The sequence below is a fragment of the Vigna radiata genome, chromosome 8 (genome assembly GCF_000741045.1).
Source record: "Vigna radiata var. radiata cultivar VC1973A chromosome 8, Vradiata_ver6, whole genome shotgun sequence".
Classification (NCBI taxonomy): Eukaryota; Viridiplantae; Streptophyta; class Magnoliopsida; order Fabales; family Fabaceae; genus Vigna; species Vigna radiata.
Window position 1 is genome coordinate 6,778,896 of NC_028358.1, and position 56,005 is coordinate 6,834,900.

At 31.2% G+C, this 56,005-nt stretch overlaps 5 protein-coding genes across 5 annotated transcripts; 2 read left to right on the plus strand and 3 right to left on the minus strand.

Moving 5' to 3' along the window:
* Window positions 1-7,724: 7,724 nt before the first annotated feature.
* LOC106770153 lies at window positions 7,725-9,364 on the minus strand. The gene is made up of 3 exons (XM_014655976.1): window positions 8,735-9,364; window positions 7,919-8,644; window positions 7,725-7,814 (listed from the first exon to the last, which is right to left on the minus strand). Exons 1-3 carry the CDS (start codon window positions 9,362-9,364, stop codon window positions 7,725-7,727), a joined length of 1,446 nt encoding a protein of 481 aa, XP_014511462.1.
* A 15,589-nt stretch (window positions 9,365-24,953) lies between these two features.
* LOC106770154 (LRR receptor-like serine/threonine-protein kinase GSO2) lies at window positions 24,954-31,287 on the plus strand. Its single transcript, XM_014655977.1, has 8 exons — window positions 24,954-25,236; window positions 25,948-26,091; window positions 26,181-26,267; window positions 26,643-26,798; window positions 28,340-28,414; window positions 28,634-28,783; window positions 28,867-29,016; window positions 29,132-31,287. The coding sequence occupies exons 1-8, from the start codon at window positions 24,954-24,956 to the stop codon at window positions 31,285-31,287; spliced, it is 3,201 nt and encodes a 1,066-aa protein (XP_014511463.1).
* Window positions 31,288-36,036: 4,749 nt separating this feature from the next.
* LOC106769964 (NADH dehydrogenase [ubiquinone] 1 alpha subcomplex subunit 13-A) lies at window positions 36,037-39,295 on the minus strand. Its single transcript, XM_014655782.2, has 3 exons — window positions 38,983-39,295; window positions 36,500-36,571; window positions 36,037-36,403 (listed from the first exon to the last, which is right to left on the minus strand). Exons 1-3 carry the CDS (start codon window positions 39,195-39,197, stop codon window positions 36,259-36,261), a joined length of 432 nt encoding a protein of 143 aa, XP_014511268.1. The 5' UTR covers window positions 39,198-39,295; the 3' UTR covers window positions 36,037-36,258.
* A 3,234-nt stretch (window positions 39,296-42,529) lies between these two features.
* LOC106772165 (chaperonin CPN60-2, mitochondrial) lies at window positions 42,530-47,153 on the plus strand. The gene is made up of 18 exons (XM_014658377.2): window positions 42,530-42,752; window positions 43,008-43,032; window positions 43,177-43,308; window positions 43,605-43,764; window positions 43,894-44,069; window positions 44,156-44,251; window positions 44,439-44,543; window positions 44,665-44,751; window positions 44,834-44,923; window positions 45,007-45,087; window positions 45,171-45,239; window positions 45,434-45,511; window positions 45,626-45,721; window positions 45,825-45,924; window positions 46,003-46,106; window positions 46,317-46,422; window positions 46,531-46,609; window positions 46,820-47,153. The coding sequence occupies exons 1-18, from the start codon at window positions 42,715-42,717 to the stop codon at window positions 46,923-46,925; spliced, it is 1,728 nt and encodes a 575-aa protein (XP_014513863.1). The 5' UTR covers window positions 42,530-42,714; the 3' UTR covers window positions 46,926-47,153.
* Window positions 47,154-47,467: 314 nt separating this feature from the next.
* LOC106772166 (PHD finger protein ING1) lies at window positions 47,468-51,982 on the minus strand. The gene is made up of 7 exons (XM_014658379.2): window positions 51,865-51,982; window positions 51,671-51,742; window positions 49,756-49,943; window positions 49,233-49,296; window positions 48,973-49,078; window positions 47,852-48,014; window positions 47,468-47,766 (listed from the first exon to the last, which is right to left on the minus strand). The coding sequence occupies exons 1-7, from the start codon at window positions 51,890-51,892 to the stop codon at window positions 47,656-47,658; spliced, it is 732 nt and encodes a 243-aa protein (XP_014513865.1). The 5' UTR covers window positions 51,893-51,982; the 3' UTR covers window positions 47,468-47,655.
* Window positions 51,983-56,005: the final 4,023 nt, after the last annotated feature.

Here is a 56,005-nt window from a genome sequence, read left to right on the forward strand (position 1 = left end):
AATTTGAATTTCTCATGAGATGAGAATTTGAATTTCTCATGAGATGAAAATTTGATATGACTCATGAGATGAGAATTTGAATTTCTTACCCAACCCCCCAACCCCGTGACCCCCGAACAATAAGAACCACCATCGCACCACGAACCACCACCGCACCACGAATAGCAAGAACAAAAACAAAGAGAGAGTAAAAGAAGGCTTTGGGGGGGGGGTGTGAGGGAGAGAGTAAAAGTGATGGGTTTGGTAATTAAAAGTAAAAAAGTTAAAATTTAAAAAGGTAATTTTGGGATTACAAATTTGTGGGGAGGTGGAGGGAGTAACACCCTATTACAAATTAGTTTTAGAATTGGGCCGAGAAGCCCAAAGTGAAAGGTAGAGAGGGGAAAGGGGGAGACCCTGTTTCGTTCACCAAGCACGAGAGTTCTTTTTCCTCTCTTCTTCTTCGTTCACGTTCAAAGATTAATTGTCTTTTACCAAGCCTGCAAATTTCCCAGAGGGGAAAGATGATGGGAGACATGCAGGGTTGAAAAAATAACAATACTGTAACAGGTCATGAATTGACCCAAAAGCTGAAACGCAGAAACAGGGGTTCCTCTTTATATTAAAGAGATGAAGAAAAGCAAAATTATTTTTTCAAAATCCTGAAACGTGAGAGAAATAAAAAACGAACAGACAGAAACTGTTCATCGGCTTTAGACAGATCCTCTTGATCCAATTTTAATTTTATTTTCGCTTTTAAATATAAAAGCTTCGTTTAAGATTACAAGAAAGTTGTAATCAAGTTTAATGTTAATTTGGGAATTTTGTTTGGATTAAAAGCATCAAAATAATAAAGTCCATAAATATAAAATCCAAATCAACGAAAAACATGCAAGGCAGAGAAATGAACCGGCTCTGATACCAAATGATAAAAATAGAGCAGAGTAAAATTGATTTAAACATGTTATATTAACATCACAGTAACATATTCAGATCAAGAACAGCGGAAGCAAGATTGATGAAATAGCAGAGTATAAAATTGATCTAAACATGTTATATTATTATCACAGTAACACATTCAGATCAAGAACAGCGAAAGCAAAAATAATGTGCAATAATTTGCAATAATGTGTGTACCTCCTGCCATTGCAATTTTGTAATCCCAACACAGAGACAACTTTGTTTTCTAAACCTTAACTCACTCAAAACTCGATGGTGGGTTTTCTCTGAATAAAGGAGTAGGTTTAGTGATCAAAACTGAGAGTAACTCATTCCCTTTATATAAAATCTGGCCATCACATGTTCAAAAATAATGGGCTGGGCTTTACCTTCAAACAATATAATAATTGCTCCATAACCTCTATGCAGTTAAAAATGATAAAAATAATGGCTTAATCACTTTATGTTCCAAAAAAATAGAAACTTAAAATGCTATAATATTTATTCTATAATTAAAATAATGCTAACAGATCAAAGATGAGTGTCTTGGGCATTGAATAAAAGTTTTTAGTATTAAATACATCACATTGACATAAGAATGACTAAGAGTCACAAAGTTCACTAAAAATATATCCCAATGATTTTAACATAATGCATTAACTACCAAAATTTGTAAGTTCAATATGGCGTTGTAAGAAAAGTAGGTAAATAATAGTGATAGGCGTCTCTGGAGCAGGCGTTGGATGGTGGAGACGCAACAACTTAGTTTAGTTAGTATAATAAGGTGTATAGTTTTTATAATACCTAGATGTATATGTATAAAGTTTTAAATTCTATGGTTATTTTGGATAACTGTAAAGTATAATACTTTATATTATAGTTAGATAATTGTTCTATTTTATTATTTATGTAACGACTATGATATGGTTTATAGCTATATTTTGGGATGTTAAAGGGGGACTGCAGCTGGCGTCTAAAGGCAATAAAATAGTGACTTTTCAGTTTTGTACGCACCATTATGACTCCTAGATTGCTGACCTAATTTTCAAATGTAAGAGTCTATAAATACTTAACTTAAACCTAACTTAAAAGAACTTTTCACTTAAAAGTATTATAGTTGTGTGTCTCAGGGAAACTTTTCGTGTTTGTGAAAAGGAACTTGGAGAAACCTAGTGTGTATAAAACAAAAACTTTCACTTAGTGTGTCTTGTGATTAAGTGCCTTTAAGATATTTGAAGTCCACTCTTGGAAAAAGAATTTTATTCTCAAATAATGGAAACTTAAAGGTAGAAGGGTACACTGATGCATATTGGGTAGGTTTAAAAGATGATAAAAGATCTACCTCTAGATACTTACTTTTGTAAGAGGGAATCTTATAACTTGGAGGAGTAAAAAACAGTTGTAGCAAGGTCTAGTGCTGAAGCATAATTTAGAGGCATGACACTAGGTGTATGTGAACTTTTGTGGATTAAAAATGTGCTATCAGATTTGGGCTTTAGACCAAATGAAACTATGAGCTTGTAGTGTGACAGTATGTCGGCTATAGCAATTGCTCACAATCATGTGTAACATGATAAAAAAAAAGCATGTGGAAATTGATAGACATTTCATCAAAGAGAAGTTTGAAGCTGGAATAATTTCCTTTCCCTTTGTAAGATCAGAATTGTAGTTGGCTGATGTTCTCACCAAAGGAGTGTCAAGTAGAGTATTTAATGAATCTCTATTCAAGTTGGAAATGTGTGATATTCATGCTCCAACTTGNGTAGAGTATTTAATGAATCTCTATTCAAGTTGGAAATGTGTGATATTCATGCTCCAACTTGAGTCGGGGAGTTAAGATATGTTAAATATTCTAGTAGCAAACATTAGGCAATTAAATATTGTGTTAGCTATAATTTAGGCACTATCATAATTTATGCATATTTGTGCAACTGTCATTCCTTTAATAGATGAGGAATTATAGGACCCTTGTATGTATATATATGGTACATTAATCTATGAAAAATACATTATAATTATTCTTTAAATTTTTTTATAGGAAATGCATGATAATAAAGTGAACGATAGATAGATTAATACATATAAAACATAAAAATTAAATTAAAGTCTCTGAAGACATGGTGCATTCCTAGTAGGTGCGTCATGTAGTTTATGTCGGACTATATAATGATACTTTTACAAGAAACTGTCATCATTTTTCAATTATATAACAATGATTCCTCCTTGAATCATTGTTATTTTTCAATTCTACAATCATAACGACGACCATCTTTAAAATCATTATTATAATGTTACACTTAATTACAACAATGCAACTAATTCTTTTATTACTGCGTTATTGGCATAAACATAGTTATTTAGCATCAATATTAAATGTTTTTGCACTAGTGTCGCAGTGGATGTGCGTATTGTAGCAACTGGGTTTTGCGGGATCTAATGTAGGGGTTAGCGCGATGCTTGTCTTGGTCTGTATCACGGTGGCTTCCTGGTGGTTACTTTGGGGGTGCGAGGAGGTTAATCTCCTTCACGGTGAGCGTGCAATGAAGGTGCGTTTTTGTGTGGGTCACTCGCAAGGTGAAAGGAGGACGTTGTGGTGGTTGACGACGTGGTTGGCATATGTTCAATAGTGTTATGGTATTGCTCGACAAGGCCTGATGATGGTTCATCTTAGAGGATATGAGCTACAATAGTCTAATTGTGTCTTGCCCTACGTTATTCTAATATTGTGATTTTTGAACAAAATCTTAATGAAATGTATGTAGGATTTCTAACACATCTTATCGTGTTGAGGAATAAATATTATGAGCATAAGATTAAATATTTGTAAATGGTAGAGTTCATTAGTGGTGACATAATAATTATCAAGAATTCTCACTAAGAAAGACTTTTAATACGACAATGATACTATCTTAGTAAGTTTTTGACTAATGTAATCTTAAAATTAATTTATAAAATAATATTTGCACATCACTTTTATATATATATATATATATATATATATATATATATTACAATTTGATATTATTCCTAATTAATATAAGATTTTCATTTATGTGATTAAATCACCAAGATATTTTTTTTCTTAATTTCATGTTTAATGTTTCATAATATCGTTTAAGATATCCTTACCACACATCCCACAAGGATAAACACATTCACAGGAGCAATACACTCATAAAAGGATCATAATAAGTATCTACATAAAATATACATCACTATGTATATCACACCATTACATATCGTTATAAATTCAATCAAGTATTTCAACATAAAAAGTCTCAAATACGATTCATGTCATTTCTGATAATTATATAACTGTCAAAATCCTCACTTATACAAAAAATATCATATACTTTGAGTGAAAATCACGTCTGAGAGGAAGGGTTTGCATCACTTTGAATTTAGTTTAAGTGACCAATTTGTTTAAGTGATTATAGTTTGTCACTTCAATGAAAATCTCTCATAGAAGATAAATTATTCTCACTCAAATTTTTGCTTGATCGAAAATCTGACCAAGATGAACAACTATTTTCGCCCACATTTTTTTTATTGAGGAAGAATATTTTGCTTGAACAAGTCTTCAAAATTTTGGTATAGATATTATGCCTAAGGTTTACTTAAGGTAAGAAACTATAATTTTGTTTCATACGAGACAATTTCTACTACTCAACTATTCCTAAATAATAAAGAGAATAATAACTATTTCTAACTCTAATGGGACAAGTTCTCAAACCTTATTATCTTGCGTGGATTTATCTCCTCCTTCATTACTTCAATCCATTTTTTTGTATTAGGATCTTTCGTGGCTTAACAGGCGGTGATTGGGTCATATTTTACCATACCATTAAATTCTTCATTTTCTTGGAGAAATATCACATAATCATCTAAGAATAACACTTCTCTTTTCTCTCATGGATCTCCAAAAACATATTGGCTTATGAAGCAAGGTTCAACATCTTGAGTTTGTTCTTATAGAGATTCTGAACTTGCTAGAGGTTCTGAACTCTCTTCATCAAAAGCAACTATATGAATCCGATTTGGAATTGTCATTGATTCTTCTTCTAAAACAATCTCTAACCATATTCTTCCTCCCAAACTCAATATCCCCAAAGAATTTTACAATTTCCATCTAAACAATTATCTTTAATTTGGGATCATAGAATTTATAGCCCCTGATCTCGTTGTTTTGGTTTGTTTACCTTTAATGCATTCAACACAAACATCAAAGTTTATGAAGTCAATTTTATGCTTAGTACCACGTGATTCCATATTTAAGAATTCACTATAAGAAATCGTTAAATCAAGCATATATAGATTATCATTAGCAAAAGGTGAATTGATTCCAACAACATTTAAATTAAAGACAATTTGAATTCATTAGTTCCAAACAAATACAAATAATGTAATTTGTCCAAATAAGAAACTAAAATCAAATTCTTCCTAATTGGCGATACATCGAAAGTGTCTTTCAAATCCAAATAAAAAAAACAACACACAATAATGACCTAAAATGCCATATAACTTCCACTTTCATCGATTTTTCATCTCCAACGCATATCCATATTTCATAATCAATTAGCTTTCGGAAACTTAGGCAACCCTTTCTTTACACGCCATGTGTAATATTTTGCTGAGCGGCGACGAGAATGGAGGGCTCACGAAGTGGGCTTCAACAGCAGCGTGAAGCGGCGAGAATGGAGTTCCTTCAAAGAAAGGCAACAAGTGCCTAAGAAAGGAAAAAAAGGTGGTGGTAGACAGTAGAGAGCTCTTCGTCGTCTCAACTGAGAATGAACGGAGGAGGAAGAAGAAGTTGTTGCAAGGTGGAAGCAATGGTGTTTGCAGAGAAAAGCTTTAACGAAATGAAGAAATGAACTCCAATGTGAAATTTTCGCAAAAATTAAACCTAGACAGAGTTTTAGGCTTTAGTTATTAGGAAAAGTTGAAGCGTAAACCATAATAGGTCTCAGTCCCACTATAAAAAGTCTAAACCTTTCAACTCAGTAAAAATTTTGAAATTTTGTTCAACCTTTTGACTCTGGTTCTATAACAACCGAAGCAGAGCATATGAATGACTTCGGTTATGCAAAACCTGATGCCTATAACTATGTGCCATGGTGAAATAATTAAAATATAGAAACAATTTTGAAAATTTTGTGCATTTATAGATACTATTTGTAAAGGAACTGAAAGAGAACATATGTGTAACTTTGGTTTCTTTGTAAGTGGAACCTATAAATTCATAAAATTTTCAAAATTTTCACTAAATCTTTATATGTTTCGTTTGCTTGAAATACGAAGCATATCACATTATAAAAAGTCAAAACTGCAGCAGTGTTTTTTCATTTATTTTCATTATTGATGGTGATAGTATATTTAGAGCAAACGTTATCCCTTTTCTAAAAAAGTACACTTATTCTTGTCTGTACTACCGTATGTATCTGTACTTTGTTTTTGCCTATATTTGTTTTGTTCTCATAGACCTTAAAATAAATATAATTTCAAGAAAAAAGTGTCCAAAAATCAAATTGACTCATGAAACCTAGAACCAATTTTGACACTAGAATGTGAAAAATATTACTTAGAACATCCTTTTTCAATTAAGTAGATAGTGATGAAAGAAAATCTATACACTAAAGATCAATATTAGATTTGAATTATAAATATTGACACAAAGTTTTGATGTCGTAGAAACGCTCAGTGTTCAATTTCTTTTTTCATTATATTATATATTTCGCGATTTTAAGAAAATACTTTCAATTATGGAAAAGACATCTCTCACCTAATGGTTAAGAGTATATTTGGATCTGATATGGTGTGAGTCAACTCATTTAAAATTTTAATAGTAAACATTTAATTTAGTCCATAAAAGAATTTTATATTGATAGGCGTATTTCTGAAGAAAATTCTATTATGCAAATAAGCTTTTTATTTTTTTATCAATTATGCATCTAAGTTTAATGAGAGTTTTAGGTTTAAACCTATTTTTGGTTCCTAAGTTATAAGCAGATGTTCAATTTAGTCCCCGTTTTTAAAAATGTAAATCTTTGGTCTCTAAATTATAAAAAATGTATCAAATGAGTCTTTTTTTAACTTGAAATACTGTTTTTGGTGTTCTCTTAACAACTGCTACATCTTTAGATTGCTCTGATTTGTTTCTTAATAATAACAACACTTTAGATTGCTCTTTGTACTTTGACCATGAACATAAAAAAAGGACTCATTTGATATATTTTTTATAACTTAGGAATTAAAGGTTTACATTTTTAAAAGCGGAGACTAAACCGAACATCCACTCATAACTTAGGGACCAAAAAGAGGTTTAAACCAGAGTTTTATCACAAATAAACTAAACTAAATTTTAAAAGTACGAATAAAGTGGTTACTACGTCTTTACTTCTACGTTGGATTTTTACGTAAAAAAATGTACGTATTATATTTTAAAATTACCAAATCAACACACAACAAAGCAAAAAATGAAACTTGTTTTTCATATTACTAAATTGATTTTAAAATACTTACCAAAGTTAATAAAATAAAAAAGGTAATATTTCGAAACGATAAAAATATACAAAAAAACCTCGACAACATTTGATCCAAATCAATCTTGGCGGTGCAAACAAAAGATAGCATATATCACATAGGTAAAGAAGACATCAAAATAAAAAGATCAAAGAATAATAAAGCACAGAAATTACTGAAAAACTGCAAAATCTTTGTCCCACAACAAAACATTCTTAAATGCAGATATAGAATTACCGAAAATGAACAAAAAGACACTAAATAGAAGGAGTAGAAGTAAATACAACTCAGTTGTCCTCCTTCACTTCGGTTAAGTGGCTGAGACCTAATGTTAGGGCTGATGTAGAGCTCAATGACGCTTGTAATATGCGCACACACTGCAACAACACCATAAACTTACTGTGTTAATCCACTATTTTCCTTCATGGAAAAGATGAAAAGCATTTTAGAAACTACACTATGAATTGGTTAGGACTATTACCTCCTCCGTGCCAATGCTAACCACTTTCTCTTGCAAGTCATCAACGGGAATGCTCATACTGCTCACCAAAAACATAACAGAAATGGAGGACGACGGCGTCACCACCAAATCATCTGTTACCATATACGTTGTCGGTCCTTTTAAATATCCTTTATCATTGTTATTTGTATAAGATATGGAATCCACAAACTCTACAGGAACACACCTTTCCAAGTATGGGACGCATGACTTGCACACGGAAGTTAAATAGTAATCTTCCATGATTATATTAACGTAACAAAAATATTCGGGGACATAGTCGCACGTTAAAGGTAGCAAACTATCCAATTTTAACTGTGGAGCAAGTACAGGATCAACAAACTTATTATTCTTCACTTTTGTAGTAAAATAATCTTCATCCAAATCAATAAAACTATTATACAATCCATCGAGACTACCAACACAAGAACACCCTTCCATCAAATCTACTGCTCCTCCTATGGGAATAGTTAGCAAATTAAACAGAAAGTTCGCAAAATCTTCTTTTCCTTCAGCAAACACTATCTTCCCATTAGATTTTCTCTGCATTATCTTCACTGTGATTTTACCACTGTCATTTTCATTTGCTTTAAAATCAGAGGGAACGATTCTTTCCCTTTTATGTAATATCTCTCTGGGAAGTTTTTCTAAGAACAAATCAGTCAAAACTGTCTTTGAGTACAAACAACATTTCAACATATATATTACCTATAAAAAGGAAAATTCGAACAATAATCATCACAACCTTAAAGCAGTAGTTAAATAAACAATCCTAAGAAACTGAAAGCTTAAACAAACCTGATTTTTAGTTATATTTACCGACATTACGTTTACTGAAGACATGCTTTTTATTCCACTGTTCTTCAGCACATTAACGATTTTATCCATTGAGTTTGGGATAACTTTCAGATCGTCCGTGATCATAAAACGAGAATTACTCTTAACAAAACCATCGAAGACACAAGAGGCTTCAGCAGATATCGGTTTTGCCAGCATGCGGCCACATCGGCATTGTTTATTTTTGAAGCTGCTTAACAAGACTGGGCTTGTGTATGAACAATAGATCAAGTTGTTACAAACAAAATACTCCGTGGGTTCTGTGTCGTCAATGTTTAGCTTCAATCTCCTACAGTAAGCTTCCATGGAGTTTCTGGGACGCAGCAGCATTTCTCTACACGCATCTGTGCAAAGATACCCATTGTCAAGATTCTCTACGCTTTGATGGAGGCTTCTCAGTAATGCAAGTTCAGGTGGCTCCACCTTGGACTCCTCACGCACAAGTCTTGCAATGGTTCCTAAAGGTAACGTCAAGAAGCTAAACAGAATATCCACAAACTCCTTCCCTGCCTCTGCAATGACAACCTTCTTTTTCCCTTTCATTACCATAAGCTTCAAGGTAACATGTTGCTCAGTTCCATCGGCAGCCATTGTAGAGGAAAAGATCAAACTTTAATGATCTAAGAGACAACCTTTTTATGAAGAATGCTTGAAAGTATTTAAGGGGCTCTCTAATTAAAGATACTTAGAAAGACACTTTGACTGTAAGGAACAATTTTAAGGATTTAAAGAAAAAAAAAAAAAGCCAAGAGAATTTATAAAAAAAAAATAAGACGGTGAATCTATTTTGAACTGAATCCATCGCCTTTTCGGTTTCTAACATTGAAAAGACGTTATCATTTTATGAATTAATTATATTGTGCAATGAAACGTTTCATTAATATAGAAAGGGAATGGAAGAGTTACAACGAGAGTGGTAGAATATGCAGAGTCCAGAAGTAACAGAAAGAATCTGATTATAATCTCTTGGGGTTTGAATGAGATAATAATACCCTCTCATTTTTTATGGTGAACTATTACACGCGAATTTTGTCAGTATTCTATTTCAATGACTTTATCAACTAAAAGTTTTACTAATAATTGAATCACAGCTGAGTTAATATTATAGTTTCGGTTTTTGTTTACAAATATATTGATAAGATGGTGTACAACCCTCTAAGTTTCTTTCTTATAATGCAATCAACAGCTACAACTTTCGAGATTGGAAAAGATTTCTCCATTCAAATTTTCTTAATCGAGATGCATATTGGAAATTTTATTTCGATTTCAACTATTGAAATTATCCATAATTTCTATAATGAATATTTGAATTTATTGTGAATTATTTTTATTCAAACTCGTTTTGATCTTCGACAAAGATTAACTATCTCATCCTTTAGTTAAAATTGATTACTTTCGATCTTTAATTACAATTGATTCTGTTTCAACCTCTAACTAAAATCCATTAACGTCAACATTTAGTTATAGTTAATTAGTTTCGAAAATTTTTATTAAAGTTCACTCAGCTAGATCTTTTGCTCGAGTCTATATTTCTCTCTAGTTAACTTAATTCGACGATTTAGATTGACTTAGTTAAATCTTTAATATTAAAGACCAAGTTGATTTAGTAAGAGAAAAAAATAAGTAAAATCCACCATGATCGAGGTTTAAATAAGTTAGCTTGGATAAAATTTCAAGCCAAGTCGTTTTTAACCAAAGATTGGATCGAATAAGTTGATTAAACCAAAAATATTTTAAAAATAGAATTTTATCTTAAAAAAAATAATTTGCTTGACACAAATAAGAAAATTAAAATTTAATATATATATACAAGAAAGAAAGAAAATTTAATCATAAATAATTTAGGTTTAATACTTATTTTGGTCCTTTGTTTTGTAGGATCTTTTCAAAAGTTGTGCTCTTTTTTTCAAAAGTTCACTAACATCTACTTTTCCCAAGCAATTTAAGTTGATCCTTTTTGCTTAAAAAGTTAAAAAAATAACAGCAGAGTTGCTTTAATGGGCAAAATTAAATGACCGGTCTAATCACTGGCAAGTTCAGCCAATAAGAGACTGCCACGTGGTAGTCCCCTTTCCACTCAAAAGCTTTATGACACTTCTTCATCTTCTTCAATCACAGTAGTCATAGTCATCGTCAACCAATCACACTGTAATTCAGATGCCAAGAAACAAAAATATTAAAGTGAGGGAGAAAAACCTTCAAAGGGTGAAGACCAATTTTAAGTTCATGAGATTGTTGTTCTTTTGTTTATTTGCTGCTTGAATCAAGTGTCAACGCTAACTGAGAAGAAGAATCTAACGTTTGATGAGCATTTTTGGGGTTATTGGCGTTGTTGTTCTCTGTTTCCTTTTTCTCCGTTGTGAAATCCATAATCACACACTGCTTCCCAAACCCTAATCCCCTTTTCCCCTTTTCCCAAATCCTAATCCCCTTTTTCCTTTTTCCCAAACCCTAATCCCTACTCACACATTGCTTTAGAATTAATTTAACCTATTTATATTTATTCAATTTTGTTTTACTGGGATAAAAACCTTACTATCTTCCAATTCCAGCATCTCACCCTTGCCATGGGAAACAATATGCGGCAGCGAAGGGGAGAGAGAAGCAGGAAGAGATGGAGAGGGAGAGGGAATTAAGAGCGGGGGGAAAGCGAATGTGCGACTATGAAAATACGGAAAACCGAGAATGCCACGTAATAATAAATTGTACAGCTCATTTAGGTTTCGCCAGGTAGGCAACTCTGCCGTTAATCTTTTTAACGCAGTAAACAAAAAGTACTAACGTGCACCGTTTTTACGAAAACTAAGATATTAGTGAATTTTTGAAAAAAAGAAGGACAACTTTGAACAAATCCTACAAATCGAAGAGCAAAATAGGTATTAAACCATAATTCAAATACTATATATTTAAATTTTTTGGAATTGTTAAAATTTATCGGCACAAGTTTAAAATTACTATGTCAACATGAGGAAGTAAAAATTCAAAGGGTTAACCTATTTGCTTGTATTCCTGCTATATAACTTATTTTTCACTTGAATGATTACCGAAAATATTTGGAAAATGTGATAAAATGAACTACAGTTTTCGCAACCAATCACAAGCCTGTAAGGAATCAATTTTACCAATTTAGATTACTACGTAATTTAAGTAACAAAGGTACCATTATGTGAAAATACACGTGCATCCCAGTCATATGGAACATCTGAACTCGTATGAATAAGTATTTATGGAGTTATCAAAATAGGTAATCCAAGTGGATCTCACTCAATCCAATATGGGTTGGTCACTTAGTGAACCAATCTAGTTCGATTCACTTATTAGCGAATTAAAAAAATTTGAACCCGACCTGCTCCATTACGGGTTGACAGTTTAAATAGGTTAGCTCACTTAATTACAATTTTTTTTAAAATAAAAAAAATTACAATTTTTTAAACTCAAATTTAAATAAGTTTCATTCTAAAATGATCTTAAACTCCAGTGACAATTAAAAAAATATCATACAATCCAAGTGTAATCTAAAAACAAGCACAAAAGGCAACAAATAAATTTTAAATATTGATAACTTTTTTTATCACTTATGTATTTATAAGATTAGAGTTTTGAAAGGATAAATCCATAATATTTTTCCCTTTTAAAACACAAAATAATAAACAATTAAATTAAATTATGTGGGGATTGACTCACCCGTTAAATCCGTGATGAGTCAGGTTCTAAGTAGGCCGAATTGAGAACTAGTCGATATAAAAAAATTATACTTTTTTAAATCCAACCCGACCTGAATCTGTGATAGATCAAGTTGACCTGCAGATTACAACCTATTTTGACAACACTGAGTAGTTAGACTCAGGAGAAGTTCATCTTAACACAAGTTAAAAGCATGGATTTGAATATTAAAAAATTTTCAAATAGCAAAATTTTCTTATTCATGGTGTTTTAGCCAACTACGTGCATGAATATGTCGGTAGATTTGGTTAAGGTGGTTTGGAAGGCTCTCGGATAATAGAACTCATGACAGTTAGAAAAAAGGTAGCATATATGCCTTTTGGAGTGTACTTGGAGCATGATTGTGGGTAATTGAGGAAAATATGTTCCGCTAAACTATTAATGATAGAAAGATTTATCTTCTAACTAAACTGTTAAGCTTTCGTCTCATTTGTGAAAATCATGACTTATCAATCTCCAGCGTAAAATTCGGATATAACCTAATTAATCTCAGACATCATAATCTAGAGTTGTCTTATGTTGTATTGCAGATCAATCTTATTAGAGAACAATATTGTTGATGAAAGTACTTCAAAGGAAAAATACAACATGAACAAATAAAAATTAAAATATCAGGCACCGAAGAGTGGTCCAATGTCGTTATGCAGCTGAGGTGGAAGAAAGAGGAAGCAAAGTTAGAATGAAAGAGCTGCAGGTGTTTTTTTGGATAATTGTAAGTAGAAATCGAAAAACATCCAAATAAGTAGGGAGCGCAAAGTAAGAAATTGATCTACAAGCACCAAAAGATACTTCGTTCTCACGGTCAAAGTATTTAAAGAAGCTATTTCCAGGCAGTATAAAGAGAATACTTGCAACTTGCCATTGAACTTTATTTAATACATGTCCAAAAGTATGTCATATACATGATTTGCTGTTCTTAACATCCGACGACTTAAACCTAAAATAAACAATAAAGGGCACTGTATTTCATTGATAAATGCCCTATTGTTGAAAGGAGCTACTTTTTAGTGTCCTTTTGTTCAGCTTTAATTAAGCAATGGGGTGTAAATAACTCAGAAGAACTTATTGATATGCTTTTGACTTTTACATGGTGTAGAAGACAATATAAGATGTTCTAAAAGAAAGGAACTCGAGGAAAAGAGTAGTTAATATTTTTAAGTTGTAATGTGTATGGAAGCCATTATAATATTTTAAGGGACATTTTCTATCTATGTGTACTTTGTAATTATTGTTCTAAATAAAAATTTATATCTGCTTATAAAAAAATTAAAGACATCGCATAAGGATCATCCAACTAAAATAAAAATATCAAATAATAAAGCATTGAAATTGTTTTAAAACTGTTAGTATTTTGAAGTTGTGAAATGAATAGTTGACGAGATAGAGAAAATATGGAGATAGTGGAATGTGAAAGTAGTAGTTGGATTGTTTTTGTAAAAATATCTGCAATTTGGTCTTCAGTTAGACAATATTCGAGTCAAATTTGTTTAGTTGTCACTTCATCTCGAATGAAGTGATATTTAATGGCTATGTGTTTTGTTCTTTAATGATAGACTAGACTTTTTGCTATTGCTATTGCCGATTTGTTGTCGCAATAGATAATAGTCGGTTCATCTTGTGGTTCACCCATTTCTTCAAGTATTCTTCGTAGCCATATTGCTTGACTCGTGATTTCAACAGCTGCTACATACCTCTGCTTCTACGGTTGATTGTGCCACGGTTGCTTGCTTATTGGATGCCTAAGATAAAATACCCGAACCTAGTGAGAAAGAATATCTTGACGTACTCTTCATGTCGTCCATTGATCATGCCTAATCACTATCTGTGTAGCCAATTATCCTTGAGTTAGTCATGGTTTTGTACCATATAACAAACTCCTTTGTGCCTTGTAGATATCTTAAAATTCTTTTTCCTACCCCATAACGAATCTGACTTGGCTTTTGCATGAATCTTAATAGAAGACTTGTAGCCTACATAATGTTCGATCATGTGGCTGTGAGATACAGGAGACTTCTAATCAAACTCTTGTAGTGTGATGCATCTGCCTCTTGTGCTCCATCATCTTTTTGTAGCTTCTCGTTTACCACCAATGGAGTAGAGACAGGTTTGCAATCATTCATCTTGAACTTCTTTAGTAAAGCCTCAATATATTTCCTTTGAGAGATAAATATGCCTTCTTTTGTTGTTTCACCTCTATACCGAGGAAATAATTCATCAAGCCAAGGTCGGTCATTTCAAACCTCTTCATCATGTCTTCTTTAAATTCTTTCATCATCTCCATATTGTTTCCTGTATAGATAAGATCTTCAACATATAAAGAGACAATGAGATGTGCCTTAATATATAGTGTTGGCTCACTCTTGCTCCTCTTGAACCCTTGATCGATGAAGTATTTATCAATCTTGATATACCATGCTCGAGGAGCTTGTTTCAGGTCGTATAATGATTTTTTAAGTCTTAGTACTTTGCCTTCACTACCTTTGTGGATGAAGCCTTGTGGTTGTTTAACATAAACCTCTTATTTGAGCACCCTATTTAGAAAGGATGATTTGACATCCAATTGATAGATGTTCCATCCCTTTTGTGTTGTAAGAGCTATTAAAGCTTTAATTGTATTTAAGCGAGCAACTGGAGCAAATGTCTCATTGTAGTCGATTCGTGGTTGCTGTGAGTAGCCTTTAGCAACCAATCTTGCTTTTTGCTTTTGTATAGTTCCACCAGGATTGAGCTTTGTTTTATATATCTATTTCACTCCAATGGTGTCTTTCCCATGAGGGTAGTTTACGAATTCCCAAGTGTTATTCTTCACAATTATTTTAATTTCTTCTTCCATAACCTTGACCCATACTTCTTGCTTTGATGCTTCTTCATAATAGTTAGGCTCAATCATGGCCATATTGTAAGTTTCATATATTTCTACCAAAGATCTTACCCTTCTTGGGCTAGATTCAAGTGAAGAATCTTGTTGTTGTGGAGGTGGAGAAAGCATACCTGAATTTTCTACCTTTTCTTAAGTTTCTTCTTGTGATTGTTGCATTGGAAGTACAATGTTGATTTTAACAACTTTTTCTTCTTCCCAATTCTAAGAAGCATTTTCATCAACTTCAACATCTCGACTGATGATAAGGTTTTTGTTTGTAGGTTTTAGACTCGATAACCTTTTGACTGTATGCTATATCCCAAGAATATTCCTTGTATAGTCTTGTCTTAAAGCTTATGCCACTTTTGATCAAGAACATGTATGTAGCAGATAGATCCAAATACTCGTAAGTGTTTAGTTGATGGCTTTCTTCCACTCCAAATTTCAATAGGAGTCTTGTCTTAGATTGCCTTAGTTGGACATCTATTTAGAATGTGAACTGCAATGTAGACTGCTTCAGCCCAAAAAGTGTTAGGCATACATTTTTCTTTTAGTATTGATCTTGCCATCTCCATAACTGTGCAATTCTTTCTCTCTGAAACTTCATTTTTTGTGGAGTATATGCAATTGTAAGTTGTCGCTTTATGCCTTCATCTTTACAGAATTTGTCAAACTCGCGAGATGTGTACTCCTTGCCATGATCACTTCTAAGTACTTTTATCTATTTTCCACTTTGCTTCTCAACAAGGGCCTTGAATTTTTTTAATACTCCGAATGACTTTGTCTTTAAGAGATAAACCCATGTCATTCTAGAGAAATCATCAATGAAAAGGATGAAATACATTTTGTTGTGATGTGAAGGAGTTCTCATCAGTCCGTAAACATCGATATGATAGTCAACTCTAATAAGTCTTTTGCTTTCCATGCTTTTTCTGTCGTGAATGGTAATCAATGTTGTTTTCCATGGAGAAATCCTTCGCATGATTCATTATTCTCCTTCAAGCATGGAAGATCTCTCATCGTTTTTTTTTATATAGAAGCTTTAAGGCATGTGTGTTGAAGTGGCCAAATCTCCTATGCCAAAACCATGAGTCATTAACTTTTACCTTCATGACAATATTAGTTCCAGGTTTGAAGCTTATAGGAAAGCTTCTATTTCTCTTCTCCATTTTTACTTGGCCAATTTCTATCATTTTACTGTCATAAATTTTGAATGTATCTTTCTCAAAATGAAGAGAATATCCATTCTCCATCATTTGGCCAATACTTAAAATATTTTCTTTAAGATTTGGAACTAGTAAAACGTCATTGATGAATTTTGTATTTTTCTTTGTCTTCACCATTTTCATCCGGTAAACGAGATATTTTCATCATATTTGCTTTATTGTTAGGACTTATTGTAACATCCCAATAAATATAACCAAGGCTATAATTCATTTTAGGAGTTAACATGAACAATAAAGGAGAACAGTAGTGAATAAGCATAGAGGTGAAAGAGATAGGAAAATATCATTAAAATTTAAAACTGTACAATAGTCATATTAGATACAGTATTTACAATATAGGCCGAACGATCTTAAATGCAGTACCTTGACCTAACAGCCAAAATCAAAAGGGTTCCTATACTGAACACCTACAGAGCACTAGGCAAAGGAAACAACTACACTAAGGACCGGACGGTCCGGCATAACTTTCAGGCACGACCTCCACGGGTTGATCGGCCTGCACAACATCCTCCAGAGTAGCCTCCAAAGTATCTTCTAAGGTATCCTCTGCTCACACCCAAAAGGATGATCATTGCAATGAAGAGGATAACCGAACGGTCAGATACCGAACGACAACATAGACAAAGACACAACAGAGGTAAGCTTATGTAAATTTAATTAATCATTTCATCATGCAAGTAAACATACAAAACAAAACCACTCAATCATACAGACATACAATCCCTATACATGCATACTAAGTAGATTAACCTATGACCGACCACTATGACACTGTCCGGACGATATGAATCACGTAGCCCGACGTCCCTAGCACCCGGTGTGGTTTTATAGCTGCCTTTACTTATCAGCTGCCACCCGAGGTTAGTCCTCAAACGGTTATCTGTTCGTATAACCGCGAACCTCCTGCCATTCCCACACATGAGTGACCTTTCTCTACCTGAGAAAGCGCCCTCACGGAATATCAGGATCAGGACGACCAAACCAGAGTCTGACCATGTTCATACTTTACCAATCATTACCAATTCATGAGACATTCCTCCATTGGAATTCCCTTACTCAGCCAAATTTAATTAATGTTCATTATCACTTCCATACGGCAAGAATGTTAAGAAAAGGACCGGATGAATCAAAGATAGAATAAGAGGTTTGAGTAAGATAAGAAGGTGTGACCGAATGGTCAGGTAAGAGAAAACCGGACCCCAATAAGGAAGTATAAATAGTTGACCGAATGATTCGACAATGAACAGGACCAAACCAAAGACCGAATTATAACTAATAGTGACCGGACGGTCTAACCGAGATGAGGAACTGAGTATCAAGAATTCAAATAAGTAACCAGACATTCAAATCAAAGGTGAGACTGAATAACAGAAGAATGTTAAATGGCTGGCCGAACGGTCCGAAAAAGGAACAAGACCGTAACCCAAAGAATTGACTATAAGTGATAGTTATCCGAACGGTTTGGCAAGGAATGTTATAAAATAAACACTAATCATGGTCGAAGGCTGGTCTATGACCGGACACTCCTCAAACGGACGGAATAAGAAAGAAAAACTCTTTAAAGGAGTAAGAGGACTTTAGTCAAGTAAACCGGACGTTTCAATAATAAAGGCTCACTAGAACATTCAGTCACTAAGTGACCTAACGGTTTCAAAAGGAAACACATCAAATTTGCATGCGTTATAGTTTAAGTGTCAGCCTAAGGCCGAACACTTGTAAGACCGAACGCTTGGTTTATGACCAGCGTTCTTAAGTACTATCAATAAAACAATTAAAGGAAACCAACTGAGTTTAGTAACTATACTAAACCGATCAGCCCGAACAGACCGAACGGTAAAAGGGAGGACCGAATGGTCCTAATGACCTTCAATCACGGATTTACATTTTCTTTAAGTTTTATACATACTCATATCAGTGCAGAATTCATAGTTCATACTTATCATACAACTCATGCAACAACACACCATATTTCAATCACAAGAAATCAAGCAACATACTTTAGATATCAAACATACATTAAATCAGGCATACACTCAAACCATACAGATAAATGATAATTAAACTATATAAGCTTCCCTTACCTCTAATCCAACTAGTACGTCTAAGGTCGAATGGTAGCAATCTATCTCTTCTAAGGTTTCCAAAATCTAGAATCAAATACCAAAGTAGGTTCAGAGGAATGGTTTCACAAGTACATGCAAGCTTTAAAGGCGCATGCATGCAAGAGAACAAGAAGGTTTCAAAGGTCAGAACACTTACCAGGTATAACCCGAAACCGAACGGTTCTAATGGAAGAGAAGACCACCAGGAGTCTTCAGGTGTGATCTGAATGGTGATCGGAACAGTAGATTGGTTAGAACTTTAGAGAGAAGGTTGGGAGGTTTAGAGAGAAGGAGGAGAGTTTGAGATTTCTAGAAAGTTTGAGTTTGAGGAAGAAGAAGATTGCATGGGAAAAGTGGCGTCAGGCTTCCAATCCCACCTTAAATACTGCCTCCATTCAGAACGTTCGGCCCACTCCCAGCGTGCCACCTGACTTCCACTTTCTAGGGTTTCACTGCTCTGCTGCTGCTACACGGATCACGAAAGAAGGGAATTAAAACCTGGCAGAGTTGGTCTCCCACTTTACCAAGGAAGACCGGACGGCTGACACGTGTACCCCACTAAGGAGGGGTATTAAATGGGGTGTGACACTTATATTTGAGGATAACTTAAAATTGATAAGCATTGGGATGGAAATTGAGTTACAATCTTGCATGTTGAAGTGTTGTAAGATCTTGAGTAAGTAATACTTTTGAGAAAGCCAAACATTCCTATCTTTTCTCTTTCGAAGAATCTGCATCCTCAAAATCTTATTTGTTAGTCAGAAGTAGTCCTCAAAATCTGCATACCAATTGTGCTTTCAATTTCTGGATTCAAGATTTTTTATGGCCCACCGCCAACATTTCATCCACATATAACAGAAAAATAATGAAATCCTTCTCCTGAAACCTATTATAATAAGTACATTAGTTTGAACTCAGTCTGTTGTATCTGAGACTAATTAATGACGAAGAAATTAAATCTCTTATACTAACACCTTGGCACCAGCTTTAGGCCATACAAAGATTTATCTAACCTGTAAACAAAGTTTTCCTTCTCTTTAAATACTTTTGGTTGGAGCATATATATTTCTTCTTCAAGTTCTTCGTGGAAAAAAAAAGCAGTTTTTACATTTAATTGTTCAAGATGTAAATCAAATGCAACAAACATTTCTAAGACCATTCTGATTGTTGTCAATCTAACAACTGGTGAGAATATCTCATTAAAGTCAATGCTTTTTTTTAAGATATACTTTAATCACCACTCTATCATAATATCTTTCCACTTGATCATTTCCATCTCTATTGATCTTTCAGACCCATTTGCAACCAATGACTTTCTAATATTTCGGAAGTTCAACAAGCCTCCATGTATTGTTTATGTGAAGACCCTCCATCTCTTTTTGTGTTGCATCCATCTACAGAGAAACTTGTGGATCACTGGCAACCTCTTAAAAATTTGAAGGTTCTCCTTCCTCACTTAAGAGACAATACAAATCATGATAGGTCATCACATTATGAATGCCAAAATGGTTGAAGTCTTTTTTTTTTTTTGTTGATCATCATATTTCTTCATCACCAACCTCTTTGACTCATATTCTTTGTGCTTCTCCTTTGACATAGAAGAATCTTTTGAAAAGTTCTTCTCTATCAGTATTACGACTTCAAGTTCTCTGTCCACTTTGCAAGAAACTACAAGAGTCTTGGATTATGTGAGACATAAATTTAATAACTTGAAAACCTATTTTTGTATCAGTGTCTAAAAATAATATAAAATAAAAAAATAATTATTACAAATTAAATATTCATAATTAATAGTAAATTAAATATTTTATTACCGATATAAGATAATATTGCTGATAAAATATAAGATAATATACTTAAAACAGGTTAATACGAAATAATAGGCTTAGTGTCGGATGAAAATATTTATTAACCTTTATTTAGTATTAGTACATAGAGATTTTATATTGAAAGTAGTATATATATAGTCATAAAATAATGAATTAAATAAGTATTAATTTATGAAAGAAAGAAATTAATCAATTCAACAACAACGTATAGATTAATGGCATATGGATTATCATATAATTATAAATTAGTTCGATTTTAAATGCATTCATCATTTTTGTGAAACAAGAACTTTTAAAACTGACAATAATAAATAAATAAATAAATATATATATATATATATATATATATATATATATATATATATATATATATATATATATTTTGTGTCTGTCTAAGATTCTACTCGGTGGAGGTTGGTCTCTGTTTTAAGTCAAGTCAACTCTTTTAGCCTATCTTTTACGTTTAAGTAATTAATGTAATATATAGTCTATAAATAGTCTTTTATATAGTATGTATAAATATTTATTATATAATGAAAATTATCATAAATAAATCATACGATAATTAAAATTTATGATATAATAGTTTAAAATTTTAGATTTAATAGTTTATATTGATGTAATTTGTTTCAATTATAACATAATTATTGAGTTAGTCTTCATTTGTTTTAATAAGTATTAATAATTTGGTAATTAAAATTAATAATAAATAAATATTTTTGTAACGAATGATTCTATTGTTATACTAACAGACGTGAAAAGATTTAGTTTGATGTAGTTTGCGGGAAATCTTCTTTCCAAATTCATTATGGTTCTGTGTTTTCAGGGAAAGTATCAATCCCATTCAAAATGTCAATCTTGGGGGGTTTTGTCAAAATTGAGTTTTCTGAAATTGAAACCATGAAAATCAGTACTGTAACAATTACCCCAAATTCATTTTTTTTATTTTACTCTAATTATATTAATTTACACCTCACAATTATATATTTTTTTTAAAACAAGTAACAATGTCACATCATCAAACATTACATACCTGGCAGTTCTGTCGTTAGTCAAGTTAACGGCCTTACCAAAAAGGACTTACTTGAACAGTTTTTGCGAAAGTTAGGAAAGTGAACTTTTGAAAAAAAGGAGGACCACTTTGAACAAACCCTCCCAAAAGAGGGACCAAAATAGGTATTAAACCTTTTTATTTTAAAAAACAACTACCTTTTAAAAAATATATAATAAAAACTAATGACCAATCAGGATTTTTAATAACTACCTTTTATTTTTTTATTTTAAATTAAATTTTAAAATTATTAAAATACTCTTGGATTTAAAGTTGGTTTTCTCTTTTAATAGGTTTAATGTCTCCTTAGGTCCCTATTTTTACATAGAATCTCAAATACGTCCTTTACTTGTTCAGCGTATCAATTGAGTCCTAATTTTTGTAAAATTGAAACAAATAAAAACCTTTCGTTAAAATGGTGTTATGTGACACGCTGAAGGTACTATTTTAGATGACGTGGGAGTTTATATATAATTGTGACGTGTATTTTATAATTTCTGAATTAAAAAATTGAGGGCAAATTGGGAAAAAAATTAATGGCAGCTGCTTTCCCTGAGAAATGTGAAATTAGGATTTGTGGAAAAAGAAAGAGCGGTTTCGTGGCAACCCTTTCTCTACAATTGAAATCTGAGAAAAATTGGTAATGGTTTTTCCTTTCTTCTCTTTGGTTTTTGAAATTTTCTTTTCACTTTCTACTTTCCCGTTAATTTCTCACGCCCTTTTTTATGTTGCTTATGTGAAGAGATTTATTCTTGTACGTTGCGTCGTGGGTTCTTCCCTTGTTCGCAGTTGTATCGCTGGTTTCGATGTCGGCTTTCATGGTGTCCACGAACCCAGGGGCGCGTCGGAGGTCGGTGCTCGCTGCCGAGAGGAAAACCGCCACTAACATAGAGCTCCTCGCCAACTACATCGCCACCTCCCCCGCAGTCGCGACTTCCGGCGAAGGTGCCATGGGCGCCGGGCACGACCTTAGCCACCACGAACCTTAATACGAAGCTCCATGGGCGTCAGGCACTCATTTTTGTTCGATTGAATATTGGTGTTTGTTTACACACCTCTTGCAACACGGATAATTTTTTCTTTATTTTTTTTGTTTCGTTTTGTAAGTTTGGTTTCGATAGAAGAACTTTATACAATCCCTGATTTTGTATCGCTGAATGATCGTGTATGCTATTTTGGAAATTAGCATGATTGTTCAGCCTTTCGCAGATTGTTGTTACCGTATGGTAACAGTGATCTAGGCATGATTTGGGCTTTTGATAATGAATCGATTTTCTGATATTTTAACTTTGATTGTATAAAAATGAGAGTGCCCGACGCGCATGTGTCCAAGTGGGTGGAATGTTCTTATGAAATAGTATGAGAGTCTTCAGTCAGTTCTTGGAATTTCAACTTTTGTGTCTGGTCTTCCAGCTTCATGATGAAGATATAACTAATGCCAGCATTTGAAAGGAGTTGCCTTTAATTTCAGAGAAAGGAACAATTTTTAATTTATTTTTCCCAGTTTACCCTCAATCTTTTAATTCAAAAATTACAAAATATATATCACAATTATCAATAAACTACCATGTCATCTAGAACAGTATCCTTAGCATGTCACATAATATCATTTTAAAGGTCGTTGGTCTAATTTGACGGAAGATCTCTATTTGTTTCAATTTTATAAAAATAAAGATCTAATTGAAACGCCGAACAAGGAAGGGACTTATTTGAGATTTGGAGCGAAAATAAAGACTTAAAAGACATTAAACCTTTTTAATAGGGACCTTTTTATAACCTAAAACTTGGTACACTTTGTTAAAGTGTACCAATTGAAAAACTCCTTACATAAATTAGCAAACTTATATATATATATATATATATATATATATATATATATATATATATATATATATATTGATTTTTTAAAATTATAAATAAATTTTTATGATAATTCAATTTAATACTAATTTATAAACTTAAAAATATTTATTATTTATTTTAATTTTTTAATATAATATATATTTATTAAGAAAAACATACATAAATAATTTATTTAAGTAAATTCATTTTATCAATTGGAACAATTTATTTAAGGAAGTAAGTTTGAATGAACTAACTTAAAGTTACTTTTTCTTGTTTGTATTGCTTTATGTTTAACCTTTACTCTAGTTGTATGTGAAATAAAATATAAAATTTCTTTCAATACTAAAATTATAAACAAATTTTTATGATGATTCAATTTAATACTTATTCATAAACTTAAAAATATTTATTATTTATTTGAATTTTTTAATATAATATATATTTATTAAGAAAAACATACATAAATAAACCCTAACTCGTCCTAGACAGGAGTTTAAAATTAACAATAGAATAAAATATTAACACGGCAATTTCAGTGTGTGACCTGAAGTCTACACCATTTGTCACGGACACAGCTGTAGTCAAACACGCGTTTGTTACTTTTGGATTTTCTTCGTAATGAAATGATTAAGGAATTAAATAACATGATCACGTTTATAATTTGGTAATCAAACTATACAAACACTATTAAAATGTACTTCTTACTTAAAATAAAAACACATAAAAAATAATCATCATTTAATAATGAACATTTACTACACAAAAAAGAACACTAGAAACTATTAGAATATTTTATTTTAAACTAAACAAGGTTAAACGAAATGGAGAAGTATTTTTGAAATGAGAAGAAATTGTAAAGCTAATTATTTATTAAGACGCATAATATCTGAGTCTATCCAATTAAATATAAACAATAATTGGAGAAAGAATATTTTCTTGGTGGAGTTAGCAGAAGTTATGGTCTTCCCTGTTGACCTGAAGTCAACTGTCTTCATTTACACCCCTTGATTCTTTCTTCAAATAATTGTTGGAAGAACTATTTTCTATGGATGAAAAAGAAAATGAAGAGTTTGAGAGTGTGTTTCCTCATTTTCCTTCTATTGAAAGTCCTATGACCTGAAGTCGTCTTATTTAAATATTATTATGAAAAAAAAAAATCTTTTAAAAATGTTTTTTTAATAATTTTTTGATAATTTATGTGATAGTTTATGATTAATTGTTTCAAATGTTTTTTTAAACATGAATTTAAATAGACTAATAAAATAATGATAAATGTGTTGATGTGAAAAAATTGTTAAAAAAGTATTATTAGTAATACATGCATCGGATCGTCTTAAGGTGATGTTTTCCGACCGAATTATTTATGAAATTACGAGGAAAATGAAGAGTGTGTTTCCTCAGCTGAAGATATAACCTGTCCCAGAAGTATAGAGATGATGCTTTCCTCCTATTTAAGGGATGGAGAGGAAGTTGTTGACACAATGTATTGGAGAAAAATGAAGAGTATGAGATTGTGTTTTCTCATTTTCCTTTTATTGGAAACAATGTGCTGTGAAGGATGTTGGACAGAAGAGAAACAAGCACTTTTGGGCCTAAGTTCCCTTTTCTACGATCCTTTTTCCATCACTTCCTCATGGAATGCCTACACAGATTGTTGTGAATGGGAAGGAGTGCACTGCAATTCCTCCACAGGGAGAATACTCCATCTTTCTTTTGACGGCCGGAAGTCAACACAACAATATATAAATTACTCTGATTTTTCTGTCTTCAAAGATTTGAAGAAGCTCTTCTTGCCATCTAATATAGTTGGTTGTGTTGGGGATGCAGGTATTCATTCCTATAAGTCTATTGCTTACTCAAAACTATAAAATCTGTTTGTTATGTTTTATGAAATACTCATTATTTCAACTTTCTTTTATATACTTTTCAGCGTTATTGTCAAATCTCCAGCTCCTTAGCTTGAGTAATAACTATCTGGATAATGCTACCACCGTTCTATCTTGTTTGGATGGCCTTCCATCTCTTAAGTCTCTTTATTTAATTCAAAATAAGTTCAGTACATCTTCATTAAACCACGGTGAGTACCAATTTTTTTATTTATTTAAACAGATGATAACAATATTATTTTTTATTATCACCAAGATCTTCTATTGTTTTATACTATATATTTTTGTTTTCACATTCGTTGGGTTCTTTGACAACTTTTGGTGCATATATATATATATATATATATATATATATATATATATATATATATATATATATATATATATATATATATATATATAAGTTTTTGAAAGTGTGTCACCAAAGCTGCGTAGAAATCTGGAGGTCCTTGACATAAGTTGGAACCAGTTGACTAATGACATCTTGCCATCCCTTGAGGGATTCACATCTTTAAAGGAACTGTATTTGGTTTATAATGAATTGGACTCAGATCTTAACTTTAAAGGTAACTTATCCACCTTATTAATAAAGTTGAGTAGTTATTAACATTGACGGTTGATTTTTGTACTAGTGATATATTCTTATTTGCAGGTTTATGGTCAATATTAAGGAATCTTGAGATCCTTGACTTGTCCTTTAACAACTGCAGCCAAATTGATATTGGCTCTGCTCTCAGTGGATCCCTCAAGTCTTTATATTTGGGAGAAAGTGAATTGAGTTGGAGATCAATTTATAGTAAGCCTCCATATACTTTCCATATTACAAATTTTCATGGTTTGTTTTTTTTTATTAGAAAGTATATCTAACAGCCTGTAAATTGTTAGATATTTCAAAATTGAGTTCTTTGGAGGTCCTTGACTTAAGCTGGAACTACTTGAACGAGTCTGAGAGTATATTGGGGTCTTTGAAAGGTAAGTTGTGATTAGTATTTGATAGTATTTTTATATAAAGTATTTATCACTCTACTTCAACAAGCATACTTCTTTACTAATAAGTTGATGCTTTCGACTTTGTTTTTTTTACCAGAAAATAATATATTTAAATGGCCAACCACGTTACAACAGCTAAGCCTTTTTGCAAACAATATCTAAGCAATAGATTTCTTTGGTCTTTGAGGGAGCTTCCACATCTCCAATACCTTGATCTAAGCGAAAACCAATTTCAAGGAGCGCTAGATATAAGCGGTCCATATTTGTATCCATTATTTTATTACAACATTCAAAAAAATATAGTGATTTTTAGTTTTGTTTTATTCTAACCACATATTTCCATTTTGTTTTTATCAGAGAATGAGACATTTAAATGGCCAACCAATTTACAAGAACTAATCCTCCGAAGTAACAGTTTGAACAACAGATTTCTTTCATCTCTGAGTGGACTTCCACATCTACAGGGTCTTGATTTAAGCCAAAATCAATTAGAAGGAACACTAGATATAAGTGGTCAGTATTTTTTTATCGATTATTTTAGGTCATTCATTTATTCTAATTTAGAAATTGAAGAAAGAAAAAAAAAATTGTTTAGAGAGATAGTGACATTTGTAAACTTGTATACTTAACTTAATTAGAACTTTAATTTTTGTTATTTTTAAAACCATTTCTACTAAACATCAAAACTAACATTAGAATCAATATATAAAGAATTAGATAACAATTTTTTCTACAACATTTATACAATGCTAACGTACGTAAGAAAATCTCTTAATTTATTCAATCAAGTCATATATCATAGTTAATTTTATTTTTAAGATAATCAATATTTCAAAAGTTTCATAAATTACAACACAAAACCGTTTGTATCATAAAACAAAGTATTCCACTCTTATATAAACTATTGATACTTATTTATTCAGAATAAGAAAAGCTTATATTAGGGTTATGTTTCCACTTTATTTGAACTATATTTTTATTATATTTGGATTATTCATCTTTTATTATGTTTAAATTTTATTTAAATATTTGTGTTATGTTTTAATTTGGTTTGAATTATGTTTGATTCAATTCGATGAATTATGTTTGAATAAATTTATTTTTTATTTTGACTTATGTTTAAATTTAGTTTAAATTATTATATATGATGAAATAATATTGTATTAGAAATTATACAGTGCAAAGAGATAAATAATATTGATTGTGTGAATAATTTTTTCGTACTAATTAATTACTGACGAAATTGGTTTTGCAAGGAGATAATGTATGTGAAATTTTACACATATGTAATATTAGCGATCAATATATCCAATGTTAATTTATATCATCTCGGGAATAATGAACACAAACTTCTATCAGCAAGTAATTTTCCTACATATGAGAGATTGCAAGTCTTACATAATGTTTGAATCACTCACTCGTGACACATACGCATAAAAGTTTATCCAAAATTTACCAGTCATATTTATTAGTTAAAATCTATCTTATTAAAATTTGATGTTAAATAGGTTTATTATTTATTCATTATTGGATCACTAATTATCTAGTCCTATATTTGATATATATATATATATATATATATATATATAAATATTAAAGTGTATAATATAATTTATAATATAAATAAATATAAATCTCACTTTATAAGTGAATTTTATAAAATTCAATTTTATTTAAAATTCAATTTTTTGCATTTATAATGATTGTTATCATCAATGTGTTTTTCAATGGTTATTTGTCAAGTCTTTGTTTGTTTATCAAATACTTAGTATAAAAGTATTGGAAGTCTTTTATGAGATATCATATTTGTTAGCAAACTATCATTTTTATCTATTTTTTCTATGATAGTAGAGATAGTAAAAGATGAATTTACATTAGTTTCTTTCATTAAAAATATTCAACTTTTAAAGGTTAAACTTACACTAGCTTTTGAAAAAAAAAAAAAAATACTTTCGGTTATTTGAAAGTTAACTAGTTTTGTAAATATTTGTAAGTAAAGAAAAATAACTCTTCACTTCGTTGATTTTTTTTAATTCTTAACTTATTTTTTGCAGGATTGTTGACTTCATCCAATTTGACGCTTATTTCTCTAAGAAATAATAATATCCACAATTTTGTGGCCAATCAAGGTATTAAGAAAAACGGTTTAATCTATTGTTTATGGACAAGATATATTAGATAAATTCATAATAATAACACATTGTTGAATCCCATTATCTATCAAAGTTTATATATTTATTTTTGTACAAAATATATTTGTCACCTTCTTAGATACATATATGATCTATCTAATTTAATCTAGTTAAAGCTCATTTACTTTCTTTTAATTCAATTTATGTATATTTCAGGTACAAAAAGTCTCGATAGATTGGATTTTCTTGATTTAGATTGGAATATGATAGATGGAAACAAATTAAGAGAGTCATTACGAACTTTATCATTATCCATTAGAGAACTTTCTATATCTTACAATAACTTGACAGGAACAATAGCTGAAGGTATTAATATTTATGATTTTTACAAAGATAATTAATTTCATTGTTATTACAATAAGATTTATATTTTTTTTTCTACTATGCAGATTTTCATGATTTAAGTAACCTACAACAATTGACATTGGATGGGAATATTAACATGAAGAATAATTTTTTTGAAAGTATTGGAAACTTGACATCCTTAAAAACTTTGTCTGTTTCATACTGTCATATAAATGACACTCTTCCCGCAGCTGGTAATTATATTATTATTTAATATTATTCATGAAATACATGTTTTATACAATGTTTATACTTTTCTTATTATAACCTTTTTATAATGTTTTCTTGTTTCTTCAAATTTTCATTCAGATTGGTATAAGATGAACAAGTTGGAAGAGTTAAATCTAGAAGGCAATGGATTTGAAGGATATCTTCCAGGTTCATTTGTTAACATGACATCTCTTCGAAAATTGGAAATTTCTCAAAATAACTTCATTGGAAGGTTTGACTCTAGTATTGCAACACTTACATCACTTGAATATTTTGGTTTTATAGAAAACCAATTTGAAGTTCCTATTTCCTTTTTGCCATTTGCCAATCATTCAAACCTTAAAGTCATCTTAGGTGAAGGCAATAAAATCATATTGGACTCACAATACAATCTGCATACTTATGTTCCAAAATTTCAATTAAGTATGCTTAGCTTGTCTTCAAACATTGAGACTAGTCCTCTTCGGCTTCCCAGATTTCTTCTTTATCAAAAAGATTTAATTACACTAGATTTCAGTAATTTGAAGTTGGAAGCAAGGTTTCCTCATTGGTTGTTGGAAAACAACACAAAAATGATTGAAGTTACTTTTAGAAATTGTTCTTTGACTGGTACTATGCAATTACCATTGCATCCCCTTCTTGAGTTACAGAGAATTGATGTGTCTGACAATACCATAATTGATAAAATTTCAAGCAAGAATATGAGTTCAGTCTATCCAAATTTGGAATATTTAAACATGTCCAGAAACTACTTCAAAGGTTCAATTCCTCGTGAGTTTAGCCAAATGAAGTATTTGTATGAGTTGGATCTTTCAAACAATCAATTGTCTGGAAAAGTATCATATGACATATTTGAAGCTACACAACGACTCGTTTTGTTGAAACTTTCAAATAATAAGTTTGAGGGGCTCATCTTTACAATACCCGCTAATTTGGAGTCATTATCATTGAATGATAATAACTTCTGTGGTGAACTTCCTAGAAACATTTTTAACACATCCATCATTTCATTGGACGTAAGCAATAATCATTTGGTAGGAAACATTCCAAGTCTTTTGACAAATTTTTCAAGATTAGAGGAACTTCGTATGTCTAATAACCACTTTGAAGGGTTCATTCCATCAGAATTGACACAACTTGAAGATCTAAGATATTTAGATCTCTCCCAAAATAATTTGATTGGTCTTGTACCATCATTTTTAAATTCTTTTGTGAAATATATCCATTTGAGCAATAATCATTTAACAGGATTGTCCAAAAGGATGTTCAATGAAAGCTCCCATTTAGTGATGTTAGATCTTAACTATAATGAAATATCTGGCAACATTCAAGATATGATGCAAGACCTTAATTACACAAAGTTGAATTTTCTCCTTTTAAAAGGTAACCACATTAATGGGGATATACCTAAGCAATTATGTGAGTTGATAGATTTAACCATGTTAGATCTTTCAGACAATGAGTTTTCTGGAGAAATTCCCCATTGCTTGGGGACAATGCCTTTTGATAATACAAACCTTGATCCATTATTAAAAGCATCAAAGGGAAGCTTCTTTGTTGAAGGATATAGTCAAGCACCATTACCATCAGAGCATAAGAAAGAGAAAGCAAGTTTCACTTCAAAGAGAAGTACTTATACTTACATCGGAAGCATCCTTGGTTACATGTCTGGAATTGATTTATCCTTAAATAAATTAAAAGGAAATATTCCAAACGAGCTTGGAAACTTGACAAGAATCCGAGCATTGAACTTGTCTCATAATGATTTGATTGGACAAATTCCGGATTCATTCTCAAATTTGGTGCAAACAGAGAGTTTAGATCTTTCTTTTAACAAGTTGAATGGTCAAATTCCTCCTAAGCTCAATGTCCTAACCTCACTTGAAGTATTAAGTGTGGCACACAACAATTTATCAGGCCCAATACCTGAATGGACAAACCAATTTGCCACATTTGATGAAAGTAGCTATGAAGGGAACCCATTCCTTTGTGGACCTCCACTAAAGAGTTGCAATCCATCTTCTACAACTATTTCAAATGACTCAAATATTAACAAAGATAATAGTAGTTTTGTGGACATGTATGTCTTTTGTGTGAGCTTTGTTGTATCATACACATTAGCATTCTTAGCAACCACTGGAGCTCTATACATCAATCCTTACTGGAGGCAAGCATGGTTTTACTACTTGGAATTGGTTAGTTTAAATGGTTACTACTTTATTGTGGATAATTTTTGTAGATTTTGTAATGTGTGAAATATGTAACATGTACCTTGTATCCCTAAATATCTATTTTAAAGTGATTAAATAAAGTAAATCATGCAAGTGTTTCTAATTCTGAGTTAAAATATGTATATATCAAATAAACCTTAACTCCATGTATTTCTAATTTAAATGAACCCTAGCTTTAACCACAAAATTCATCACATCTCAACATATATGAACTGAACTTAATTAAACGAATGGAAGATGTTAACTTCTTACATGGAGATATCTTCTATTGCAAGAAACACAATTTTGGTACCAAAAACATCCCAAACAAGCGAATAAATCTCAAAAGCTTTAACATATGCAATGAAAACCTCTATTATTTCATATTAATATAATTTTCCTATGTGCTTAATTAATTCAGGTAGATGTAGGATAAAACTCCCACAAATTATAAAAAAAAAGTGAAAGTCATAGGATTATTTATTTGAGATATGAACTTACTCGTATCAAGATTATGATTGACTTAACTTGGTCTATTATTTTATACGAACTAACATAGAGGTGAGACTCAATCATTAAAAAAGATGAATGATTAATCTTGAATTATAAAGAAGTGTATATAATTTTTGATAAATGAATTCTTAGATTAAATGAAGAATATTTATTTATTTATTTATTTATAATAATTTCTTGAAGAGTAAATTCATTGTTCATTTAATTTAAAGCTACAACCTCAATAAATTGGGACTTATGCCATGCACCATAAATATTGCTTCTTGTTACAAGTAATGCACCTTAGACACAAGCATAGACAAATGAAAAATTAGGTTAGGTCTAAACTTTTTCTTATTTAAAGCATTGGAAAAAAAATATTAAAATAGGAAATGACATTGGAAACCTTGTCTAGTATAGTTTAAGATCTATAATAAACTTAGAAAATTTGGGACTAAGGAAGTAACAAGTTGTTTATTTAGATAATTGATTTCACTTACAATAATTTTACTCTGAACAATTTTCTGGTTGGAAATCAAACTTATGGCTATGATTTTGATATTAAGTGTTGAATCGAATGCAAAATGCTTACCATCGGTTAAAAGCTATAACTAAGAATCAAGGTTTAATTATTTCTATTTAAGAACATAACAACCTAACTATTGTAAATCAATTGTGACTTGACTTACATGACCTTCGTCATGGAACATATACAACATATACTTATCCTTGAGTGAGAATTTGAAGAATGCTTTGAAGAAGTTGAATAATGAAGTGTATGGATGTATGAAAATGACAAAGTCATACATCAAATTCTTGCATATGGAACAATCCAAACTATGTCTATTTGAGCTATATTATCATATTATAAGTAAATCTCGGTAATTTGGTATGTTTGTTACTATTTATTATATTATTATTATACTCCTAGCTAAATATTATTCTAATAGGAACTAATAGGAACATAAGTCCATGATCCATATTGATCTTATAAGTTCAACTAGTATCTCAAGGAAATACTCAATCCATAACACTCATTATCATTTATATATCATAACTTTCTTGTCTATTTTAGCATCAAAGAGTCTTTGTATGTGAATCTTTCCCTCTCATCAATAAAAAGATCCTTTCTAAACTAAAAGATCAATCAAAACACAATTAGGATCTCTCTGCAAAGTTCACATTCAAGATCCAAATAAAAATACATATAATCTTGTATAAACAGAGAAGGAAAGTAGTTATAGTATTCTTATAAGAAACATCAAGCTAACATGATCTCAGTCAAAATTTTTCCTATATAAAGATATTTTTATTTGAAAGGAAGTCGTAATGGAATTGGTTTTCGCATGGGATAAAAACTATTATATTATCATTGCTTTATGTAAAAGAAGATCTATTAATGATGGTGATAACGTTCTTCTGTGCTATGTTGAAGAAAATTGATTATATTAGCCATTTATAAGGATAACGATTGTATTCTTGCAATACAAAGAGATTGAAGAACACATCTTAAATTTCTATAAATCATTAAGTCGGATCTTATGGCCAGCATAGACTTGTTTGCGGTGCATATTTGGTTTCTTCCCTTTCGTGGTGTGCATACGTTTCAACAATGTTATATTGAGAAGTAATTAAGTAGTTGAATATTTATCATAAAACCATTACTATTACCATAATTTATTTCTCGAGAATATCAGTAATTTATTGATCTATACAAAAAATATATATTCATTATTTAACTTTGACAATGTTAAAGGTATCCTGTAATCCCAAAATTTAGTCTCTGAATATTCTAGTCAGAGCATTATTCTAAAGTATATAGATATTCACCTAGATAAAAGTTTTCTTAAACTTCACCCTGGATTATGTCTTTCATACCAATACATTAGTTTGATCTCAACTTATCGAAAAACTTAAGATTCTTTCTTAACTAATGTAATCTTGACGTCTCCAAATATGATAAAATATGACTATCAAAATATATAATTTTCTTTAACCAATAATATTATACCATATAGACAAACACAAATAATATAAAATAAAAATTTTCTTTTATTCAAGTTCACTAAATAAAAACTATTTACTTTTAATATATATATATATATATATATATATATATATATATATATATATTGAATTATAAAATAATTATATTTTTAAAATAATACAAAATAAAATAAAATAATAATTAGTGAACTTTAAATATATAAATATATATGAATTAGAATGTTATAAATAAATATAATAACTAAATATAAATTGATATAAACGACTCAACTGAAAATAAATTAAATGAAATAAATACGATGTAATTGAAAAAAAAAACTATATGAAATAAATAAATAAATAAAATTAGTGATAAATTAAATTAAATAAATAAATAGGATTAGTGATTACTGTCACCCTAAGCAACAACATCTAATACTTCTTAAAACTCGTTTAGCGTTGAGAGTTTGCATTATAAGTATTGCATTATATATTTAAATACACACTTAATTTAGATGTCCTAAAATGTATAAGATTGAATTTTCTTTTTTGACTCTAAATTTTATCGTTTTTAGAAGATAAATTTCAGTGGTTAAAACTTTTAAACTGGTCGATCTTTAAAATTTTCAAAGAAATAAAATTTAAGGTAGTAGATAAAACCATATTATTAATAAAAATACTATCATGAAAACTATTTCTTCTTTTTTCTAACTTTTTTTTTCTTCTATCTATCATATTTGATTCAAAATATTTAATTTTTTAGTTTCACTCCTACTAATGATGGTCATTAAAATAATATTTATTCAATTTAAGGTTTTCTTCTTTTTAATAACATCAAACATTTTTAATGAAAAAAAATGTGATACAAATCGAGTCCATTCTCATTTTTATTCATTTTTAACAGCAAGATCCAATAACACCGATCCCCATTGTTTTTCACTTAAATATAAGATTATGTTTTGTAAACTATAAAATTAAGAAAGAACATTAACTTCTAATTTCTAATTTTAACTTTCACTTTAGACTAAGTTTAAGTTAAAATAATTAACCAAGCACTGCTTAAATACAAACATACTTTCAACTAGTAGTTCGAAAGTGATGGGAAAACCTAGCTACAATCAAAATACCAGAAACGTTATTTGTAAATCTCCGATTAATGTGATAATTAAAAGAAGTAAACCAGTACGTATACTCCTAACACCAATAAGTAATACTCAAATTAGTTAAAATATAGAAAAAAAACTAATATCATAGAAAACAAACTAAAATTGTAAAATAAAATTTTCTAAATTTGAGCAAACTTATATATTTTAAGCAAAAATAAAAACATAATATAATGTTGGTTTGAATTTAAAATTTATTTTAGATGTAATCATTAAAGCTTTATTGAGTAATTCTCTTCTTATCTTTTTCAAATGAATTCAAATATATAGAATTATCTACAATTAGAAATTATAAAATCAGCACACAAAAAAAAACACAATTTTTTAAGACATTATCCAATTTTACTCAATATATTTAGTTTTTTTTTCCTATTCAACGTAATCTTTTTCATTGATATTGTTTTAATATAAAAAGACACTATGGAATATTTATGGTATATAAATTTTCTTTTTTATTTTAACTTTAATAATATTTTAAAATTACAAGAGAAAAATTTATAATAAACATCATCGATGTAAAAAAAATAAAGAAATTGAAACATAATAAAGAAAACAAAAGATAACTAGCATCCTAGAACGCTCACGTAGAATATAAATAAGTAACAATTCCAAATCTCTTTAAATTGACTAATCTCTTCATAATTAAAAATAATAATAATATGCGTTTATAATATTCGATCCTATGTAATAAAAATAATTTAACTGAGAAAAATAATTGCAAGTGACAAAAAGCAAAAGAACGCTTTCGTAGTTGCTTGCTATAGGTAAAAAAAAATTACAAGGGTGATATTCATCATTCAAACGCCATCTGATTCCATGGTCAATTTGATTCTAAATCATGTGATTTGTACTTTTGCACGTGTTTGGGTATAAAATTTTGGACAAAAAATTTTAAAAAATATTCTTCTAAAATCCCAAAAGACTAAGGAAATATGAAACAACGAACATAAAGATTTTCCAAATGGTGGAATTAACCCTTATTTCCTCCAATTAAGTTTGTGTTTTATTGTTCTAGAAATAAGGCTAAGATGGAGTATTCTCTAGTCCCCTACATCATCGTCAAAGCTATTTAAAAACTGTTAAAAATTTCACCATTTCTCTCTTTTTGGGTTTGAGACAAGTTCTTTTCCCAAGTTACGAAAAAAGCGCACAATTTGTAATGCCAAGAATGTGCATTTATATACTGACATACATCGGAGATAAGTGTTATTGCCAACATGAAGGACAAATACAAAATGCATTCTTGTTTTAAAATTTCGCGAAAAAGTCACAAATATTCCAGATAAAATTTATTTTAGAGACTGGACAAAAGTACCAGAATGTAACGAACATGCAAGAAGCAGCACAAATACGGATGGAGATGGCTGAAAAAACATCACCAGATATCAGGACGCAACTCACCGCTAGCTGGGGGCACCCATCTCCCAGAATTGTACACACTTTCACCAACCTTCCAACCAGGCACATCCTTCATCACTTCTGCCTCATACGCGAGGTATTTATGCCACTCTCTAACAAATCTAGGAAGAAAACAAAAAAATAATGGAGATGCAAAATGGTTAGCACAATAGTAGCTCTATGTGTTGATACAAAATTGGTGAAACCGTCTCAAATACCTCTCATCCTCTTCAGCCTGTAGCACAGGCAGTATGGATCGGCGGGCAGCATATTTTTCTTCCTTCAGTGCCCTATATAGGAAGTGAAGCATTATACATCAGTTTAAGTTTTTGACTAGGAACTGAAAGCAAACCTACGTGGTCTGGTTCTTCCATGAACGGCTATATCTATTTTTCAGTATCACATCCCACCAATCCCCAAAACCAATAATAGACGAAATATAAAATACAGTAAAATCAGAGACTCATGGTGAGAAGGAAATATCCAATAATATGCACTAATATACATTTAATTCTATGGACAAAATCTACGAGTAGTACAGTAGGTGCTTTTGATACTTTTTTCAAATCAAAATTGGAGGTCACCTCACCTCTCGTTACCTAACAGAAAAACACCGAGAGCAGTAAAAGAGTTTTGTCTTTTGTCCATATCCTTTTCCCACAAAGACCAAAGAGAAACAATTTTCCAATAAAAAATTAACTTACACAGGAAAATACAAGCTGCTTTGTTTCTACTTTGCAGAGAAATTTAGAACCGACCCAACCCAGTTTCTTAAAAAAAATTAATAAGAGTGTAAAATATTTTTTTTCTGGTCAACTGGAACAGCCCTTCAAAGGAAGGGAAAAACATTTTCAACTGTCCTGTATTCTATGCTCTCACCTGAAAGTATTTCTTAGGAAAATATTTCACGTATTGATTTATTGAAGAAGCTCATTTCTACCGAAAACATTTTACATGGTCAAATTTTCGGTAAAATAGGATCCTCAAGTATTTCGTACTAACTAGATTGAATAAATAATTTTTCGAATACATGGCTTGCATATAAGCTATAATCAAGCCAGGTTGTTAAGAAAATAGAAGTTGGAAATCAATGAAACAACCAAATCCCATAGGAAGCAAACAAACCAAAAATGTTTGGTTAGGATCATCAGTTAACAGAATATTCATTCAAATATACTAAAGATATGCACATTCCAAGGTAGCCAGTTTAAGAACAAGGAAAGATGCAGATTCCAGCAGTAACAATTAACAACTTATCACCATAATTGAACATACAAATCACTGCACGAAAAAAACTATCCCTCTTTATGATTCATAAATTAACAATTGCTCTCAAAGTCCTGAGGCCTATCATTCTGCCTTCGCATTTGGAATAATGTGGATTTTACTCTCAAAGTCACAGTTCCTCTTGATATATTACATCTTGTAGATGGGAAAAGAAAAACAACTATTGGCTATATCTATAAAGCAATGGAGAAGACCTATGAAGTCTTTCAATAAGAAAGAAAGTAAATACGATGATGTTACCAATGGCTTGTATCTAGAGTTCTTTCATTCCAACCTGAAATTAGAATATGATTTGGAGGTTCCAATGGGTCGTATGATTACATCAAGAGGTTGGCGTCAAGTAAAGTTGTGGTTATAAAAGTGGAAGTGAACCATTTGGTTGTGACTTTGCCAAAGAATCAAGGAAGACCGCTGCTTATGGTAAAAACACTTTCATAGAAGATATTCCAGGTGTTCTAAATTGCTTTACGAAAAGCACTAAAACTATGAACACCTATTGATTAAAACAATTTGGTCAAGTAGTAACCCAAGCCGTCTTGTTGTAAAAATGGTTTAACAGCCACAAGTAATTGAAATAAATAAATAATATAATGAAATCAGCGATAACAACTACAACACTAACAGTTGAATACAAAATGGAATCAGTACTCATAGAGAATGAACAAACGTCAATTGCAAGGATGATCCTCAACAACGGGACAAATAGTTAACATAATTTCACTCAAATTCAATTACAGTAAACAAATCTAGATTCCTAGCAAAGAAGCAGATTCATACAGCAATAATCCAACGCCACAATTAAATCTACAAGTCAAGTGATTCATAATAGTCTCGAATAACAGATCACGAGCTCATATGCTCAATTAAATCCCAGAATTTGTCGACAACACTTCAAATTGTAAGATTTAAAAATATAAATTTCTGTGTTAAAAAGATACAACAACAGCAAATAATAACTGAATACTATAATTGAGAATATGTAATTGGCAATAGGATGCACAATTATAAAGTGACACAAAAACACTAAAAAGGTTTTGTTTGGACTAGTTTATCCATTAACATCAGTAGAAGGAGAAACTAAACAAGTTTCTCTCATAAGCTAAACCTTGATCATGATATGGAAACATTCTAAAGAAGCCAAATGATTCTGGCATCTATTCAGATAAAATTCTCTATAAACAGCAACAGAAGAAGGAATAACAAAAGTAACGACACATGAAATTAAAGAAATAATATTACGAAAACAGAAAGAGGAAACCTAAGATGATTCCTGGATTACATTATAAAACAGGTGAATACAGAATGGAATTCACTCCTCATACAGGATGTAAAAACTTCAATTGCTAGAAAGATTTCGAACATAGAGAATTAAATCAAAAAGAAGAAAAACCGATGGAAAAGAGAAGAGAAGAACCTTCGGATCTTGTTGCCCTGGCCGACCTGGTACATGCCCCAAGAAAATGTTCCGAAGGCAGCGAGGAATATGGCGACGGCGCTTGGGCCCTTGTTAGGGATGCGGCGAGCGAACCGGACCGGTGCGAAACCGCCCGGCGGTGGACCGTCCTGGAGAACCGGCATGTCCTTCACGCTCACCATGCCTGGCTTGTTCCTTATATAGGCCTCCGTCATCTTTTTCCGATCTCCTCTCTTCCGACACTCGTTGTGTGGAATACAGAAACAGTAATAACAATCAACAATGGATTTCACGCACGCGAACTTGCTTTGTCTCTCTTCTACCTGTTTCAGTGTGTAAAGAGAGATTCGGATTTTACATTCGGGTCGGATCTGAAGTGGATAGTCCTACAAAGCAATCCGTTTTGTTGGACCTTATCCCAGCCCACAACGTACAATAGGTCCTCTTCTGCCATTTGGACAGCTTCTATCCGCACTTCCATAATTTCAATCTGCACCCTTATATACTTCATAATTCTAATTTTAATTTTTAGTTTTTCATTTTAAATTTTGAAATGCAGGAAAACCTTGTTGCTTTATGAGTCTTGAGGAATTTTTTATTGCGGATACTCTGTAATTTTAAAAATTTATTAAAAATAAATATTTGGAAAAAGTATTTTTGTAACCATTTTCCCATCCGATCGATAAAATATCAATTTTATGTTGAAATTTAAAATCAAATCCTTCTTTTATGATTACTATTTCACTTCAACTTACATGTCACTGCAGAAACATTTTTTTAAAAAAATAAGGAAGAAAATTTAAAACTTAGATACAAACAACTTCTTCAAAAATTAAAAAAAAAATAAATAAATAAAGTCATGCTTTAAAGTCTAACTTGCTTATGGGTATCTTTTTTAAATTCTGTCTATATTTTGTTTTTTTTTCTCTAATTTATTCATGTTATTTGTTATCTTGACCTCCATATGCGTGACACGTCTTTAGATTATGTTCTAATTTAATTTGATATAAAACTTTTTGCTAAAATTCATGATATTACGAAATATAATGGTTAAAAAAGTCTTATTGTATTATTTTATCGTTATTGTTAGAATCTAATATAATTTATTCGGTCATCAATTTTTTATTTATATTATGAGTTGTAAGATGATTATAATTTCAATCTCAATATAATGTTTTATACTTTTTATGTATATAATATAAAAGGACTAGTAAAATGTTTAGATGGTAACGTTAGTAAATAACCTTTGTCACACTAGTTTTTATCAAAATTATTTTACTATGTATAATGCTCAGGTGTGCTCAGACACTAGTAGAATTGAAGTCAAATGTCTTAAATAAAAACTCATTAAAGTAAAACATTCGACACAACACACTTCAATAATTAGGATTAGTTTAATAATTAGGTTAGGTTAGTCTTGAACATAAAACCACCATCAACACAATTAGGGATAACACAATTAGGAATGACAATGGATCGAGTCGGATATAGATAATATTTATTCAAAACCCTATTTGCATTAAAAATACCGTATCTACAACCTACCTCGTTATCCGTTGGATATCTATATAAAAAAAATCTATAAATTTTTTTCAATCCTAACAAAGTTACTTTAAGAATTTTTAAATAAGGTGTAAATTGAATTGTTAGTTAAAGAGAACAATTTAATATGTTTGCTACATATATAATTTAAATTTTAAACAAGTTAAAAAACAAATATTAAACAACTTTCAGAAAAAAAGATATCAAAGAGCATGGAGGAAACACCGAGCAATTGAAGTCTTACTTTAGTAAGAGGATTAACTACCAAAAATCTATCAATGTAGGAAACACATAGATAAAGAGTGAATTCCCGATCAACGGAATTCCTAACAAAAATCTATCAATGTCCAGGAGAAGTTTGTACTTCTCACCCTCTTCTACTAACCAATCCACCCAGATTGTTCTCATGGTTGGTGTAACTAACTTCTGAACTTTCTCAATGTAATCAACTATTAGTCTCCTTTTTTTTATACATCTGAGAAAAAATATCAAATTTAAAATTGAGATAAATGAAACTCTCAAAGACAAAACTAAGAGCTTGTTAATGTGATGAAATCAAAATTACCTTTATCTCATGAAGATACTCATAGTCATGGGAAACAAATGATTCGTCACAAACACTAACCATGAACAATTCTTACCTACCCACTCAAACACCATTTGGAAAAAACAAAGAACAAAAAGAAATTAGAAAAAAGGAAAAGAGATTATTAGAAAGTGAGTTTAAGCCTAACTCAATCCCACAAAACCGCCTTGTAAGGTGAGGTATGCACCTCACTTATATATTATAATCTGGCCTTATCTTTAGTCGATGTCGGACTTCCAATAGAGATAGTTGAAAAAGAATATAAATTACCATTATTGACCAACCGTGTGTCTAGATCTCTTTGTTTCGTAAGTGTATATAGTTCACAATAGCCACACAGGCAAGAGAAAATAAAATACACACCAACTTAAACCTAAGGACAATGAGGTAATTTCAGTTTATTTACGAATAACGGATACCCGTAGATACAAATAACATGATACCTAAACCCAATGTGATAATAAATGGATACTAAATTACACACTATCCATAGGTACATATTATTTGCACGTACCAATCTCCTGATCTCCCGTAACAGTGCGAATACTCTGTGAACACTAGTTTTTTTCTTTGCCAATCCTAACACAATATGTTTAATAATCAGGTTTAAATATTTTTAATCTTAATTAGACAAACCATAAATAAAAACCCATTAAAAAAACTATAAAAACATCCTCAGGAGATTAGTTATGCATTTATTATCTTAACATTAAAATTAGTTCAAATTAATTATGATTAATTTGAACTAATTTTAACATTAGAACACCTTTCACTTGTATTATCCCCTAAAGTTAAAATAAACATAAATCTTAACATTAAAACTTGAAGACCGTAGAATACTATAAAACCAATTTCTATATTTCTCTGAGTGACTGAATGACCCTACACACTACAACAATATACAATCTATTATAAACAAACTTTTTGCAAAAATTTTGCAATCATGTTAAACAATAATGAGATAACTCAAGAAATTAAAATTATATTTCATCTTTTATTTATAATTTAATTTACTTTTCACTTTAATACGTTATGTATTAAAATAAAAGAGAAATATTTCTTTTGTTTTAAAAAAGAGGCGATCAATATATTTCAGTCTCTATATTTTATAAATTTTCTTTTAATGGAAAATGAGTTTGACACCAACTTCATTTTTCATATTTATTCAAGTTGGTATTGAATTCTACGATCACGTATATTTTTTTTATCAATATTATTTAAAGAGAAAAGTTGAAAAATAATTTATATATTAAATATTTTCAAAATCAACATTTTAAATATTATTATAATTTTTATTAATATACTTTGAAATTAATATAAAAAATAACTAACATGTGTTTCGTGGATGCAAACTTACAAACTCTAGTTTTTATTTATTTTTTAAATATTTCAATTTAATTATTCAAAATAAAAATTTCATGAACTCTGAACGTGGTGTGGGGTGGTGGCTTAAACCCTAGTAGACGAAGCCGCTTCTTCCAGACCCTTCTCTTTCTTTTCATAAACCCCACGCACACTCTCTCCATTTAAAACTTTGCCTCTGCACTTGGTGCTCCATTTCTGCATTTTTTTTACTTTCTCTCTTCATTTTTCATATTCGCATCATGTATCGTTTTGCTTCTAGCCTCGCCTCCAAAGCAAGGTCACCCTCCCATCCACTGTTGCTTTTGTTTGTTCTCTTTTATTCCTGTGTTGTGTGGAAGTCAAATTGTTCCTTTGGGTAACAGAATTTTTTGCAAAATGAATCAAAATTTGATTTTTTGGTTATTATCTCATTGGGTATTATGTGTTTGATTCTTACATGTTGGGTGCTACGTTGTGGGTTTGGAGGCTAGCACCCGATTGGGATTGATGGGGTTTTTGTTTTGACTTTGAATTGCTGTTTCTTTGGTTGCAGGATTGCTAGGAGTGGCAGCAAACAGGTGGAACTCTAATGATTTAATGACACTCTTTTTAGTATTGTAACGTTGGCATTTGAGAATGAGATTTTATTTTTGGAGATTTGTGTGGGTCAACCTTAGTCTTTGTTCCTTTTTTTGTCTGTTTTCTTTTGCTGCATGATTTAGGTTGGGAGTACGTTGAGCTGGAGCCGAAATTATGCGGCTAAGGACATTAAATTTGGTGTGGAGGCTCGGGCTCTGATGCTTAAGGGTGTTGAAGAGCTTGCAGATGCTGTCAAAGTAACCATGGGTCCCAAGGTAACCAAGTGGATTGTTTGTTTGCTTCTTGAGTTTGTTGTTTTCTTACATTCATTGTTGATGTTATATGGGGGAGAGTTATTGATTGTGAAGGAGTTAGAGTAAGGGGTAAGTGTAGAAGGAATGTAACTTCTGTATGATTGTGGCTGCAATCTCATTTGTTTATGAAGTCAACTTTTTGCTTTCGAGGGACAAAACCACTATTTGACAAAAGAATGAACGATATTAATGCTAGTCTGTTTTGAGGTATTGCTATTGTTCAATAGTTGATTAATGTTGAGTTTATTCTCTTTAAGGGGCGTAATGTGGTAATTGAGCAAAGTTTTGGTGGCCCTAAAGTAACTAAAGATGGAGTAACTGTTGCAAAGAGCATTGAATTCAATGATAAAGTTAAGAATGTTGGTGCCAGTCTCGTAAAGCAGGTTGCTAATGCTACTAATGATGTGGCTGGTGATGGTAAGCTGATATATCTAGCATCTTATGATGCTAGAAATCTGTACACTGATATTTAGCACGCTTTTATTATTTAGTAATTTCAATTTTACCATGACTGAATAATGAGGGAGGATTTTAATTGTTTTGAAGGAACCACATGTGCCACGGTCCTTACAAGAGCCATATTTACTGAAGGCTGCAAATCAGTTGCAGCTGGAATGAATGCAATGGACCTGAGGCGTGGTATAAGTATGGCTGTTGACACTGTTGTAACAAACTTGAAAAGCAGAGCTCGGATGATTAGCACATCTGAAGAAATAGCACAGGTTTGTGGAACCACTTTGTTAGAATCTTTCATTGCACATTGCAGGAGACACTAACATGGACTTAAGATTTGAATTTCAATTGACAGGTTGGGACAATATCTGCTAATGGAGAACGAGAAATAGGTGAGCTGATTGCCAAAGCTATGGAGAAAGTTGGCAAAGAGGGAGTCATCACAATTTCAGTAAGTTTTGATCTGATCATGCTATTTATTGGTTTTTATATGTCCGTTTTACTTGTGGAAAGATTTTTATTTTTATTTTTGCTGTTTTACTTTTCTCTGTGGAAATAAGCATGAGGGTTGTTTAGTTTTGAATTTTTACTCCTTTTATATTTGTAGCTTACAAGCCTTGATCATGGAACTATTTCAGGATGGCAAAACTTTATATAATGAGTTGGAAGTTGTTGAAGGAATGAAGCTTGACAGGGGCTACATATCTCCTTATTTTATAACAAATGATAAGAACCAGAAATGTGTATGTTCTTTCTTATCTATGTACTTCACAGCATTGGACTATTTATAGCAATCTTTGAAATCCCTTGCTCATGAATCTTTGTTTGTTTTATATACTTACCATGCATGTCTTGTGCCTACAGGAACTTGAGGATCCTCTCATTCTAATCCACGAGAAGAAAATCTCAAGTATAAATGCTGTAGTTAAAGTTTTAGAGTTAGCTTTGAAGGTGAGAAGTATCATTCACTTTCTTTTGCATCTGATTTTTAAAATATTGATATTGGCTGACTGACACCTACTCCCATTTCTAGAGACAAAGACCATTGTTAATTGTTGCTGAAGATGTTGAAAGTGATGCACTTGCAACACTTATTCTAAATAAGCTTCGTGCTGGAATTAAGGTTTGTATTGCCTGCTTGGCTGTAGGTTCCTAAAATTTGGATTGTTAGTTTTGTGGAGTTGATATATGAAGCTTTGCTTGTAGGTATGTGCTATTAAAGCCCCTGGTTTTGGTGAAAATAGGAAGTCCGCACTTCAAGATCTTGCAGTTCTAACAGGAGGAGCAGTAAGTTTACTGTTTTGAGGTTACTGCTGCATTGAATCTTATTTTGTTGACTTATTAATGATACCTTTTCTGTATCCCAATAGCTTATCACTGAAGAACTTGGCTTGAAGCTTGAAAAAGTGGATTTGGATATGCTTGGCACTTGCAAAAAAGTAAGAATTTAGCTTTATTTGTAAAACATTTGAATTTACCGTAGAACTTTTGATATTGTTTACTGGTTCTGATTGAGGATATTGAATTTCCTTTAGCAACTCTCTTGTTTGATATTGGTGTATAGTTTTGTTGTGTTCTCTGTTCTTATGATGGAAGTACATAGGGCAACTCACTTAGGTTCTCATTGTTGCAGATAACAATTTCTAAGGATGACACTGTCATTCTTGATGGAGCTGGTGACAAGAAATCAATTGAAGAAAGATGCGAACAGGTTTGACTGAGTTGATCAATAGATTTGGTTTTGCCATTATACATGTATTCGTCCAGTCGACATGTCAGGTTTAATGTCACATCTGACTTGTTTGTTATGACTTTTTATAAACAGATTAGGTCAGCAATTGAAAATAGCACCTCAGATTATGACAAGGAAAAGTTACAGGAAAGATTGGCCAAGCTTTCTGGTGGTGTTGCAGTGCTCAAGGTATACCTACTTAAGTCATCTTGTATAATGGTTTGTCTGGGGTGAAAGTCCCACTGAGGTTCTACAACGACAAAAGTTACATTTGAAAAATACCTCTCTACAGATTGGAGGAGCCAGCGAAGCCGAAGTTGGTGAAAAGAAGGATAGAGTGACAGATGCCTTGAATGCAACTAAGGCTGCTGTTGAAGAGGGCATAGTACCTGGTAAAATATCAGTGCATACAGTTTATTAGTTTTACAATCACAAATCAAATCTGACCTCATTTTGTTCTGGTATTTTAGGTGGTGGTGTTGCTCTTCTATATGCATCAAAAGAGTTGGATAAACTTCAAACTGCTAACTTTGATCAGAAGATTGGTGTCCAGATTATCCAAAACGCTTTAAAGGTCTGTTTTCTGAATTGCTCTTCTGCTCCTCCATATTACATTTTTTATACTGACACTTGTGCAAGCAAAACTTGATCAAAGGTTTTTGTTTTTCTCATCCTGATGTTCATTATACTACATGATTGATATTCCTAAGATCTATATTGCTTATATCTGAAGTTGCTAGTATGGTTTATCATTCTATATTGCTTGTCCCCAAATATAATGCAGACACCTGTGCTCACAATTGCATCAAATGCGGGAGTTGAGGGTGCGGTTGTTGTTGGCAAACTATTGGAACAAGACGATCATGATCTAGGATATGATGCTGCCAAGGGTTAGTGTTCTTTTATTTCATTTTCCGTGGTTGTGTTTTCATCCTCGTCAGAAGAGAAACTGATTTTGCTGTTGTATTTTTATTTTTGTTTTTCTTTTCCGTAATTAGGTGAGTATGTGGATATGGTTAAATCCGGAATCATTGACCCATTGAAGGTGATTAGGACAGCCTTGGTTGATGCAGCAAGGTAGGACATTCTGTAATTTTATGTAGATATTGATGCATTTAACTATTTGTTTGTGATGTACTCGGTTATAACCGGGCCTTCTAGATATATAGAAGATTTCTACTCTGGGTTTTTAATAATGGTGTTATGCGATCTATAATAGCCTCACCAGCTGTACCTCTTTTTTGTTATTATGTAGATTGCATAATGCTTATGACCCTTTTTCTGCAGTGTATCATCTTTGATGACAACAACTGAAGCTGTCGTGTCTGAACTTCCTAAGGATGATAAAGATACTCCTGCTATGGCTGGTGGAATGGGTGGCATGGATTACTAACCGGCTTCGATTGATTTGGTTGCACCTCAAGACAAGAATTGGTGCTGAACCACACTTACAACCTTTTTTAGTTGAATTATTTGTGAAGGCATCACTGTAATCATAGTGAGAGAACGAGATGTAGGTAAAAGTTAACTACAATAATTGAAATTCAAATTATAAGACATTTGGAACAATTTTTTACCCCCTAAATCAAGGTATTGTTCCGGGAACGTTGTCCGTTTAAGGCATTCTTGATCATCCAATCATATTTAGCACAAACATCCTAAACTGGAAGAAATAGTCATAAGTACCTGGACGTATCATATAGCCTACCCAGTAGTTTTTACTATGCAACGATTTGACATAATTAATAAGTACCTCGATGAATCAGTTTATATTTAAAATACTCCACGGTCGTCTTAACGAAAAGTAGAACCCCGAGTTTCTTCCCATCTCGTTGCTGTTTTCACTTTAATTGTCTCCTGATGATCATGATTTGGTTTATTCTCGTTTAGTTTGGATTTTATCATTAGCAGAATTCAAGACCTGGGGAAGAACAATAAAGGAACAGAGATAGCTCTGAAATGTGTGCAAACCAATTAATTCTTCATACAAGAACATACATCATACATACATAAGTCGTTGGAAATTAACTTTCAAAGTTTCCCAAATAATAAATAACATCCTTCTAGAGATATTTAGATATACACGTTCATTTTTTAAGATTATTCTTATTCTTCTTTCAGCCTCATTTGCCTCTACGACGATTTTTGGTTGCTGCGCAATTTGAACAGTACCATTTTCCTTTTGGTTGCTCTTTCAGACCAACACAACCAAAATGGAACCACTCTATTTTGCACTGTAAATTTGAACAGATCAAGGAAATATGTAAGCAATGTAGGTAAAATGGGCAAAAAATGTATACGGGGAAAACAAACACCTACGTTGGGGTTATCACATGCAACCATCGCTCCATAGCTAACTTGATTACAAAAGCAGTATGTGGGTTCATTTGGATCAACAGGTAAATCTAAATCCATGCCAGTTGGCTTTGCTGTGGTTTGTGCTTCTGTTGCCGCCGCAGTGACCAATGTGGTTTGGCGTGTTCTGGAGAGTTAATTCAAAATATGTATCACCTTGTAACTCTTTTTGTAAGCTCTTCATAATGGGAAAACAGGAGAACAAAAAAGAGAAAGCTAAAATTATATATGAATACCACTTCCTCATTTCATAAGCTTATATATTAAATGTTTTAAGGATAATGCTGTTTTGAGAGTAATGCTGTTAACGAAGTTAGTCAGTAGGAATTATAAAAAGAAATTTGGCTTCCAAACTTTTCACTTCAAGGGTTTTGAACAGAATAAGTAGATTACAAATTGAATTCAAGTAACAACATTCTATTCTTCACCAAGCGCAAAGTAGAGACTGGGTGCAGGTACAGGCTCTGTTGCTAATAATTAAGAAAAAAAGATGTTTAGTATCATGGCAGTAAGCATTTTCCTCGTCAAGAGTATGTTCAAAAAAGGGAAGAAGGTTATTGTTTTCAATGTTGCCATTGGCAAGCCATTTGGGATCTTTTGAGGTGTTCTAAAAGGAACAGCACTTACTTTAGGGGGAGAAAGATAATTCAAAGGTCTTGAATTGATGAAACCAAATTCGGTGCTGATCAGCAAGGAATAACCTTATTTTAGGCATTGAGGACAAGGTGGTTTACCGGGAGGCATTGATAGGACCAAATCTGATTCAGGCACTTATAATATGTAATATGAAGTTATTTTTGCATTAATTTTGGATTAGGCAGGTTATTATGACGTGGGTCACGTGACAGTTATAAGTTACTTTATATTAATTTGGGTACAGAATTTAGAGGGAACTGAGGTATGATATTGTTAGCTGGAAATCCCGCATTTGTACTCAAGAAGTAATTCAGGAGTTCAGCACCTAACAGTACCATAAAGGCAGGATTCCTTATTTAGGAAATGCATGTTTGACAGTCAAAAAGCATAAAGGATAAGTTAAAAGCTATTACAAAATCGATTAAAATGATTTTAGAAGAGTTACATACTTTTTTCGCCCTCCTCTACCAGTCCCACTTTCATTGCCCCTTCCAGATTTTGTATTACCCTCTGGACCTGAAGCAGCCACTCCAGTTATTGCAGCATTTTCTCTTTCTGTCATTAATCATATAAAATTAGGTTTTATTCACAAATAGAATTAGTTTGTTATCAAATACCATACACTTCAACTATACCACATAAAGAAGACTATTAACAACATTTACACTGCATATTATGAGCTGCACAGAAAAGTTAGGAAGTGCAGTACCACGCCGAAGATCCTCATCAAACTTTTTAAGATACTGATCAAGTTGTTGTATGTGTGTATCTACCTGCAACAAAATGATGAATATGTAATCACTAAATTCATGAAACCAGTTTTCATTAACTTCACAGTAAATTTATCCCAATATCTATTCCTAAACTGGATTTCTCTTACCAAACCATAATAATACTTGGACATATAACTCCTTACCCAACTCCCAAGAGGTTAAGCCAAATGAAGTGTGTAATAAAAGGAAAATAATATACAAGAACCATGTTTGTATAACTGTTTCACAGACAATAAACACCTGAGTGTAACTAAAGTTATTGACAACCCAGAAGAAAAAAGAAACTAGTAAAGAAGCAAGATACAGATAGCAGGGTTGCCGAAATACAATCTTTTGATCCAGTTATATCACAGTAGGTATTAGCAAAACAACGCAATATCAAAGTCCAGGCAGATATATTCAAAGACAAGCATTACCGAAGGTCTTAAAAACGAACATAACAAGATAAATGTGGACTACCAAATCATATGCCTGGACAGCCAAGGCTACTTTTTCATCAGCAACCCTGATACTATGCTTTTGCTCATCAAGCGCTTCATCAGAGAATCTAATAACTGAAGTATCAGGTGTAATGTTTCCAGACCTAACTCCCCTCCTAATATCTTCAATTTCATGTTCACAACGCTGTTCATTTTGCCTTTGAATATCTGTTTACACACATCACAATGCTTATGTTGAGTGGAAACCTTAAACAAGAGCGAAGATGTGATATGATAAGAGTAGAAACAGACACACAACTACGTTTTTCTTCTTTTTCCTTTCTTAATTCAGGAATGGGCATTGCAGATATTTATCACAAATATGAAAAATAGTACACTGTACCTTTATTTTGATATCTAATACCTAATCATATTTATGGGTAATCACTAGCAAGATAATGAACATATAACATATATTAAATCTAGAAAGTGAACTTTAGACTTAATGTAACCTCACAAATGAATTTGTAAATTGAGGTTTACATCCACTTATATATTATATTTTTTATTATTTCTTTAGTCAGTATATGGTCTCTAACATAGCCACTCATGCTAAGGATTGAACATCCTGAAAATAGGATGTATCTACAATCCTCATAATAGTCACACTATCTGCTACCACAATCACCTATAATCACTATGTGCTACTATCTACAAATAATAACTATGCTCCCAGATTTGTCTATGCAAGGATATTATACCAAATGACTGATATGAACCTAGTATCCCGCTTACTTTTGCAAGAGAGAATGTGCAACATTGATCTCGACAACAAGATTTTGAATCCTGGTGGCCACCAACCACAATTTACTGAAATCAACGATGTATGGAGGACAATCCAAATTCTTGGGAAATTCAACCATTATATGATATTTAAATATAAATAACAAAATGATGTTAGTTAGCTACTATTAGTCCATAGCTACTTGGTAGCTGCCTGTAAGTAACATAAACTGTTGTATTCTATACAGATTGAATGTAAATTGAGCATTTCCTACTTTACATCTTTCCAAAAACTCTCAAATAAACACAACATTTCATCTCTTTATGAAAAATGATGTCAAGACCCCTCTGGAAAAGGTATCTCCAGTTGCCTAGTTACAGCCATGCATAGTATATGCTTCCTGAAAAGATCCTCAACAAACATGTGAGAAGGAAGCAAAATCTTGTCATCACAATATTTGGTGCTCTAGTGTGGTTTCCTTGATGAGGAGGCTACATGTGTTCATCTATTCAAATTTCAGCAGCAATTCGCAATGTTTGAAATGCACAATCTTTGAGGACAAGAATCTTCATTTTGGGGAGGGATATTGATATGAGAATATAAATAAGAAAATTATATAATTATGTCTGATAACTGCTTACAAATAAGGTAGATATTTCGTGCTAGACATATGGTTTGATCTCTTTGTTTCTCCCTCTTTCCTAATATCCTCTCTATATTGTTATCTTTTCCCCACTTCTAGTTATGTCTTTCAGTTTCACTCTCTTTCCCTACTAGGTTCTATATTATTGTCCCTCTATAATCACATTCTGATAGAAAAGTGCACCCAGTCTCACGCTACATAGAATGATATAACAGTCACTAACCTACATAACATTGCATAAAAATAGAGTTTTTACTCGTTATCATGGGATAAAAAAAAGTAAATAGTCATATTATCTCTCTCATTCAATCACAATTATCGTGTATGACATGTTTATTGATTTTTACAAGTACTTCACCATGTCTTTGGCATGATTTGATTTCTTATTGTTTAACTGTGAATAGAATTTTTGTTCACTGACAGCACATTGAAATTAAACTAAAGAAAAATAATACAGACTCTTAATAAGCATGTTTCCATCATACAGGAGAAGTAAATAAATAAATGGAATTATAAAATTACAATTACCCTGTAAGCTCTTATCTAAGTCACGTAACAACGCATACTTCTTTTGAAGTATAACAGGCAGCGAATCCAAATCTGCAGAAGAAAACAAAATAGTTTGATAATGCGAAATTGAAAGCACAATCACATAATTAAACCCTAAAAATACAAATATGCAAAAGGTATGAGAGAAATCGATAAATAGGGGAAGGAATTACTGGCTTGAAATTCCTCTAGGAACGACATTAGGGTTTGCGGCAGAGCGCAGAAAGGAAACTCAATTTTAATTTAAGATGAAAAAATACAATACATTATAAAAGTGTACCAATTGAATTTTGATAATTTGTGTCAAAACCTTTTAAAAATCTTCATTATTTTAATTTTAATGAATGGATTTATACATTCAATTAATGCTATTAATTAAAATTCATTCCAAATATTTGTTAAGTAATTATGGGAAGAATTAACCTTTTAATTATAATAAAATTGTAATTATTATTATTAGAATTACAAAAATAGAAATATAAATAATTTTTATAATTTTATTATAGGAAACTTTTATTATTTATAGATAACGTTTTTACCGTAAATAATTATTTAAAATTAAAAAACAGTTATTTTAATTTAAAATAAGTGATTAAATTTAAAAAAAAAATAGTGAAACTAATAAAAAAAATTACTATGTACATGGAAAGAAAATTTATCAATGTACATAACTAACCAAAACATATACTATAAGCCTCGGGAAAATGGAATCTTAGAAATCAAGTAATATTTTTATATTTTTGTTTAGTAATTAGTGTTTTTGAGTACATATTTTTTTTTAGAATATAATTGTTATTTTATTTTATTTATATTTTAGTTTAGGGATAAAGGTTTCTTTTAAACTTTATTAATTTGGTATAAAAATTAAAATAAGGAGTGTAAAAAAGAAAAATATGCAAATTAAATAATCTAGAAATTTAATAAAAAGATATTATGTAAATCTTTTAAAAGATTTACTTGTTATTTTAAAAAAGTGATTGAAAGAAAATAAGAGATGTAATTTTGATGGATTTATAACTATTCAGATACAGATAAATGAGTGATATTGTGTTTAAAAATCATAAAAACTCTAAATCAAAGAGAGAAAACAAAGAAAGAGAGGAGATTGGCGTTTTGGGAGAAGAAAAGAGAGAGCAACGGAAAACTCTTAGTGTAAAGAAATATTGGTGGTGTTTTAGGGTTGTAGATAAAACCTTATGATTGACCAAGTTATGAAGTGTTTGTTTATGGTTGTATGTTATATGTGTTCTTACCTTGATTGGTAATCCTTGTTTTGATACATGTGTATATGATTATAATTATTTAAGGTTATTGTTGGGTAAGAGTTTGTGTATGAATGGACATAGGGGTTATGTAATATTTGTGATGATTTTTTCCTATGAATGTATTATGTATATTTTGTTGGGTTATCCCAACAAAGGTTTAATGCTAAGGAGAACAAAGTTATGATGCTTGGGGTTTTCATACAAATATATGTTGTAAGTGTTGGTTATTGGGCTCCCTTCCTATGTGGAGAATAGGCTAAATAATGTGGACCATTATGTCTCACTTTTTTCCACTGGAGATGAATCAGATTAATAAGGCACATTAGACTCATTTGAAGAGAGGAAAAGCCAAGTGAGAAAGAAAGGAATATAAGAAGTCATTCTCGCATAACATAAAACCTGGTGTTTTCATCATTGTAAAGTTGTTCACCGTTGGATTGGGATGATTTTTGGACAGTAGGTTCCAGACGTATGGTTCTTCATTCTGACCGATCAGATAGTCAATCTAATGTCTAGTTTGGGAGAAAACAACCTCGCATCAACAACCATGTTTTAGAGAATTTTAATCTCTTCTTGGTTCTCTTTTGAAGAGTTGATGATGTGATGCAGTTTTCTCCAAAACTAGAATTCGTATTGACGATCCGAACGGTCATGATGAAGAACCATACGTCTGGAACACACTGTCAAAAAATAAGCCCAATTCAACGGTGAACGACTTTACAACGATGAAAATACAAGTGCAGGTTTTATGCTATGTGGGAATGACTTTTTCTCTTCCTTTCTCTCTCACTTGGCTTTTTCCTCTCTTCAAATGACTCTAATGTGCCTACTAATATGAATCAACTCTACTAAAACAAAGTGAGACATAATGGTCCACACTATTTGCCATATTCTCCACATAGGAAGGAAGCCCAATAACCTAACACTTACAACATATATTTGCATGGAAACCCCAAGCATCATAACTTTGTTCTCCCTTAGCATTAAACCCTTTGTTGGGATAACCCTACAAAATATGCATAATACATTCATAAGGAAAACTCATCACAAATATTACATAAACCCTATGCCCATTTGTACACAAACTCTTAACAACAATAACCACAGATAATTAAAATCATATACACATGTACCAAAACAAGGATTACCAATCAAGATAATCAAGAGCACATAACATACAACCATAAACAAACAAAGGTAAACTTCTACATACCTTGGCAAATCATAAAGCATTATCTACAACCCTAAAACATCACCACTCTTCCTTTATATTCAGAGTTTCTTGTCGTTCTGGCTCTTCTTCTCCCAAAACTTCAATATCCTCTCTTCCTCTGTTTTCTCTCTTTCATTTAGAGTTTTTAGGATTTCTAAACACAAAATCACCCATTTCTCTATATTTTAATATTTATAAATCCACTCAACTCTATCTGTAATATTTTTTCACTCATAATAATGCATTTTATTCTAATTTATTATAATGAGTCTACCAAGAATATATTATTATTTAACCATAATATTTGATTATATATAATAATATCTCAATATATCATTTAAAATATCTACAATATCTAATATTAATAATATTTTTTTAATATCTAAATCCACCAAAAATTTTATATCTCCTATTTTCTTTCAACTACTTTTTTTAAAATAACAAATATTCTAAAAGATTTACATAATATCTTTTTATTAAATTTTCAAATTATTTAATTGGCATATTTTTTCTTTCTACACTCCCTTATTTTAATTTCTACACCTAATTAATAGAGTGTAAAAAACCATTTTGCCCACTAAGCCAAAATATAAATAAAATAACATAACAATTATATTGTAACAAAGGTGAATACACTCAAAAACACTAATTATCAAACTAAATACCAAAGTCTTAAGACTATTTTATTTTTAAGACGCCATTTTTCCGGTCTTATATATACACCTATAATGCACCCATATTTATATTTTTATTATACTTGGTAAAAGCATATTGTATTCACATTTTTTATTATTTTAAAAAATATATAATTTTATTGTTTCTATGAATAATTAATTAAAAGAAAAATATAATATAATTTAATGTGTGCATATATAATGTTATAAAAAATAGTATTTTAAAAATATGTAATCATTATTTTTTGAAATAAAAATTATTTAATTATATTCAAATAAAAGAACTATTCAATTATTATTTTATAAAATGAAAATAAATCATTTTTATTCATTAGAGAATAAAATTATCCAATTAAAGGAATATAAAAATAGGTTACCAAATATTATATATATATATATATATATATATATATATATATATATATATATATATATAAAGGTTTAAATAATATAATTTTATAATTTTATTATTTATATTGTAAAAGATCTACAAATTTACATTTTAAAAGTAATAGCGATTTAAAAATCTCGATTATTTTAATATTAAATAGTTTTAATATAAATAGTTTTATTATTTTAAAACACATCATCAGTTTGCATGTGTCTTTTGAGTCATCAATTTAAGTTTTTGCTGATTAGTAGTTCTAACGATGTACCTTAGTCGTGTTTCTGTTGTTCGTAGGAGCCAATAGAACTTCCTGAACTTTTGGAGCTATTTTATGACTCTTAGAGATTTTTGGTCATTTGTCAGGTAAAAAGAACTAGTTACTTTGATTTTAATTGATAAACAAGTTTTGATTTATGATTACATGCTTGTGTGGGAGTTAATTTTCACAATTGAGTTATGTGGTAAATTTTGATCTGTTATGTTGAGATTGTGAAGTAGAATCATCTTTAGGGATGATGCATTTGAATTCTTGCTATGATTTATGTTTGAGATTGTAATTGAGGTCAATTGTATCGCTGAATTGCATATGATATGATAATTGGTTGTTTTGCCATATGTGGTTAGTGTTACCAATAAGGGAGTATTGGTAAAACCTGAAGACAAGTTTTGATGATGCTGCAAATTGTAATTCTTGTTTGTAATAGGAGAATACTTAAAAAGCAACTTGTAGTTTTTGAATGTAGTAGGAAAATGATAAACATTGTAATTTCTACT

Bases quoted from the DNA above. Each gene is read 5' to 3' on its own strand.
- LOC106770154 (XM_014655977.1), top strand. From the start codon at position 24,954: ATGTGCTGTGAAGGATGTTGGACAGAAGAGAAACAAGCACTTTTGGGC. The intron at 28,415-28,633 runs GTATTAAGAAAA...TGTATATTTCAG, and splicing joins CAATTTTGTGGCCAATCAAG to GTACAAAAAGTCTCGATAGA. The intron at 29,017-29,131 runs GTAATTATATTA...ATTTTCATTCAG, and splicing joins TGACACTCTTCCCGCAGCTG to ATTGGTATAAGATGAACAAG.
- LOC106772165 (XM_014658377.2), top strand. From the start codon at position 42,715: ATGTATCGTTTTGCTTCTAGCCTCGCCTCCAAAGCAAG. The intron at 44,252-44,438 runs GTAAGTTTTGAT...GAACTATTTCAG, and splicing joins AGGGAGTCATCACAATTTCA to GATGGCAAAACTTTATATAA. The intron at 44,752-44,833 runs GTGAGAAGTATC...TCCCATTTCTAG, and splicing joins TTTTAGAGTTAGCTTTGAAG to AGACAAAGACCATTGTTAAT.
- LOC106770153 (XM_014655976.1), bottom strand. From the start codon at position 9,364: ATGGCTGCCGATGGAACTGAGCAACATGTTACCTTGAAGCTTATGGTA. The intron at 8,645-8,734 runs GTTTGTTTAAGC...TCCTTTTTATAG, and splicing joins TAAATATAACTAAAAATCAG to GTAATATATATGTTGAAATG. The intron at 7,815-7,918 runs GTAATAGTCCTA...GTGTTGTTGCAG, and splicing joins TTAGCATTGGCACGGAGGAG to TGTGTGCGCATATTACAAGC.
- LOC106772166 (XM_014658379.2), bottom strand. From the start codon at position 51,892: ATGTCGTTCCTAGAGGAATTTCAAGCCA. The intron at 49,079-49,232 runs GTACTGCACTTC...GATTAATGACAG, and splicing joins TGATGAGGATCTTCGGCGTG to AAAGAGAAAATGCTGCAATA. The intron at 48,015-48,972 runs GTATGTAACTCT...TTAACTCTCCAG, and splicing joins GGTAGAGGAGGGCGAAAAAA to AACACGCCAAACCACATTGG.
- LOC106769964 (XM_014655782.2), bottom strand. From the start codon at position 39,197: ATGACGGAGGCCTATATAAGGAACAAGCCAGGCATGGTGAGCGTGAAG. The intron at 36,572-38,982 runs GTTCTTCTCTTC...CTTCCTATATAG, and splicing joins CAGGGCAACAAGATCCGAAG to GGCACTGAAGGAAGAAAAAT. The intron at 36,404-36,499 runs GTATTTGAGACG...TTTTCTTCCTAG, and splicing joins CAGGCTGAAGAGGATGAGAG to ATTTGTTAGAGAGTGGCATA.